We start from the raw sequence: 60948 nt of genomic DNA on the forward strand, positions 1-60948 counted from the left end.
TTGCTGCAAAAGACAATGTCTCATTCTTTTTTATGGCTGAGTAGTATTCCATGGCATGCGTACACCACATTTTCTTCATCCACTCATCGGTTGATGGGCACTTAGGTTGATTCTGTATCTTTGCAATTGTGACTGTCCAATTTTCTCAGCACCGTTTATTGAATAGGGCTTCCTTTCCCAAGTATATGTTGCTGTCTGTTTTGTTGAAGATGAGTTGGTTGTAGGTATTTGGCTTTATTTCTAGGTTCTCTATTCTGTTCCATTGATCTATGTGTCTACTTTTGTACCAGCACTATGCTATTTTGGATGCTGTAGCCTTGGAGTATTATTCACTCCCTTTGCAATGTTTCTGTCCCCAATCCCATAGTAATGTATAGCTTTTATTGTATGCTTTTTTTTTTTAATTCAGTCAAGTTTGGTCAAAGTTGGGTGCCTAAAATTTCAACTCACATCTTAAAAGTTAGTCTCTAAAAATCAGTTCCCCAACTAACTGCATCTCAACATCCTCTTGAAAGCTTTTCCTAACCCTGGCAGGTGGAACTAACCACTTCCTCCTCTGGGGCCCTACTAATCCTGTAAATATACACTCAAACATTTTTGCAAGGAGTAAATGAAATTGGGTAAACAGACATGAATGCCACAGTAAATGGCTTCTATTAGAATTATCTGAGAAAATTGAGGTCATAATATTGAACTCGTAGCTGTTAGGAATATTGGACATAATATATAGTTTTAAATCTAGTACATCACAGGTGTCCCATACAATATGTACAATTACCATTCTTATTATTATTATTAATATCTCTCCTAACAAGCAAAGGTGGAAGTTTGGGGCTTGTTCTTTGTTACTGCGAAAAAGGTAAAGGCTGAGGGCATAATACTTACAAGGAAATATTTCTTAGGGAAAAAACAAGCAGTAGAAATTGTGTTAAGTATGAAATGGGTGAGAAAAGGACAGAATCTGGTCACAGACTTCGATCCTGGATAACTCTGGAACAATTTCATCAGCTACAAAGTGAAATGAATAGGTCGTCTAGACCAGTGGCTTCGGCAGATGCTTGGAAGTGAAGCGGTTGTAAATGCGGGGAAGAAAAATCTAAAAACATCTCCAGATTATGGAGTAGCCTGATAGGCCTGATCTATTTGGCAATAAAACTGCCCCCTAAACCCACAAGAGGCATTTTCCAGGAAATAAACAAACCAGTCTCTTCAGTCAGTTTCTCCTCCATCTCCCACTCCTGGTGTAACTGAATCTGAAAGAAATCCATGTGACCCATCCTGAGAAAATGCCTCTAGAAAACCCAGATTGTGGGTAGTAAGAATAAAAAAAATTCTCAGAACATGAAAGATTAACTTAGTAGAGTTTTACTGGAGGGAGCAATTTCCCTCCTTTAAAAAAAAAAAAAAGTTTTATTTTTACTAGTACTATTATATTAACGCTCATCTAATTTTTTATCTATGATTGAAAATATAGCGAAACATACATGATATTTTGCTTAAAAACATCTTAACTCTTCAACTGTCACCTGGCTACTGGTCTATTAGAGATTCTTCATGTCAAAACCTTCCCTTTCTGGTTTGGAATTTGAACTTCTCGATGCCATCTCTATTTCTACAAATTGTTCGCTCTTCCTGTTGTAAGCTCCATATTTTATTTTTCATCGACTTAAAAAAGAAACATAAAATCGCAGAATTTTAGAGCTGAAATTGACCTTAAAAATAATCCAGATTAACTCTATCCAGTAACCTGAGATCCAGACAGGTGAAAGAATTTGCCAGAACTCCATAGAAAAGGGTTTGAGAAGAGAGGGAAGAAAACCCAGGCTCTTCAAATTCATTTTTTAGTATACGCATGAATTGTTTTAAGAAGCCAGCAGTAACTCCAGCTCCCCAGATTTGATATTAATGCAAATGTTAGTGATAGCTCCCCTAGGATAAAGCATTATTAAAACGCTACTCCTTCATTCTCTTGTTCCCCCAAACATTTAGTGAGTGCCTAGTATGAAACTAAAGATACAGCCGTAAATAAACCCCAGTCCCTGCCTGCACAGAATTTACTTTTCAGTGTGAGGAGATAAACATATAAGGCAATAAAGACTCACAGGTGGCCGGGCGCGGTGGCTCACGCCTGTCATCCTAGCACTCTGGCAGGCCAAGGCGGGTGGATTGTTTGAGCTCAGGAGTTCGAGACCAGCCTGAGCAAGAGCGAGACCCTGTCTCTGCTAAAAATAGAAAGAAATTATCTAGACAACTAAAAATATATATGGAAAAAAACTAGCTGGGCATGGCGGCACATGCCTGTAGTCCCAGCTACTCAGGAGGCTGAGGCAGGAGGATCGCTTAAGCCCAGGAGTTTGAGGTTGCTGTGAGCTAGGCTGATGCCACAGCACTCACTCTAGCCCAGGCAACAGAGTGAGACTCTGTCTCAAAAAAAAATTGCTCTTTGCATTCCAGTTTAACAACTAAATGTTTTCCTTTCCATTTACAAGATTTACAGAGAATCCAGACATTTGATCATTTGATTCCAACAACCAACCATTATCCTAATCAAGAATGGAAACTGTGGAAATACTGCAGATTGAGCTTCTGTGATTTAACTCATTGAACATGTTAATTCTGGCAGTTGGAAAATCCTACTCAGAAAAAAATAAGCAGCAGCAGCAGGTTTGAGTACAAAACATGAGCCTCCTCAAAAGCTAGCATGATGTACTATCCATTTCATACTACTTTACAGAATTGCCTCCCATTACAAATCGCTTTATCTTCTCGACTCTGAAGCATCCCAGACACATTCTTTACCCATGAATTCACAAGACTTCACTCCAAGTGAGACCTTGGAGTTAGTAACCTTCCGAGTGAGCATAGGAAGTGGGGAAGGAGACAATAGCGTCAACCTGGGATTGCTGAGGGTGACAACAGAGCAGAACAAGAATGCTTTGGTTCTCTCGGTCTCTGTCCCCCATTGGGTAGCAGCTCATTGTTGGGAAATATTTCCTCACCTGGCATTCCAATAAAAGGAGAGTTCCACAGCTGTGTTACAGTTCTGTCCTTAAAGACATGGGTGTTCTATCCTGCTGGAATATGAAAATTCACAGAACCAGATTGTCATCTGAAATCCTTTTCAGAAACACTGCCATCATGTGGCACTTTAGAGCTATGGCCAGAAGAGTCCTGTGAAGGGTCACATGGTTCATCTCAAGATGGCTGGACTCCAGCACAATCTATTCCTATAACTCTCTAACTTCATATTGAATCATTCTTGTGGGCACGGAGTAAACCATAGTAAATCCTGTGGAAATCTTGTTGTTTTTAGAATTTCTGGACTTCCCTCCACTAAATTGGACAACATGACAGCTTCTGTGAGTAATGTGTTTAAAGAGAAAAAAAAAATTGTTCTTAAAAGGAGAAATAAGAAGTCCGTTTTGCAATTTTATAACCTGTGTGCTTTATATTTTATAGAGAGAGGTGCCACCTTCATTATTAAAGTGTGTGCTTATAATCTACAAATCAATAATATCAATTCATTTGGAATACATTTTAAAAGAGACATATTTTCCCCCTACCAAATGTACATAAGACCTATGGATTAGTTTTACTACTAACACTGCAAGAAGTTACGTAATGTTTATGTTAAAAGCAATACTTGATAATAGAAGCTGACACCTTAGAATTAATAATAAATAGGACCATTTATCTTTAATCTCAACTCATGATTCTTAGAATGGTGGTATAAGGTAAATGAATAATACAATCCCCATTTTACAAGTGGGAAAGGTACATGAAGAAAGTAAGTGATCTCAAGACAATATCAAATATTTAAAATGAACCCAGAACTCTGCTCTCCCTGAATTCTGCTCCAATATTTGGACTTCACCTGCAATTTTCTTTCATTCAAGCACCTTTTAAATACCTAGTAAAGTGTTTCTTGACATAGAAATTTTTAAAATGCTTTTCTTATTAAGTAGCCAATGTTATATATCCCGGGGAAAAAAACTAGAAAAAGACGATTCAGAGATCTAATCTGTTCCTTTAGAAAAGCACAAATTACTCTATTGATGCACACAGTTTAAAGATCTTACATATACTCTCCTCCTAATAACCTATTCCATTTAAAGACATTACAAATCATGACTATTGCTCCCCCTAAAAATTTCAGTAATAGTTAATACACACAGTCTTTAAGATGTGCACAGCATTCACATCTAGCATGTGCCAAGCATTGTTAGTGTTACAGATACTAATTCACTTAAATCTCTCAAAAATCCCACGAGCTAGGCAATAGTGTCTGCATTTTACAGATGAGGAAACAAGCGTGGGTAGGCTCAGTGATTTACCCTAGGTCACACTGGTCATTAGTGACAGAGTGGCATTCAAAGCCAAAGTCTGGCTCCCGGGCAGTCAGCCTGCTCTCATTGAAAAACCGCTTTACTTCTGCACCATCTAGAGTAAATTACGATTCTTCTATTTCATAGAGAAAGTTATCAGGTTCGTCACCTCCAAACCATTCAAACAGTGCAACAAAAGTCCAAGTCATTGAATGGTCACTGTAAATCCAACTTAATGGGCATGAATAGGAATTTCAATGTCACTGATGCCATTTGTCTAAATGACAAGCTGCTGCACACTGGAAATCACAAAACTGAGCTTCAGTAATAAAGGATAGAGGGAGGTTCTTGGGATTCTTCGTACGCCTGAACAATAGTGGTCTAGCCCTCCGGTAGTATAATCACAGAGGCAAACACGGTTGCAGATACTACTTGTATCTGTTACTTAAACCAAAAGAAACAAAAATGCATTCTATTTAATGTTATTTAGGGCTGACTGACATTAATATTTTTTCCTCTAATTCAGAAACAATAAAAATCTTTGTAAGAACTACTGACTTTGCCTCCTTTTTTCAGGGTGACCCCTAAGCGTTCTTCCTGGATTTTGAATGTCAATCCCGTAAATGAGTAGGCTAATGATATTGCACATGAGTAATGTTTTAACTGTAGATGTGTGTCTGCTTTTTTGCCTTTTTTTTTTTTCCTAACCACAAAACCAGAAGGGGAAGTGTGGGAGCAGGTGGGTTGGGCAGTGGCAGAAAACCTCATGACCCGACTCTCCGCCTCCCTGGGCTGGTGAAGAATGTCTGCAGCAGCGTTTAAATTCCGAGAGGGCTGGGCTGTCAGCAGCAGGGAGAGCAGGCAGGGACACTGGCACCTCCTGGGACTGGACTCTTCCCCCACCAGCTGCAGCCGTCCCAGCCAGACACCACCAAGGTAAGCCTGCAGTTCGCTACTGTGCCGTTGTTCGGGCATTGGGTTGAATTTTCTGGGGAAATCAAAGTTCTAAGGCAAAACAAAGTTTTAACTGTAACCCTCTTAAACAAATTGTTCTAGCCTTTTGAATGAGCAGATCAGATACATTCCAGATCTCCTGGAACGAAGGTGTCCAGGTATCTCAAAACCCAGTCGAATATAAATAACTGCAAAATTCTTCCATTGGGTCCTCGGAAGAACAGAAACTACTGTTTCCTATCAGAAAAACAGTGAAATTCTATGTCCCTCTGAAATGATTATACCTGCATCATTTTAAATGGATAGATGACTGTGGAGGCATTTTATATTTGGTGCTAAAGTAATACAATGATAATCCTAGTTTTAAAATGATTTATCTCATTTTTCCAGGAAAGAAATCCTTTCTGAAGATGTTACTCCTAAATTTAGCTGTTGAAAGTTTCACCAGCATACCTGTATGATACCGTGTAGACTCATTATCACAAACAGAAAAGCCGTTGACTATTCTTAGTGTTTTCCTTTTCATTTCAAAGTTTTACAACACCTTACTTAAATAAGTAACTCCAGAGATAGCTTCATTTCACCTAAGTAGCACCTACTTAACAATTTAAGTTAAAAATCATGTTGGAAATATAAAGCAAATTTTTTTCATTTTTCTCTTTGTGTTCTTTTTTTCCCCCTCTGAAAAGTAAGTATTCCCAAAATAGCTTATTAGTTTAACTACATTTTTTCTCTTTTTGAGACAGAGTCTTGATCTGTCACCTGGGCAGCAACCTCAAACTCCGGGGCTCAAGGGATTCTCCTGCCTCAGCCTCCCCGAGTACCTGGACGACAGGCATGCACCACCATGCCTGCCTGATTTTTCTGTTTTTAGTAGAGACGGGGGTCTCACTCTTGCTCAGGCTGGTCTCGAACTCCTGACCTCGAGCGATCCTCCTGCCTCGGCCTCCGAGAGTGCTAGGATTACAGGCGTGAGCCACCTTGTCTGGCCTAATTAAATGACTGTTGATCTGTTTTTAGGTTAAAATAGCTGGAGATATCAGGCAGTAATGGTATAATCTCTGGAGCTCCAAATTTAAGAATTGAGTAAATATAGACATGTAAAATCGCCTCTCCGTTGCCTGATAGTAGGAGATGAAGACGAGAGGTGGCAATACAAATATGAACTTGAAAGACCAAAAAATTAAAAAAAAAAAAGTCTTCTCTACGAAATAGAAAAGATTTGATAGAAAATATATTTTATTTGTGATGATTTTGTAACATGGTGGTGTAACAGTCTGAACCTCTGAAGATACCGAATTTCCCTTACAAAATATTTTACAGGAAAAATCACGACCATGAGAATTGCGGTGATTTGCTTTTGCCTCTTAGGCATTGCCTACGCCCTACCCGTGAGTACGCCTGAATCTCAAAGAAAATTCCTGAAAGTAACTGAATTGTGTGCTTCCATGCGCTAGGAATACATCTACATTGTAAGCTTTCTTCGTCTTTTCTCTTTCAAAGGTTAAACTGGGTGATTCAGGCAGCTCTGAGGAAAAACAGGTAAGCGTCTTTTAGGTTTATCATATGGTTAAATTAGATGCACTGCAAACATATTTGTTGCAATTTTACTTATCTTCATAGTCAAGCCTATTAATTTACAAGTATTTATTGGCTGCCTCCTGGGAATCGAGGCCAGTACCAAGCACAGTATAGTTTTTAAAAAATATGTGCTCTTAAAATGAAGCTAGATTTTTCTTGACATAATAAAATAATGCTCTAGGGTGGCTAGACCATTGTCACCTGTAAAATGAGTTCTATGAAGTTGTGTGACTTTTTCCCTTCTACAAGTCCACATAACTGTTCTCTAAGCAGGAAATTTTATCTTTTGCTTTACTGAGGGGAAGGCTAAGTTTAAAATTCACCTCCGATATTAGTCAAGACTGTTTGTACGACTGTCATAGTCACCATATTGCCTGAGATATTTGCTAAAAGGCCCATTGTGAAAAGCCAGTCTATTTGTGCTGTTTGTATCTATTGTGTTTATCAGCTGACATTAGATCACATTTTTCTGGCCAAACATAAGACCAAACCAAACTCTTCATTATATTTATTTGACAGCACTATAGAGGTACCTACCCCTCCACAACAGATGAAACTGTGCCAGCCAACCAACAAATGGGCATTGTCTCTGGGAGCTGGCACAAAAAGTCACACGGTGTCCAATTTCAAATGAACGGAATAAAAGCCAATATAGAGTTGCCCGGGGTCACTGCAATTAGATTGCTTAATGAAGACATTAGAAGTATTCTGTGTGTGTTTGTGTGTATGAGTGGCCCGTGTGTAGGTGTGTCTGTTTTCCAAATGATTTGAAAACCCAAGTGTTGAAACACAATAAGAAACCAGAAAAACAAATATCGCCAGTGGAGACAGAAGTCACACTATTGGAGGCAAGAATGAATGCCTTTTTAATAGGATAAAATATGAAAAGGATGCATTTTTAAAAGGCACATGAAGCCAGAACAGTTTAAATTCTTACATGATAATGAAGAGATAAATAAAGAGCTCAAACTTCTAGAATCCCAAAAACTTAGAGCTAGTAAAAACTATAGGAAAGTCTGTAAGGTTATATCCCTGAAAATAAACACTGGTTATCTGTGAGTGTTAGGAGGATAATTGGGTGGGTTTTAGTCTGTTCCTTTTGCTTATCCATATTTTCTTCATATTACTTTTGTAAAAGTAAAAAATTTAACTTATAAATGTATTCTCCTTGAGCCAGTATTACATGTGCCATGAGAAAAAATATATACATAATACATGAATATAAATGTACATATATATATGAAAAATAGGAAAACTTTGAACTCATCTAGTTCAGTAGTTTTTGCATCTTTTTTTTTTTAGGTAAGGAACTCCTTCTTTTAGCAAAAACTTTCAGAAAAGAAAAATATTTTTCTTTTTTAATTTTTTTTTTTTTTTGAGACAGAGTTTCTCTCTGTTGCCCAGGCTAGAATGCCATGGCGTCAGCCTAGCTCACAGCAACCTCAAACTCCTGGGCTTAAGCGATCCTCCTGCCTCAGCCTCCTGAGTAGCTAGGACTACAGGCATGTGCCACCATGCCCGGCTAATTTTTTCTATATATATTTTTAGCTGTCCATATAACTTCTTTCTATTTTTAGTAGAGACAGGGGGTCTCACTCTTGCTCGGGCTGGTCTCGAACTTCTGAGCTCAAGCGATCCTCCTGCCTTGGCCTCCCAGAGTGCTAGGATTACAGGAGAAGGCCAATATTAAGCTTCTCTGGTTACAGAAGAACCCCACCATGAGAGAAACCCTAAGTGCTACTGACCGGTCCCCTCCTTATTTTTATTCATCCTCCCCACCCCCATGGCTGCAGAAGGGACTCCCTGGAACCCCTAGAGTTCTCATTCTCAATGACAGGGACATGAAGTGATTGGCCCTGGATGATACAGCCAATCAGATGACACTTATTCAGAGCAATTTCCAGTCCTCTGCGGTAGCATACTGTCATCATTTTCCAGATAGATAACTTGGCTAAAGAAAAGGCCATTCCATTTACACCCTTGGCATCTTATAGCAATAGAACCTTCATGCAGTGGCATTAAGATTCTATTTCTGCACTCTCTGGTAAGATAGCCACTAGATGCATGTGGCTATTGAGCACTTAAAATATAGCCAGTGCAACTGAGGAATCGAATTTTTTATTTTACTTCATTTTAATTAACTTAAATTTTAAAAGCCCCATGCAGTGAGGAGATACCATATTAGACAGCATAGCCTTAGAGAATTTTTCCTTGTTCCATGGCGAGGAAACAAGGAAGATCGACAGTAATTTGGGGCACCTCTGCCCTTGCATGTGCTTTATGCAAGAGAAAAATTCAGCCAGCAAGCATAGAACAAGAAACCAAGATGACCAGGGTTGAGAGCCAGTCTGCCTGGGTTTGGACCCTGGCTCTGCCACTTCTGCCACTTAACTGCATCGTGGCTCAGTTTCCTGATCTGTAAGATGGGGATGATAATGATATCTCTCTCCTAGGGGGTTGAGGATCAAATGTTTGTAAACACTCTGAAAGAGTGCCTGGCCCACAGTAGGTGTTATGTAAGAGCTCATTAAATGAATCTGCAAGAGAAAATAAAGTATAAAAAGGTATCTAAGGCTCTGGTTGACTATATGCATGCAGATTATGCTTCTCCATGAAGATTGGTGAAGAATAGTTTGTTTTTTTTTCCAGCTGATCACTTGGAAATCCCTGTGTTTCTTTTTTAAATAATGATAAATATGCAACTTTTCTTGTAGATTTACAACAAACACCCAGATGCTGTGGCCACGTGGCTCAAGCCTGACCCATCTCAGAAGCAGAACCTCTTAGCACCACAGGTATTTTTAAACTTCTTGAAATCAAACAGCAACAACAAAAGATGGCTACGAGTAGGCCATTTGGGCTGGTTAAATGGATCCCGCCTTTCTGCTGGTAAATGTGTCCTTAGACACCAACTGATCTGCCATCTTGGCTTCTTCCCACTTTAAGCCACCCACCAAGAGGTTGAAAAATAAAACCTGCTTTGCATTGATAAGGCTAACTTTTGAATCAAAAAGCTCAGCATGCGTGATGTACACTAATACCTGCCCTTCCTTCTTCAGAACGCCGTGTCCTCTGAAGAATCTGACAACTTTGAACAAGAGGTAAGTTCTCACTTTCAACTGGAAGTCCATCACGCTTTGGAGAGATATAAGAGAACCCATTGCCTGGGTTCTCTTCTGATGAGATTCCATTAGCAAATTTTCCAGTAAATTGCCAGGCTAAAACTGGCCCAGAAAGAAAACACGTATTACTAAATATCAGAAATAGCAGGTTTCTTCAGGTAAGTTTAGTATTGCAGAAAATGTTTATTGATGCCTATAACTTGAAAGGTTAAGCCACTTGCAATTTATTTATGGTATTTTATAGCTATCTAATATCTGATAAGCATCTAGTTAATACCTATCAGAGTCAAGATATTGCCTTTAGGAACATTTTTGTTCCTAATGTAATAATTTACTTAATAACAATTCTTTTTATCAGGATTGTTAATATATTTCCCGAGTGAAGAAATAATTTTATTTTCTTTAAGATTCAGGTTGAATATGCTAAGAATCTTTATTAAGGAATATTACATAAATGACCCAGTGTATTCGCTGATTTTATGTTCAATAGCCATTAACTGCTTAATTCACTGGATAGTTTGGAGCTGCAGCTTTTATATATAGGCATAACAGAGTCACTTTTCAATTATCCATGCTAATAGAGAGGTGGTTATAGGTTTTGGTATACACATTAAAATATAGATGCTCTGATGCCTTGATCATTCTCGTTTCAAATGGAAAAATCAGTCTCACGATTATATATCTGTATATATTGCTTCATTGAATTTAGTAAATTAAATAACGTCTAATAGGTACAAGGAAAAACAATGTTATCAATATGAAGGTTACACTGACATATCTAGCTTGAAAATATCTATGAAAATAATTTTTTACTGGAAAGCAAGAAAAGTGCCTCAGAATATTGCTTTGTTTACCCTTGTGTTAAAAGAGAAATTGGAATTTAGCTCCTAAATGCCATGGTGTGTATGGTGAATGCCAAAGTTCTGAAACTAAATAAAAGAAAGATAGTAAAAGACTCGTGTACTGTAAAGGGTAAGGGAAAATAAAAACCCATACGCTAACTTTCCTGGCCATCTCGATTTTCAGACCCTTCCAAGTAAATCCAATGAGAGCCATGACCACAAGGACTACCTGGATGATGAAGATGATGAAGATGACGAAGATGATGACCAAGCGGACAGCCATGACTCCAAGGATGCCGACCATCCTGACGATTCTCATCATTCCGACGAGTCTCACCATTCTGATGAATCCGATGAGGTAGTCACTGGTTTCCCCACTGACACTCCCATAACCTCAGTTTTCACTCCTCCTGTCCCCACCGAAGACACATACGATGGCCGAGGTGACAGCGTGGCTTATGGACTGAGGTCAAAATCCAAGAAGATCCGCAGCCGTGACGTCCAGGTAAATCCTCAAACAGACACACCTGATGGTTCTAACTAGAGCTCAATTCTCAAAAACCAGAGTCTGTGTACTCGTTCGTTGACGCATTCACTCAGCAAGCATTTACTAGTAATCTATTGTGTGACCATTGAATACTGAACCTTTTTACACTTGGTGGTTTCTGTTTAAATCCAGATAATTTCAACCTAATTTTTTTTCTCAAAGCCAATTCAACTTTTCCAAATCCTCGCTCTAAGGCATTTATTCTACTCACTTTTTTCAGATCAAAAACAAACAAAAAAAAAAGACTTTGGAAAATAGCAATTACTTTCAAAATATCATGGTGATGTTTTGAAATTAAATACCGAAGAGGAATTGGAGAGTTGCAAATACACTGACTCCATCATCAGAGAATAAATTTGACATAGCCCTGACATTTACTATTCACTTAACTTTTTAACTTTCAATTCACTTTCCCTTTACGTAGAACAGACATAATGAGACCTACCTACAGGTTTCATTACATACACAAGTGTGTACTTATTAAACTAAAGGAGATGGCATATGTGAAAAGGGCTTGGTAAAGTAACATGCTAGTATTATTGCAGCCTAATTTAGACAATTTTCAGTCCAAGTTGGCTTAAAAAATAGAAAGCAGAAAAGAATTACAATGTTCCCATCCCTGGCTACTCATAATTCTTCTTCCCTTTGTGCTGTGATTCAGTTTCCAGACTCTACAGAGGAGGATCTCACCTCGCAGATGGAAAGTGGCAAGTCCGTCCCCGTTGCCCAGGGCCTGAATGTGCCTTTTGTTTGGGAAAGCCTTGGGAAGGACAGTCATGAAACAAGTCAGATGGATGACCCAAGTGTGGAAACCCACAGCCATGAGCAATCCAGATTACATAAGCAGAAGGCCGATGATGACAGCAATGAGCCTTCCGACGTGATCAATAGTCAGGCACGTTCCCAAAGCCATGAATTCCAAAGTCATGAATTTCATAGCCGGGAAGACAGGCAAGTCCCAGACCCTCAAAGTAAGGAAGAAGATAAACACCTGAAATTTCGCGTTTCTCATGAATTAGATAGTGCATCTTCTGAAGTCAATTAAAAGGAGAGAAAAATACAATTTCTTACTTTGCTTTGAGTAAAAAGAAAAAAAATGCATTATTGCAGGATGACAGAACATGAAATGCTTCTTTCTCAGTTTTGTGGGTGAATGTATACGCATATGACCCGGGAAATAAATGTGCTTGATCATTAGTTTAGTTTGTGGCTTCGTGGTAACATCCTTGTAAACTAAAAGCTTCAGGGTTTTGTCTATGTTCTTTCCATAGAAGAAATGCAAACTATCACTGCATTTTAACGTTTGTTATTCTTTTATGCATAGAAATTTATATAGAGGCAAACAAAATACTTTTACACAAGAGATTATAACATTGTATCTCACTAAAGTCTTTTGTTTTTTAAATTAGTGTATATTTTGTTGTGATTATCTTGGTCGGTGTGAATAAATCTTATATGGTGAATGTACTAAGATTGTGGTCATGTCAATTGCTTTTCTTTCCTCCCTTCCCCCCAACCCCTAAGTGGAACCAGAATCAACTGCTTTTCTTATTTGGTTTTCCACAATTGTCCAGTAATTAATAAAATGTAATCTTTTTTTACTGCCCATGTATTACTTTTTAAGTTTTATTTTGTATAAGTGAGATCATGCAGTCATTGTCCTTCCGTGCTTAGCTTATTTCACTTAACATAATTAATGTCCTCTAGATTCATGTTGTCACAAATGGCAGGAAAAAATACGTACAAACTCTGCATCTGATAAGGGGTTAAAATCCACAATATATAACGAACTCAAACAGCTCAACAGTAGAAAAATAAAATTAAATAAATAAAATGGGAAAAAATCTGAATAGACATTTCTCAAAAGAAGATATACAAATAAATAGCCAACAGGCATATGAAAAAATGCTCAACATCATTAATCCTCAGGGAAATGCAAATCAAAACCATAATGAGATACTATCTCATCCCAGTTAAAATGGCTTTTATCAAAAAGATAAAAAAAATAACGATGCTGGCCAGGAGACAGAGAAAGGGGAATGTCCACACACTGTTGGTAAGAATGTAAATTAGCACAGCCGCTATGGAGAACAACAGAATGGAGGTTCCTCAAAAAACTAAAAATAGAGCTACCATATGCTTTAGCAATCCCACTCCTGAGTATATATCCAAAAAAAAAAGCAAATCATTATATCAAAGAGATATCTGCATTCTCATGTTTATTGCAGCACTATTCATATTCCAGGATATGGCATCAACTTAAGTGTCCAATAATGGATGAATAGATAAAGAAAATGTGGTGCAGATATACAATGGAACATTATTCAATCATAAAAAGAATGAAATCCCATCATTTGCAGCAACATGGCTGGAACTGAAGGTCATTATGTTAGGTGAAATAAGCCAGACGCAGAAAGACAGATGTCACATGTTCTTACTCATACATGAGAGCTAAAAAAAATGAGTCTCAAGAAGATAGAGAGTAAATTGGCGCTAACCAGAGGCTGGGAAGGGGAGAGACAAGAGGGGATAAAGAAAGGCTGGTAAATGGGCACAAAAATACAGTCAGACAGAAGGAATCAGATCTAGCATTTGATAGCACAGTAGGTGCCTATAGTTAATAATAATTTGCTATATATTTCAAAACAGCTAGAAGAGAAGAATCCATTACTAACATAAAGAAAAATGTTTGAGGTAATAGATATCTCAATTGCCCTAATTTTATCATCACACACTGTATGCATGTCCAAAAATATCATGTGTACCCCCAATCCATGTACAACTATTATAAATTGATAAAAAATAATAAATGTAAAAGGAAGCTATAAAAAAATATTAGACAAATATGTGAGTGTATTACGTTACAATCTGGGTATGGGGAAAGCTTTTCTAGCTAAGAGAACACATTCCCAGACCACAGTCTTCGTGGACACTATTACACAAGTGCGGCAGCCCCCGGGCTCCCAGTGTACTTGCTTCGATTGGAACTTGATCACAGTCAGCCACAGGTGATAGCTTGATTCATTGTGTCACTCCTACACCATTGGCAAGCAGCTCAGCACTGGCTCAAATCCAAGGGCATGACCAAGTTTATCCTGCAATCGCATCTTTGAATGGTGGGACCACTCAATGACCATTCCCTGTACCGCTTCTCTATCACTCAGGGTTCATTCAGAAGACAGGAAACAGACCAGCAAATTGAACAGGGAAAATTGAATATAAAGAATTATTAATTAAAAACAGGGAGTTAAGGAGAGAAGATAAAAAGAGAACTTTAGCAATACCATAGGGAGGAGAGTACCCAAAGAAGGAACAATTTGCAAAGGGGGACTCTCCCCCCAAAGCTGAGATTCAGACTACATAAGAAAACGTGTGTCTGCAGCCCAGGGAATGGCAGAGAAGTTTGCTGTGTTATTCTGGGTCAGGACGGTGGGCTGGTCCGCAGCTAGTGGGCTGCAGTTGGCAAACTGCCCACAGGGGTATCAGCAGACACAGGCTGGTGAGCAGGAAAGCCTGGGCAGGACTGCTGAGCAGGAAACTAGCCAGAGAGTGAGTGCCTCGGGGAGTCCTGTTGCAGCCAGGGACAGCACAAGAAGCCCACTTTCCGCAGTGTCCCTCCAGTGCCCTCTACTGACAAGGCTTGCCATTGTGCCAGCTGACACAGGAAGCGTGTTTATGGGGTCCAACTCCAGTAGTATCACAAATGGATTGGAACAGGGAGGCACAAAACCGACAGCTGCCACAGGTTCCTGGCAATAAAGGCTGACTCCTGTTCTTGGACTAGAAGATTACAAAAATAAGCCTGGGACATCTTTTCCTGATAGAATGAAAGCAAGCACTCAAAGACAAAATGGGTTTATAGCCAAGGGACGGAAAAGCAGACTCGAAGGGGGCTTCTATTGGCCCAAACTGGGGTAATTTGAGCAATAAAAAGAATAAGGACAGTAATGAATTATAACAAATTGATTTTTTAAAATTCCATTAGGATATAGTGACACTGGAAGAGACAGAGCATTGAAAAAGGAAAACTCTTCTTCACAGATGAATGCCAGCTAATAATATATGTAGAAAGAATGATAAAATTAGAAAATCATTTTGCAAGCCACAATGTAATCGTTGACTCAGGAAACTATCACTAATGAATGTTAAAATCATTACACAAAAGTTGATTGGGAACAGGTAGTCACGTGGTCTCAGAATATTACCCCACAAATTACTTAATAATTCCAAAAGGAAGAAAGTGCTTTTAACTAGAGACACTTGGCAGTCACCTTCTTTATACCATAATCAAACTTAGTTTCACTAATGAAACCACCAGATATGTTCCTCCTAATGTGATTTAAAAAGAGAGAGATTAAAAAAATAATTTTCAGTAACAGTACAAAGAGTATTCAATAGGGAAAAGACAGTCTTTTCAGCTAACAGTGCTATGACAATGTGATACTCATATGCAAAAATCAAACAAACAAAAAACCATCCATATCTCAAACCCTACACAAAAATTATTTCAAAATGGATCATATGCCTAAGTGTAAAACCTAAAATTATAAAACTTCTAGAAAAGAATACAGGAGAAAAATATTTGTAGCCGTGGATGAAGCAAAGATTTCTTCTATGACATCAGAAACAAAATTCATAGAAGAAAAAATTCATAAATTGAACTGTATCGAAATTTCAAACTTCCAAAAATACTGTTAAGAGAGTGAAAAGACACTTTTACAAGGCTCTTTGGAATATTATTTGTAGCAAAGATTTCCAAGTTGTAATTTCATGATGTTTACAAAGAAAAGTAGGCTTCAGCATCCTCCAACTCCCTAACCCTTGCAGAAGGGGAGCCCAAGCCAGCCACCCATAATATTCCTCATTCAGCCTGCTTAGCTCAGTCAGGGGGCCCAGGCCTGTGTTCACATAGCCTGTTATGCACATGACTAACATTACCCCTTCCAGTCTGTATGAGTCACTTCTATTAAAATTCATTAATGCAATTTGAGTTGCAAATGACAGAAAACTTAACCTAAAAAAATCAATCAAAAAAGAAAATTTTTGGCTCGTGAAGTCCAGGGATAGATGTAACTTTGCTGACTCAGGGGCTCAAATGACGTCATCAGAACTTGGTCTTCTCCATCTCTTTGCTCTGCTCTCTTAAAATACAGATTCCTAGGACCTACCTAAGACATCATGAATTGGAATCGAGAGACGCTGGACTCCAGAATCTATATTTAAAACAAAACAAAACAAAACAAAAACATTCCCAGAAGAATGTCATAAAGATCTTATTGGTTAAATGTTTTACCTATGTGTGGCAAGCTAATGACAAGCTTCTCTTGGGCAACGACAACTTCTTTTGCACCCTAATCACATCTAAGACTGTGCAGGATAGACATAAAACGTGTATTCTGTAAAATCTGGTAAATCTGGGAATGCCGTAAGTCTTATTCATGTTGGCATCAAAAGCCATTTGAAAAAAAAAAAGTTCTGATAAGCTTTTGGAAAAATCTGGGCTAGTGAAAGTACAATTGAATTCAAAGTGTTTTAACAACTATACCCAAAAGATATTAGTGAATGATTTAGAGCTGGGGAAGAGAAAAGCTTCCCAGAGTATTCCCAAGAGCTCTGCTCTTGGCCCCACATGGTTCAAACTTCTTTTGAACTTGGATAAAGATATAGATGATAAATATCATATCTACCTCTGACAAAACCAGGAGATGGCACATGATAAAAATGTATTTCAGAATGTTCTTGAACAGGACAGCCACCCAAACATTAAGTCTAATTTTAGCATTCTTCCAGTCTTCACATTATATGTATTTTTTTGCATATATATTGTTGGCTCCATTCTCCCCCTGAGCGTCAACATTTGGCTGCCAGCTTGTCTGGACTGACAGCCTCACAACTCTAAATCTAGTGGGAAGAAAAGTTTTTCTTTGCCAACAACTGGGGGAAAAGTTCTGGCCTGATTTTTATTGAACAGAACTGGATACCATACTGGGTAAACACCAGTCACAGGCACCAACAGGACATGGTGCTCTGATACGCCAAGGCTGAGTGCCACACTCACCGCTCGGGAGCTCATGGCAATGTCTGCCACACCTGAGACACACAGACTCAGAAGGAAGGCGAGTGGTTCCCCAGGAAAACTTGGTTACTGTTTGCATTAGAAAGGGGACTGGCTGCTGAGCTGCTAGACAACGAGTGACCGAATAAGCCAGGGTCCCTGCTCTCCAGGAGCTTACGTTCCACTCAGGAAGACGACCTCATTAACAGATGCTTTCAGTATAACGTGGTAAAGGTTGGCAGCGTAGAAGGGCAAGTAAATTCAGTCTGGGGCCAGGATCATGCCCAAGGAAGGTTCCAGAAAGAGTTGGAGTCTGAGCCTAGAAAGATTCGTAAGTTTTTACGGGTGCATAAGAGGGATTGGGAGAGATTATAAGGATGTTTCCAGCCAGTGTGATTATAACATTGATCCCCTTGAAGGGAGGAATCGTGTCTTATCTTTGTCTCCCTGGAATCCAACATGGCGCCTGGCGTCTCGTGAACACTCAATGATGTTTTATAAACTTATTAATATTCCCTCAGTCTTCAACAAAAATCCCGTGGGAAATTCACAAGGCGGGTATGTAACCTCATTAGTCAGAGAAGGAAATTGAGAGAGATCATCAAGATCACAGTGCCAGCCAATGATGGTGCCAAGACATCCGCCACAGAGACAGGGACATAGGCAGGCCAATCCAAACCGAAATCCAGACACGAAGAAGACCACAAATCCTAGCCTTGTGCTATGAGAGCAGCAAAAGGAGAAATAAAATAAAGTAAAAGTTTTACCATGGCTAGCAGGCCTTCTTACAAAGCCCAAAACGGCGAATTTTCTTCTAATGATTTCAGATGTCAAGTGGTAAACATTTATTTTACAATGTCCTTGAGTAAATAAGGACTAGAGGGAAAAACTGAGGAGGAAACATGTTTGTTTGGGTGAATTGCTAAGCAATACCACACATGCCAGAGACTCTTTTTGGATTTCCTTTTGAGGTGGAGACTGAGAGATCCAGAGACATTTCAGCTCATGTCTGTTTCATCAGTTCACGCTGGAAAATAAAAGCCAAACAAGAAACAAACAGGCAATTCTAATAATACAAGAGTCAGAGGTGCAGAGACTACTGAGTATTAAATTAGATGGAACCATTTTTAAGGCTGCCTTTTTAAACGGCTTTATGAGTGTCCACTGAAACTAAGAGGTGAGGTTTGTAGAGTGTGTCCTGGGAAGAACCTACCACACAGACAAAATAAAACCAAACGGCATGCAGACTATCTTATCTACACCATGCAATATTTCACACTGTACAGATTATGGAAATTTGTACTATGACAATAAGATTGGGGCAATCAGAGGAAGAAAAATACAACACTGTGCATCTCATTGACTTAATAAGAAAAACCTTCTCATGAGAAGTAGGGTTTTAAGATGGATATTAAAGGAAGGAATTCTGCGGGTAGGGAGAGAAATTTGCAGCCTCAGGGCCTGCTTGAGCAAAAGCTAGGCACTCTGAAGGGGATAAACATGCTGAGGTAAAAGCACAAAAGGGAACATTAATAAGCCAGAAAGAATGGAAAGATATTTTAGCAGGAAACACATTGGATGGCTGGTGTTGGATGTATAAAGATTAAGATGGAAATTAACAATGAAACTCCTGAAATGTAAGATTTAGGATGCAATGGAGCAAATACTATTGCTGTGAATCTTTTAAAATGACATCTCTTGCAATGATTTGGAAATAAAATTTTAGGTAAGTACACATCTAACTCTGAACTATGTATGTGTAGACACATTTCCAATCAATCTGAATTCTTTTAAGGGTGAGGGTATAGTCTCAAGAAGAAGGTTTCAGATTTTGCTTTAAAAAGTAATTAACATTATAAAAAAAACCCTACTAATATCATTATTATTAACTATAGAACAACGTCTGCACTCCTTGACATGCATCTGAGGCCTTCCACCTGTCATTATTCTCATTTTCACAGGCACAAGGAGATGCAGTGACCTGCCCAAGATCACACAGCTGGGAAGTGGAGGGCAAGACCTGAATCCAGACCATCTGCCTCCAGGGTCCCTGCGATGAATTCGTGCAGTGCAGGCACAAGCCAAAGAATAAGTCTGACTCCAGGACCGCTGAAGTTTCTCCTAGGTCTGAGATTCCAGATGACGGCATCACTGGTGATCATGAAGCATAGAAATACGGATGAAATGTTGAGGAAGCCCCTCCCATTTGGAACCCATTGGTACTTCCCAAATTTAGGATGCCTCAGAATCCTCTGAGAAGATTCAGAATTTCAGGACTGAAATCTTGGAGATTTTGAACCACTAAGATTGCAGTAGGGACCCATAATAGTTTTAGCAAGTACCCCAAGTGATGTGGGTGGTCTTCTGATCACGTTTTTAAAATATTGCATTAGACCTAGTCTCCAGAAGACCTTTGGCTCATATTTTGCATTCTCTTTTCAGGCCTGGCTCTCCTCTGTCGGAATGTATCTGCTAAGAATCCTTTGACTATGGGGTGCTGGGGTGCTGCTCAGGGCATCTCTAGAGGATCCTCGGATGACAGGCATCACAACTCTTACCCAGAATGGCATCTTTCCATCTGGGATCTTTGTCTGTCTTCTCTTGAGGGCGAGCGAGCGCTGGACCGCTCTCTGCTTTCCATGCCCAGCTCCTAACTCACCAAATGTCTCTAGAGTGAACTGATGATGCATCCAGTAGGAGCCAGACTTGTGCTCCAGACCCACCAGCCCTGCCTTTGAGAAGCTCCCAGCCAAGCGAAGGACACCAATACCTAAATTAAAAACTGCAGGATCAGGGGACAGGTGGGCAAAATTACCTAAATATTGGCAGCGTCAGTGCGTAAGGAACCAGTCAGTGCCACACAGAGGGAGGTAGGACAGGGACGCCCACGTTAGGAAAGCAGATTAGGACCTGTGTCCTCCCCAAAATGTAAGGCTGGTTGAGAAAACTCAAGGCAAGTTAAGCTGGAGACAACGGCAGAGCATCAAGTGAGATGCGTTCAGAGAGGTGGGAGGAAAGTTCTAGATCTAGGGCCACCCTGTTCCGCAGAGGCCAGTGGGGGCCACAAGGGGGGAACTGAGCGCGGTGGACGCACCGGAGTCCCAGGCCCGAATTCTTGGAGTCCCCCCAGTGTGTGCAGCGATGGCCCGCCCCGTGCGGAGCAAGTCGGCAGCAGCGGTTGTCAGTAGCGTCCAAATGACAGAAAGGTCCCTTAGGCCCTGCTGGCTTTGGTTCATTCCCGCACCAGCCCAAAAAACCGTTCTCGTTCTCTCTCTCCTCTATCCACTTGGGTAAACTGAGGCAGGAGTGGCTGGCGGTTAACGGGGGCCCGCGCAGCACCTCGGGGCCGGGCAGGCAGCGGCTCCGTCCCCCCGCCGGGTCCCCTGGGAAGGGCCCGGGCGGGCGGGGCCGGGCCAGGCGGGGCCGGGCGGGCCGAGGGGCGGGCGGGGACGCGGGACCGCGGGGCGGGGACCCGGCGGCGGCGGGCCGGGGCGGGAGGAGAACGCGGCTCCCGGGGCGGCCGGGCCGCGCGCCGGGCGCCAGGGACCGCCATGGTGCACCCGAGCCGCGTGCAGCCGCAGCAGCCCGGGGACGCGCCGCGGCCGGGCCGGGTGGCGGCGGGCGACGCGGGCCCGGGCGGCCTCAGCGAGCAGCGCGGCCTGGAGATCGAGCTGGGCCGCGTGCGGGGGGCGGCCGCGCCGTCGCCCCCGCTCTCGTCCTGCTCCCGGCAGGCGTGGAGCCGCGACAACCCGGGCTTCGAGGCCGAGGAGGACGAGGACGAGGACGAGGAGGAGGAGGAGGAAGGCGAAGAGGGGGGCACGGTGGTGGAGATGGACGTGGAGTGGCGCCCGGGCAGCCGGAGGTCGCCCGCCTCCTCCGCCGTGAGCCCCGCGGGCGCCCGGGCCCGGGGACTGGGCGGCTACCCCGGCGCGGGCCACCCGGGCGGGAGGCGGCGCGGGCGCGAGGACCAGGCCCCGCCGTGTCGCGGCCCGGCCGCCGGCGGGGACCCGCCGCGCCGCCACCTCCCCCGGGACGCGCAGCCGCCCCGAGCGGCCTGGGCCGACAGGCTGGTCCGCGGGCTGCGAGGTAAGAGCGCGGGCCGCGGCCACCGCCCCGCCGCGACGGCTCCCCGGGGCGCCACCTCGCGTCCCGCCTCCCCTGGAAGCGCGTCCCCCGCTCTGCTAACCCCGCGCCGTTTCCGGTCCCCGCGCCGAGTTCCACTGCGCCCTTGTTGGTGCAGATGCGTCGGCTGCCTCCCCTTAGGACATGACAGCATGTCCCCTTTCACTTCTGAAAATGAGTGACAAAGATACAAGGGCACATCTGGGGTGTTCTTCCTTGTAGGAGAGAAAATGAATATCTTAGTGTAACTGATGGTGGCTGCGACTTCCTATTTGCTAATGTCACAGAATCAAACGAAAATTTCATACTGTCACCCGTGGTCTTCCTCTGGACTTGAATCTCCATTGTCCCCTCATCCTGGTCTGAAAAGGAAAACGGGACCGTACAGTGTTATCCAAAGCGTGGGAGGGGGGGCAGTTAGGTTGTCATTAATGACCTGTTTTGGTGATGTTGTCTGTGCTTGTTTGGGGGAGGGAAGCTGTCGAGAACACCATGAATAGAATAAAATGATGTCTAGCTAGTTATGTGGCCTTTTCTAATTCTAGACATTTTTCTAAAACAGTTGCAAAGACAAGTTTACATTACTTTCAAAAACGTGGAAGTATGTGTTTAAATAACTAAATCAATGCTCTTTGAGATTCCAACAAGATGATGAAGTCACCAGATACCCGCTGATAATGGGTCGCAGTTCAGCGGGAGAGGAGTTTTCAAATTTGTCAGTGCCCAGTAAGAGGACACGAATTTTCCCATAGCAGATGGGATCGTGTTTTTACAAAATTTTGTCAGAGGCATCTTTGCAAAAGTGTTGCATTTGTTTTTACCCTCCAAATTATTTTAATCTCCACTTTTAAGAGTTTCCATTCTCAGTTCTTTTTAATTTTCCCTGCCCTTCCCTTCCTGTCAGTTTTGAAAATCTTGCACAAAAATTATCCAGATATTGTTCTAGCAATGTGATGAAGACCAGGTTAGGCCTACACTCCGATGCCAGTTCCAACACTCATTGGCTGTAAGACCTTAAGCAAGTTACTTAATCTCTCAGATCTCCAATTTTTGCATCTATTAAACTAGAAAAGAGAGAATCGTAACACTTAGGTTTTTTTCTTTAATTTCAAAATATTGAGGGGCTACAAATGTTTTTGTTACATAGATACCTTGTATAATGCTTAAGCTTTTGGTGTGTCTGTCACCAGAATAGTGTTCATTGTACCCAACAAGTATGTTTTTATCACATATCTCCTCACCTCCTTTCTTGATTTCCAATGTCCTTTATGTCTCTTTGGGCCCATGTGTACCAATTTTTTAGCTCCCACTTATTAGTGAGAACATATGCTATTTGGTTTTCCATTCCTGAGATACTTAACTTAGGGTAATGGTCCCCAATTCCATCCAAGTTGCTGCAAAAGACATTATTTCATTCCTTTTTATGGCTGAGTAGTACTCCAAGGCGTGTATATACCACATTTTCTTTATTCATATGTGAATTGATGGGTACTTAGGTTGGTTCCACATTTTTTGCCTTTGTGAGTTGTGCTGTGATAATGATTTGGGTGGAGGTGTCTTTTTGATAAAATGACTTCTTTTCCTTTGGGTGGATACCCAGCAGTGGGGATTGCTGAATGGAATGGTAGGTCTGCATTTATTTCTTTGAGGAATCTCCATACTGTTTTCCACAGGTTTTCCTAATTTGCGGTCTAATTTGATACTAACACAGTGTTGTTCCTTTCTCTCTGCATCCACGCCAGCATCTATTGTTTTTTGACTTTTTGAGGCCTTTCGGATAGGGGTAAGGTGGTATCTCACTGTAGTTTTAATTTGCATTTCCCTGAGGATTAGTGATGTTGAGCATTTTTTCACATGTTGGCCATTTGTCTATCTTCTTTTGAAAAACTTCTGTTCATGTCTTTTGCCCACTTTTTGCTGGGGTTGTTTTTTTCTTGCTGATTTGTTTGAGTTCTTTGTAGATTCCGGATATTAGTCCTTTGTCAGATGTAGAATTTGTAAATATTTTCTCCCATGCTGTAGGTTGTCTGTCCACTCTGCTCATTATTTCCTTTGCTGTGCAGAAGTTAATTTAATTAAGTCCCATTCATTTATTTTTGTTGTTGCTGTAGTTGCCTTTTGTGTCTTTGTCATAAATTCTTTGCCTATGCCAATGTCTAGAAGGGTTTTTCGTATGTTTTCTTCTAGAATTTTTATGGTTTCATGCCTTACATTGAAATCTTTTATCCATCTTGAATTAATTTTTGTATATGGTGAGAGATAGAGGTCCTGTTTCATTCTTCTGCATGTGGCTGTCCAATTTTCCCAGCACCATTTACTGAATAGGGTTTCCTTTCACCAGTGTATGTTGTTGTCTGCCTTGTTGAAGGTCAGTTGGTTGTAGGTGTATAGTTTTATTTCTGGGTTCTCTTCTGTTCCATTGGTCTATGTCTCCACTTTTATACTAGTACTATGTTGTTCTGGTCGTTTAATTTGAAGTCACAATGTGATGCCTCCAGATTTGAATACTTACTTCATCACTTGTTGAGAGCAATAAATGAGATAAGACATGTAAAATGTGTAGCAAGTCTTTGTCATGTTATTAGTCCTTCATGAAGATTATAAAAGTATACATTTTGACACTCTTTTACATAAGTACTTACACGAATTGATTTGATTCAGGGGATGGGAGGGGGCAGAATACCCTTTTTGGATAACGTGTGTGAGTAGATTAACAAAACACTAATACTTTTTAAGGTTCACTAATACTTTTTAGTATTATACTATTTAAAATGTACTTTTAAAAAATGTACACTGAAGTGAAAGAGAAGTTCACTTACCAATAATGGTAAGTCACATGATCCTTTTAACTCAGTTTAAGCATTTGGTAACACACCTAACCTTGTTTGAATAAACTCCATAATGGACTATAATGAAATGAAATGTGTTTTTATATGAGTATATGCACAAATTTGTTTCTTTTAAAGAAAGATTTCAGGAAACTTAATTAGCTCATAGTCTTAAAACCTCTAGTCAAACTATATCAATGGTCTGATTAGTAGGAAGGCATACTCAGGAAATTTTCAACTGTAGAGACACTTTTAATACATTTTATTTTATTACTTTATTTTTTTTAAGACAAGATCTCTCTCTGTCACCCAGGTTGGAGTGCAGAGGTATGATCATGGCTTACTGCAGCCTCGAACTCTTCAGCTTAAGCAATTCTTCCATCTTAGCCTCCCAAGTAGCCAAAACTACCGTTACACGCCACCACGCCCAGCTTATTTTTTTTATAGAGACAGGATCTCACGATGTTGCCCAGGCTGGTCTTAGACTCCTGGCCTCTACAGGTATGAGCCGCAGCACCCAGCCTATGTCTCTTAAGAAGAAATATAGTTGACATTCTTTTCACTTATTAAGTAAGCAACATTTAATAAATATTTAGCACCTACTGTGAAGATAGCACTGTGCTAGCTGCTACAAAAATGGAATAAGTTTGAATAGCACATTACCATTTTCCTATGTATATGAACCCAGAAAAGTGAAATAAATAACCATGAATGAGTGACAATTTTTTTTCCCCTTTTGGAATACTAGTGACAGAAATCTTACATGCACTATGTAAGCAGCATCCTAGGATCAGAACAGAAAGTAACTTTTGCAATTTCTAAAGGTAGGAGAGATTACTGAAGTTTGAAGTGGTCTAGAGTTTCCCTGGAAGTTTCTCACATTTGTAACTTTATACAGCTCAAACTTCCTGGGCCTCAGCTCCTCATTTATAAAACGAAGGAGTTGAACCTAATCTTAAAGACCTCATCCCAGAAGTGGCCCATGTCACTTGCACTCACACTCCATTGGCAAAGGTCTTAATCACGTGACCAAGGATCCCTGCAAGGGAAACTGGAAAATGTAATGTATTCGTGTGTCCAGGAGCACATGGCAGAGGGGAAGCTTTGCCCCTTGGGCAAGTGTTTGGAGACATTTTTTGGTTGTCCAATTTGTGTTCTGGCATTAGCTGAGCACCCTCTTAAAGAAAGCTGGACAGTTGTCCCTTGGCCCCCACATTCCGCGTTCTCCCTAACAGCTGGAGACACTGTTGTGCTGAACACGGGTGCCGGGAATGCTGGGAGGGTTCTCTCACCACAGCTGGGACAGGTGTGGGAAAAGGCACAGTTGATTTTGCAGAATGCCAGTATTTTGGACATGAGCTCCATGCTTAACTGTTCTTACCCTATCAGCTCTGCCAAACATGGGAACTAGTTGGCTCCAGGACAGCTATTTTTCCTCTTTATGGATGCAGCCATGTTTTTACCCATCAGAATGTAGAGGTCCCTGTATCCCAAGATCAAGCTTACATACATACCCAGTGGGAAAATGGGATGAAATTTTTAAAGCAATAAATATTTGAGGAAGTAGAGTCATTTAGAAAAAATAAACATATGGAAGTATATTATATAAAAATATAAATAAGGGGACTTTTTTTTTATTTGAAATGTTTTATGCAAGAACTAGAATTAAACTGCCATAGGCCATTGCAAGTATAGTTTGAATAAAATGTGATATGAGTTTGTTTTTCCTATTTATAGGCCAAGCAGTACCATTTAGAAATATTAAGAACCATGACTGTTCCTTAGTGCATGGTTGTTTATAAATCATGGGAAAGAATGAAATCATTGACCAAGTGAGCCAGGGCAACAGTCTTCCCTGGTAGCAAATAGACCAGCAAGCCCTAGTGACATGTATATTTCAGGCCTGGCCCCCCAAAAGAAATCTACCCAAAGAAATGGCTGAGTGGTTGAGTCCAGGGCTATTGAGCCTAATCTCTGGCTGCCTCTGTGTTATCCTGGGTCGTAATTTTCCATGTCATCTAAATTTATAATAATTCTTTAATACGATAGAGTTTCTGCAAACAAATGTTCTGCTTGGTGCATTTCTTTCGAGTGAGTAATTCCCTGACAACTACCAGATCTTGGCAGAGGCAAACCTAGTCATAAGTTTCGCTGCGCTCTCAGCGTGGTAAAACCTATTATGATGTGAACACAGTGTCTTTGGATTCCAACGCTGATTTTCCTAAAGGAAATCTGGGAGGAAAAAAAAAGAAAAGGAAAGGAAATACCCCAATTTAGGAGAAGTAATATGTTACTATAAGACTTGAAAAATACATCCACGCTAGTGATGAACTCATTTCTTCGAGTCCTATGTTTCCCTTTTCTCTGTGTGGCTCGATGGTGGCTTCAGTGGCTTTGTGAGTTTCCATTATCGAGGGAGTTAAGGTCTGGAGAATAAAAGCGAGAGGCCACGTGCAGGGGCCGGGTTGGTTTCCATGAATAGCCGATCTAATCTAACTGAAAGGATTGAGAAGTTTGTCTCTGTGGGAAAACCTTAAGGTTCTTCCAAGTAACCAGCAATGTGACTTTACCACACTGTTCATTAACAGGGGGTGGACGGCCACCGTGTCTGTGCTGGCTCAGTCCAGAACTGCGGTCTCTCTCCCGGGCAAGCTCACGGAGGGTGACGTCATCCAGCCCAACTCTTTTTCCATCTGGGAAAATGCAGAACACAGTTGCTGGCTGATTCTACTCTTTTTGCAAAGGGAGAGAAAGAAGTTGGATGAGTTGTCGCTTTTAATGATTCAATGTTCATTTGTAAAAAACCTGTTGATCTAAGCAGGCTTAGGGGAACAGTTTCTTAAAGGACAGTTTGCGCTCATACAGCGCAGAGCGTTTATGCCAGTGCGTTGGAAGCGTGATAGATGTGTCCACATTGAAATGATGCTCCATATTACTCAGCTATAAGAAACAACAGTGATTTGGCATCTCTTTGGTTCTCCTGGAGAGAGTTGGAACCCATTCTGTTAAGTGAAGTATCCCAAGAGTGGAAAAACAAGCATCACATGTACTCACCAGCAAATTGGTTTCCCTGATCATCACCTAAGTGCACATTTGGGAATGACACCAATTGGGTGTCGGACAGAGGTAGGGGGTGGGGGGAGGGGATGGGTGTATACCTACATGATGAGTGAGATGTGCACTCTCTGGGGAATGGTCACGCTTGAAGCTCAGACTCGGGGGGATGGGGGAGCATGGGCAATATATATAACCTGAACTTTTGTACCCCCATAATAAGCTGAAATAAAAAAAAAAAAAAGAAATGATGCTCCAACCAGGACCTCTTGTCATCAGGGGTGACCTCAAAGGGATCATTTGCAGCATAGTCACTTCATGTACTTCACTGGGTTTAGTAGCAAGGTAATCACACCGGGTTGCATCCTCCCCCAAAGAGGAAGAACTGATGAGTTATGCACAATTATTTAACTCCTCTGTTAAGCTACCCTCACTTCCTGTTCTCTTTCTCAATTTTTACTAAGATATTTGCTAATGGGCATGGGAATTTAGAAAGCAATTGGATCATCGCCTTGTGTCCTGTACTTTTGGGGAGACAGTAGAGCCTGATATATTCTTAAATAAAAGGTAGTCCTGCTAAAGCAGTTTCTCAGTTGCATCCAGAATGTGCTTTAAAAAAAAAAGAAAGACAGGTCGGGCGCGGTGGCTCACGCCTGTAATCCTAGCACTCCGGGAGGCCGAGGTGGGAGGATCGCTCAAGGTCAGGAGTTCAAGACCAGCCTGAGTAAGAGCGAGACCCCGACTCTACTAAAAATAGAAAGAAATTATCTGGACAGCTAAAAATATATATAGAAAAATTAGCCGGGCATGGTGGCGCATGCCTGTAGTCCCAGCTACTCGGGAGGCTGAGGCAGGAGGATCGCTTGAGCCCAGGAGTCTGAGGTTGCTGTGAGTGAGGCTGATTCCACGGCACTCTAGCCTGGCAACAGAGTGAGACTCTGTCTCAAAAAAAAAAAAAAAAAGAAAAGAAAAGAAAGACAGAAAGCAAAAAAGAAAATCTTCCTTACAGTTGACACTATTTTTTTTTCCTTTTTTGCCATTCGTGAGATTTCTTAAATATAATGACTTTTTTTTTCATTATTATTTTAAAGGTCTCTGGGGAACAAGACTCATGGAAGAAAGCAACACTGACCGAGAGAAATACCTTAAAAGTGTTTTACGGGAACTGGTCACATACCTCCTTTTTCTCATAGTCTTGTGCATCTGTAAGTAGAATATTTTCTTCCACCAATGGAAAAGTTTTGAAAATGTTTGACCTGTCAAAATCATAGTTCAAGAGAAGTGTATGTACACCAGAAGGGTCGATTTGGAAGTTGCTTTTCTCATCGTTGGTTTCGATTCCAAATGTTTTTTATTTGGGTGTTTGTTTATTGACTGTCCTCCTGTAGCGGAATGGAAATTTGGTAAGAGAAGGGTCCCAAAACTGTGCCTGGCGACAGGAGGCTTTCAAAAAGGTGCAAGAAAGAATATAATCAAGTGCTGATGACTATGAAGTTGCATTTAGCACAAAGAAAGGGAAAGGTGAAGAGTTTCATTCCAGTTTAGAGTTTGGTCAAGTTCTCTTCTATGCTCTGGTAAACATTAATTAAAAACTGTCATTATGTGACTGGCCAATTCATTGTCACTTGCGACCGTTTTCACTACGAGGTGCATGTGGCAACCAGCTAGACACCAAGAAGCCAAGTCAAAGGATTTTTGCATTAGATTTCTTAACAATGAATACAGTGTCACTATTATTACAGTGTCATTATTATCACACTCTTTTGGCGTCAGTTAACCTAAAGTCTACATAAGAACTGTTTCCAGCAAAATGACTTTCCAAGTTTAACTTTCAGGAAATACAAATGTTTCCACCTAATATTACTTTTAGTGATGTATATATTTAAAAGTCCCCTTCTGGCAGGCACATTGGCTCTCGCCTGTAATCCTAGCACTCTGGGAGGCCCAGGCAGGAGGACTGCTTGAGGCCAGGAGTTCGAGACCAGCCTGGGCAACATAGTGAAACCCTGTCTCTGCAAAAAATAGAAAAATTCGCTGGGCATGGTGGCGCATGCCTATAGTCCCAGCTACTTGGGAGGCTGAGCCAGGAGGATCACATGAGCCCCGGCACTTGAGGTTGCAGTGAGCTACAATGACACCTCTGTACTCTAGTCCAGGTGACAGAGCGAGGCCCTATCTAAAAAAAAAAAAAAATTTTAATTAAATTAAAAAGTCCCCTTCCTTTGGATTTGGATATGTTGTGTCAACGCCTTCGTTCTAATTCATTATTTCTTTCAAATCTTCAATAATTGCAGCCTTTTACTCTACAGCAAACTCACTATAGACCCATTTCTTTCCTTGTCCTCTCTTCTTCCAGTTTGTCCCTGCATCCTCTTGTAGGGGTGGAGGAGGGAAACCTTCGCCAGAATCTAGTCTTAAGAACCGTTTGCCCGAAAAGTCTAGAAACTCATAGCAATGGATTTATCCTTCGAATCAAAGGGTATTGTGTGATGAATTTCCATCACGTCCCCTAGAGAGCCTTTATGAGAACTGATAAGACAGCACACTTATGAGCCCACGTCCTCTAACCAAATTCCTCTGATAAAGGAGTTTATTCTTACAGCGTACACTTAGAAATGGTTAAAAATTAACCCCAGCTTCGGAAAGAATCCCCTTTGTATATGAAGAGAATGAAAATTTCATCAATATTTTAACAATGCCATTCTTATTACATTAACACCGACTGCCTTGAATTTAATTGACTAAGTCCTAAAAGCTTCCTTAAAAATAATTTTTTAAATTTACTAGATTTCCGAAAGTAAGATTCGTAAGTTGTAAAAGATAAAGGAAACATGTAAGTTTCTATAGTTGTAATTTTAATAAGTTAAATATTGATTTATGTGATACCCCTACACTGGTTTTTAATGGTACTAGTGAGTTTGAACAGGGAGATTGTCACCAAATGTTGGTGACGTTGCCCATTTCCATTCTCTTGTTCACTAGTCCGTCTTGTTTACTAATGCACAGAATTTTTCCCAGTGTGACCACTAAGTCAATTCAAGCCTCATGATTCTTTGATTTTTGTATGGTGCTTTGCATTTAACCGTGGTTCCATTTACGATTTTTCGGCTTCACAATGGTGTGAAAGTGATACGCATTCTGTAGAATCCTTACTTTGAATTTTGAATTTTGATCTTTTTGTGAGCTAGCAACATGTGATACGATAGTCTTACATGAGTCATTCACCACTTTATTATAAAATAGGCTTTGTGTTAGATTATTTTGCCCAACTGTAGGCTAACGAATGGATGTGTTCTGAGCACGGTCAGGGTAGGCTAGGCTAAGCTATGATATTCAGTAGGTTAGGCGCATTAAATGCATTTTGATTTACAATATTTTCAACTTATGGTGGGTTTATCATGATCTAGCCCCTCTGTAAGTTGAGGTACATCTGTGTAGCACTTTCAGTTCATAGAATCCATTCAAATATGTGTCCTTATCTTATCTTCAGTTGAGCTTTACAAAAGCCCTAGATATTATTATTCTCATTTTCTAGATAACAGAATCAAGTTCAGAAGAGTTCAGTAGTTGCCCTAGATCCCTAGATCCCTAGATCCCCAGATCCCAAGACACCAAGACCCACAATCATGAACAGAGGCAGATATTCAGGATGGAGCAAAGCTGAAACTCAAACCCAAATCCAGGGGTCTTTTAGCTGCACCCTGCAGAGACTCATGCAGTAGCTGACTCTTGCAACAATGTGTACAGCTGTCACTCCGATGTCCAGTGGACCAGCCCAGGGGCCTGGCGCAGGGGAGAGACCGAGTTAATGCTTGCTGATTAAAGTTCTGTTGCAATAATCATCCCTTCAAAGCTAGGAGGCGTTGTTTCTCTGTCTTTCCAGCAGGGGGTGCTACATAACCAAGGCAATCTGTCACTTTCCCTTTAGTGAAGCCATTAAAGCCAACACAGAAATCTTGAGGATTTCAAAAGCAGTAATTAATAATGTTAGATCATGAGCACTATAGGAACATAAAGGAGATACATTTTCAAATCAGCTGCTAAAATACTTATATTTACATTCTTATATATAGTTAATACCATCTTTGTAAACCAAAGCATTTATATAATTTATCAAAATTCCTAATGGCAACAACAAACCCACAGGTAAAAAAAAAAAAAACTCCAGAATGGTCTATATCAATCAATGAATGCAAAGTACATTCTAATTTCAAGTTAACTGAAAATAATCACGTACTCATTTCATTAGTTTTGGGGAGTCATCACTACTTACTCTTTTTGTATCCTATCACTTTTTCCCCTCAATTGACTCTGCATCCACAGAAGGCTTTTGCAGGGTGTATTGTCCTCGTGTCTGTGCTTTGTGGGGACAGTGTGAGCTACACTTCCTTAAGGACAGAGATCACATCTTACTCACCTGCGTGACCAATACCTTGTTCTGTAAATGGATTAGAACTCTAAACCTTTAACTCCGGTCCAATACAGTTTTGAGAGGTGGTAGGAGCCACTGCACTCCAGCCTAGGTAATAGAACAAGACCTCGTCTCTTTAAAAAAAGAAAAAAGTAAGCTAATTTTGTTTCACATAAGCCAATGTTAATGTTATGTACTTTTTGTGTAAGCTAGAGAGACAGGCAGATATCCTGGGAGAACGATGGGGGAAGGAAGGCAAGGGTGAGAGTAGACGTTATGTGGATATTTGTCCAAAACGCCCGTCCACCAGGACAGCTGGCTGGGTGACAGTGTGTGTGCAGGTCCCCTTATGGAGTTCATTTGGGTCTTTCTGTGTTCCAGTGACCTATGGCATGATGAGCTCCAACGTGTACTACTACACCCGGATGATGTCACAGCTCTTCCTAGACACCCCAGTGTCCAAAACCGAGAAAACTACCTTTAAAACTCTGTCTTCAATGGAAGACTTCTGGAAGGTATTTGCAAATGACTTTGAAACTACCTCCTTATCTCTGAAAGTTGTTCATGTGGCTTCGTATGCCTCGGTTTGCTAATGAGGACGAGACTCAGGATGCTTAAATGCATATGGTCACACGGCTAGAGAATGAGAAAAATCGACCTTTTTTCTAGCCTGACAACCACTTCTTCATCCTAGTTTATAATTCATTCATTCATTCATTCATGAGTCAATATTTGTTGAGAACCTCCGAGAAGGTCATGCCCATGAGGGAAGTTTGGTTGTTCTGTCTTGCTTTGCTTTTTGTGTTTTGTCCCTTTGCTGATGATGACACGTGTCCCCAGCTCCTAGAACAGCGGCCGATACAAAGTAGGCACATTGTTGCAAAGGTCTGCTTTCGTGACATTCAACCCAGCATTTCCAAATTGTCACAAGTTCCAACATAGTAGCAGGGCATAAGCCATGAGTGATTCTCATAAGAAAAATATGAAACTGATCTGAAAGATAGGGTGCTGGGAATCTAAGAAAATTGGAAGGGAAATTGGAAAGGAAATGATTATTTCTCCCAGGGGAGATGCATTCTAAAAAGTCTTACTAAACCCTGGAGTCAGAGCTGTTGATTTTCGGGATAGAGAAAACTGGGTCACGGAAACCTATTAGTGTGTAAAAGTAGCTGGCATCCCAAACCACACCCGTGTATGACGCTTTCACCACGTTGGCCGGCCGAATCAGTCGATTTCTGTTGATCATCTGATAAGGACAGCACGCTGAGAAACAGCTAGAGACTTCTCACATGTATACATTCTTGATAACAGATGCCAAGCTCTAGGGGGCAGAGAGGGGTTGGAGAGTTCATCCTACAGCAAAATAGTCCAGGCAAATAAAAGATCCACTAGATGGCAGGCTGGTGATCCACACTGTAGCCTTTTCTCTAAACATGTTTAGAGCCATGATTATGTGGGATGCTATTTTTTTAATAAGGGAAAGTTGAGTTGATCGTGGTCTTGGATTTATGCAACCACCACCCCACCTTTGGTGCTAGAACCAAAATGAGTTGCTATTTATTAAGAAGCCACTGGGTGCCGGGGGCAGTAAGCACGCCAGAAATGGGTATTCCAAACGCAGGAAACTTGGCTCAGAGGGTCTTGCCCAAAGCCTCACAACTAGCAAGTGATGGAGCAAAATCCAAACCCAAATCTCTCTGACAACAAACCCCACTCTCATCACTCTACCCTCGCCATAGAGTTGCCGAACGCTTGGTCCCACGAACATTCCAGGCAGGAGCAGGACAAGCTGCTGAGCTCAGAACTTCTGAAAGATCTTTCCTTCGCCTTCAGTTCACAGAAGGCGCCTTGCTGGATGGACTGTACTGGAAGACGCAGCCCCACAACCAGACGGAAGCTGACAACCGGAGTTTCATTTTCTACGAGAACCTGCTGCTGGGGGTACCGCGGATCCGGCAACTCAAAGTCAGAAACGGGTCCTGTTCCATCCCCCAGGACTTGCGAGATGAAATCAAAGAGTGCTACGACGTCTACTCCACCAGCAGTGAAGACAGGGCTCCGTTCGGGCCACGAAATGGAACTGCGTGAGTGTCAGTGACTGAGGGCCACCTGGTCACGTTCATGCATTCATTCTTTTATCTATTGACCTCTTACAAATAGATTGTTGTTCAGAAGGCGGTTACCTAAAGTGTAAGGCCTGTGAGGTGGTTTTCTGTCTGGTTGAAAGCCCATTTTTCTCAAATGTTTATGATTTTCAGTATGCATTTGTACGTGTGCATATTTGCAGGAGGAGGGTTGCACACTTTGGTACCCGCATTTCAAACATCTTGTGTATTAAGGGACGACACTTATTATTTTAGAAGTACTGTAGTTATTACAAAGAATTGGGGAAAGCTCCACAGCAGTCTCAGGGTGGGCCCCTGGGTGAGAGACAGTGGTCAGAGTTGTCTTGTAAGCTTTGCTAATTCTGCCAGTTCATCTCGATTTTTTTTCTTGGGAACTGAGTCACCCAGAATCCGGATTTGTTAATATACAACAGGGCAAACACCTTTTCGACAGCCAGATTCCTTATCTACCATCCAGCGCGCACTCTGTTTAGTGCTAAGGCCGATAAGAAACAAATTTAATAAAAATCCAGACACTTAAAGCAAAGGGACTGAGTAATCTCGAAGGACTTTTTTTCAGGTGATGATAGTGATTTTGCTTTTTTTTTTTTTTTAGAAACAGGCTCTTGCTGTGTTGCCCAGGCTAGCCTCAAACAATCCTCCTGCCTCAGCCTCCCAGAGGAGCTAATAGACTACAGGCGTATGCCACCCACACCTGGCTTTCCTTTGCTTTCTAACGCTCCTTTTTCTAATTCCTGCAAAGCACAAGCACACCCTTCATGTGTGCGGTGCCTTTTCCGAAGTTTTACTCATTAATCTCACATCATTAATAAGAGAAATGTATACAGCCAGTGCTCTGTGCCAGACACTACTGAAGAAATGATTTCATGCATTATCTCATGTCCTCTTCACAAAACAACTCTAAAATAGGTATCCTCTCCATTTTATAGATGCAAAAACTGACACTCACTTATCCAAAGCATCGCCGCTAGTAAATGCAGCTGAGCCGGGATTCACCCAGCCTGAATCCCAAACTCGTATTTGGGATTCTTCTACTAAACAAGTTGCCTCTTCCATGTTAATTATGCTGTTCGGGTGGCTTCCTGACACCCTCAGCTCCCATCAGTAGTCACGCTTCCTGGGGACAGGGACTCTGTTTTGTTCACTGCCGTGTTCTCAAAGCTTTGAACGATGCCTGGTATGTGAAGATGCTCAATAAACGTGTGTTGGATGCAAACGTGAAGAAGTGATAGAACCATGACTCTACCCTCAAAAGCTTTGGGACTAAGACAGGCACGGTGGTGTGCACCTATAGTCCTGGGTACTCAGGAGGCTGAGGTGGGAGAATCTCGAGTTCAAGCCCAGCCTGGACAACATAGCAAGACACGGTCTCTAAAAAAAAAAAAAAATAGTTTGGGGACGAAGTTGATCTAAGTTGACCTCACTAAGCCTCAGGGCCCTCGTTCCTAAAATGGGACTAATCGGTGTGTGAGAACTAAACAGCAAAAAAAACACTTACGAAGTTCCATGTCAAGGACATTCCCCAGCTCGATAAGACTTATACTTTATCTCACCGGGGTAACTGTCACTAGCGTAGTGCTGATTTTACCCCATTGTTGTTTGTTTTTGCTTTTTAATTAGCTGGATCTACACAAGTGAAAAAGACTTGAATGGGAGCAGCCACTGGGGGATAATTGCGACCTATAGCGGCGCCGGCTACTACCTGGATTTGTCGAGGACCAGAGAGGCGACGGCTGCCCAGGTTGCTGGCCTCAGGAGAAACGTCTGGTTGGACCGAGGAACCCGGGCGACTTTTATTGACTTTTCGGTGTACAACGCCAACATCAACCTGTTCTGCGTGGTCAGGTGTGTGTCGAGGGCACGTGTCCCTCCTGTTTTTGTATTGCTGTGTGTACGTCCCGTTCTGGAGACAGGGCAGAGGACCGTTGCCTGCAGCTGGCTAAATGAGGGTGCCAGGGGTCCGGACTGACAGCAGGGGGGTGAATGCTGAAGCCTTACTGGGATAAGGATATTTGGGGAAGGGAGTTGGGATCCGAGATAGAATATTACAGGTAGGAAAGAACCTTACGTCTTGTCCCACTTCATCCCAATGCTAGAACCTTTCCAGAAAAATCATTTTGTTTTTCTAGCATCTGTCCTCACCCATTGCAAGGGTGATGAGGGCTCCATGCTTCCTCACCAAGCACCCTGGCCATCAGCTCTTGACTCATTGCTTGAGTGTCCCACTTTCAGACGACATCCATGCTAGCAAGACACAAGCACCGCAGTCTGCCCCACGTTCAGTAGGTACCCAGGTCCCTGCTCATGCCCAGGGCCACCAGAGGCGCAGGAAGTCCCTTTCACAGATCCTGTGATGTTGCTGTCGTGCCCACTCCAGGAGAGAGTAAGGAAAGGTGACAAAAATGCCAGTGGCTTGTCTGGGCTTCTTGTTCATATATTCATTCAGCAAACATTTATTGGACACTTAATATGTGTCAGGCACTGTTCTAGGATCTTGGGACACATCAGTGAACCAGACAAAAATCCCTGCCCTTACAAAATACTTGGGAACAGAAGCGTTTGAGATTTTCGGATTTTTTTCAGATTTTGGAATACTTGCATATATATAATGAGATATCCCAGGGACGGAAATTCATTCATGTTTCTATCCAGCGCATACACAGAGCTCGAAGGTCATTTTATTTTTCCCTTGGGATCACAGAATAAACCGCATTTGGCACCTGCATTTTGACCGTGACCCATCACACGAGGTCAGATGTGGAATTTTCCACTGGTGACGCCCCATCGGTGCTCAGAAAGTTTTGGGTTTTGGAGCATTTCAGATTTCAGATTTGCAGGGTAGGGGTACTCAACCTGTAGTAGCGATTGCTAGAAATGAATGAAAATCGATTGCAGTTATTGTTGAGTTTTGCCTAATGATTCAAGTGGGGATAGAAAGAGAAGGATAAACACAGGCAGGCCACTCCGACTGACACGGACGTACCTATTTATAGAAAGTCTTAGCATTTCTTTCGCTTCCACCCCGTACTGCAAGGATGTTGTCAGTGCAGTTACTTCATTTCCCTAAGCTGTGCTCAGCTGAGTGTTTGGTTCTCTGCGTTATTCTCCAACACATCAGATAGGAGAGAAAGAACAGGAGAATTGACGATGAAGAGGGAGGAAGAATTTTCCCATTTCTTTGACCCGTTCTCATTTGCTGTCATCCCTGCCTGTACGGATGCTCAGGTCCAAGGCGTGGCTGCCACCTTGTCATGGAAGAGACAGTCATGGCTAGGAGCTGACAAAAGGGCTTTTAAAGGGCTTAAAATTAAGGAGCTAGAGATTCCATTTCTAGTTAGATGGGAAGACTGTACCATTAAGTGAGTCACTCAAGTTAGTCAGTATAACACCTGCAAAATGGGGATTGGGCAAGAAAAAAAATCCTGAGTTGAATTCTGGTAGAGCACTAAAGACCAGTGCCGTCAGCATGAATGTAAAACAGTATATGTTACAGTCTCAGGCAATTAGACGTGTATTGGGTACCTGCCTAGTAACTCTAACGCTCTGATAAGGCGAGCAAAAAGTATTCAGGAGGGCAGACTGTTCAGTGCTACTTAGGTGTTACCTAATGAATGAATGAGAGACTCAGTTTCTATCTTTACGTATGTACAAAATGTTTATCCTACTTCTCAACCAGATCGTACATGTTTTGAGTGCATGGCTTATGTTTCTTTATGTTCTTAATGTTGCCCAAGAGAAAGACTTGCATTTAGTAGAAGTCCTAGAAAGGCTTGTTTGTTGATTACGTTTTACATTTTAAAAAATTATACAACGTTTTGGCCAGGCGCAGTGGCTCATGCCTGTAATCCTAGCACTCTGGAAGGCCAAGGCGGGAGGATCGCTTGAGGTCAGGAGTTCAAGACCAGCCTGAGCAAGAGTGAGACCCCGTCTCTACTAAAAATAGAAATTATATAGACAGCTAAAAAAATATATATAGAAAAATTAGCCGGGCATGGTGGCACATGCCTGTAGTCCCAGCCACCCAGGAGGCTGAGGCAGGAGGATCGCTTGAGCCCAGGAGTTTGAGGTTGCTGTGAGCGAGGCTGACGCCACGGCACTCTAGCCTGGGCAACAGAGCCAGACTCTGTCTCAAAAAAATATATATATACATTTCAAGCAGTATAAATACTAGAAAAGTAGAGGGAATACAGAACGAAGTAATCCTTTGGGGCTAAAAGACCTTGGAACGTCTTATTCCTTTTGTAGCACAAAATTGTACAAGTGTGGAGTTATTAGCTGTGATAAAAATGTTTTGCCACTAGTTTAGGGTGACTCACAGTGGTGGTTTTATTATGTTATAGTGCAGGGACAGAACAGATGGACGTCTTGCCTAGCGACATCCATGTGTCGTTGTTACTGTTTTAATTGCTCTTATTGCAACGCAGGTTATTGGTTGAATTCCCGGCGACAGGTGGTGTGATTCCATCTTGGCAATTTCAGCCGGTAAAGCTGATCCGCTACGTCACAACTTTTGATTTCTTCCTGGCAGCCTGTGAGATTATCTTCTGTTTCTTTATCCTCTACTACGCGGTGGAGGAGATATTGGAAATTCGCATTCACAGACTACACTATTTCAGGAGTTTCTGGAATTGTCTGGATGTTGTGATCATTGTGGTAGGTTGGAGAACGATACCAGATTCCCTGCTGTGTTCTAAAGCGTGTTAAGTCGAGTCTGTAGCCTCAGCATCGTGGATCTTGAGAGTCCCAAGAAAGCATCTAAAAGTTCTCTGCAATTATATCTACTTCTGTGTTATTAATTATTTTCCCCTTTTGCATGAATGACCTTTCTGAACATGGAGACGCATTTCCGGTCAGCTCTCATGTAACCAGAATAACTCAGTCATTCGGATCTGGCTTTGCCCTGCCCTGCGAGATGTGGAGGAGAAAGCACTGTTTTGTTTTGTTTGTTTGTTTTTTTGCTAGTTATATCTTCCTTCAACTGCTGGTAAAAATTAATTTCTATTTTTCTGCACATGTGAAAAGTGATGGCAAGGAAAAAAAACACCCTGAAAATATTTTGGGGTGGCAGAGAAAACCTCCCGCAGTGTAAAATTTTCTTCCAGTAGTCCACAGAGTATGAAATTTAAGTTGTAGCCATCAAAGTGTTCTGGCTGAGCTGTGAGAAATCAGAAGGCAGAGTGTTAGAGTCAAGACTGTGGCCCCTTGTAGATGCTGGGCCTGCCCTTGACTCAGGTATAACGACTAAGGTGTTTCCCCCTCATCGTAATCACTTAATTAAATAAGCATCCTCTTGTTCACTTCCTTCCAGAGGCCTCTGTGTAACTGTGAATTTTTACAAGCTTTTCTCCCTTTAGCAATAACAGATAACCTCTTTCTAAGTCCTGGTATACGTTAAGCATAGAACATGCTTAATTGTTTGATGCTTAGAAGTCAGGATTGGCATAGCTGTGCCGTATATTATTCTGTGTCCCTCCTTCCCACTGTCCTATGATAGAAATGATCCTCTGAAATCCCAATAAAGGCTGCATTGCCCTATTAGCATTCCGTTTTCTATTAGCCTACCTCAAGGGAATTAGTCTTTCCCTCAACCCACTCTTAAAAATTTGTTTTCCTTTTTTGAAGCATTTCCATTGTCATTAGCAAACCATTTGCCACTAGAATTAGCTGATAAAATATAGCAAATATGTTATTCTTGTGGGAGTGAGAAAACACTGAAGACATCGGGTGATTATAACAGGGAGACCTAGAATGGATACATCGGTGAAGAAAAACTAGTTATTTTAAGGTGAGTTATAGATTTCTAAAACACTGTAATAAAACCTAAATCTTTTGTTTTCCAGCTCTCAGTCTTCGCTATAGGAATTAACATATACAGAACATCAGATGCGGAGGTGCTAGTGCAGTTTCTGGAAGATCAAAATACTTTCCCCAACTTTGAGCATCTGGCGTTCTGGCAAATACAGTTCAACAATATAGCTGCTGTCATGGTCTTTTTTGTCTGGATTAAGGTAATTTGTAAATTTCACGTTCTAGTTTTTAGTAATCTTTCTTTCTTTCTTTTTATTAGCACGAGTCCCACAGAATTCTTGCACGATCTGTCCCTGGAGGTTTTGTTTAACCGATGCAGTAAGAGGACGGCCCCAGGCTGCCCTGACACCAGCTGGTCTGAATTTCACCTTCTGTGGGGTGATCAGGTGGAGGACGAGAAAGAGAAAGCGGAGAAGGGATCAGGTGGTGGGAGGGAGAGACGCTGCACTTGGAAATGATCCCTAGAAGGGACTGCAGCTGTTCCAGGTGGAGGCCGTAAGGGAAGCTTTATCTAGAATTGAGGTTGGAACAGACACCTCTTCCGAGTGGTTTCTTGCTCACTCATTTCCTTCTTGTCCCAAGGCATGGCGTGCATTTGCGTGTACATGAAAGGTGAGGGCATTGCATATACAATAAGCCTCAATCCTGGAGATGCAGGAATTTCAGGAAATTCAGAGCCAGTTGCGCCCCCATCTCCAGCCCAGGCACTAGGATTGTGTGGTCCGGACAGTAGCCACTAACCACATGTAGCAATTTAAATTTAATTTTAAAATTAAAATGCACATTCGCAACTATATATATACATAATAAATATATATAAAATATATATATAATAGTTTGTGCAACTATCTGTAATACGGGTTTCCAGAACTTTTTCTCATCTGAACTGAAACTCTGTCTGTTAACCACTAACTCGACACCCACCCACCCCCAGCTCCTGGTCACCTCTGTTCTACTTCCTGTCTAGGTGAAATTGACTACCCACGGGTCCTCATATAAGTGGAATCGGGCAGTTTGTCCTTTGGGTCAGGCTTGTTTCACTTAGCGTGTTTTCAGTGTTCATCCATGTTGCGGTGTGTGTCAGAATTTCATTTTTTTTTTTTAGGACTGAATGATATTTTATATCGTATGTATATATCCCATTTTGTTCCTCCCTTTCTCTGTTGACATCTTCCTTCTCTTTTACAGCTCTTCAAATTTATCAATTTCAACAGGACCATGAGCCAGCTCTCCACGACCATGTCGCGGTGTGCCAAAGACCTCTTTGGCTTTGCTATCATGTTCTTCATCATCTTCCTAGCTTACGCCCAGTTGGCATACCTTGTCTTTGGCACTCAGATTGATGACTTCAGTACTTTCCAAGAGTGTATGTAAGTATGCATGGAAGGAAGGAGAAAAATTTAATCAGAGGTGTCACTGCCTTCTCAAGGATAAAGAAATCTTCACAGTCGCCATTTGACTACCAAGTATTTAAAAGTAGTTATTTTAAATAAGAATTAATTACCTTTTCAGAAACATTGAGCCACCAATACAAAAAAGACAAGACATTGTAAAATGCTGTCGCTTAAGATAGCAGCCGTAGAGTAGTCAGATACAGTAGAACAGTAAACCAACACTAGCCAAAGGCCAGGGTCTTAGCACCAAATGCAGATGGTGGCTTTTAAAAAGCCATTTGCCTATATTTTTATTCCTGTTGAATATTACTGCCATATATTTTGAACTTCAAATAATTTTCTAAGGAAAAAATAAAGATATTTCTTATATTCTAGGATAAACTCAGACCAGTATAGGAATTTTCGGTCTTTTTCCAAAGTTTCCAGATATGATACTAAAAACAAAAAAAAAGTAGCCAGTATCAGATTTGTTTGCCATTTAGAAAGGACATAGTTAGGAAAGGAGAAGAAGATCATGATCATGGAAGTTCACAGGGCTTTATGCACAAGGATCCCTAATTAATGTTGCTGTTTGATAAAACTCAGGAATGGAAATGATTTTACTGTATACAACCCAACATGCCCAACCCCTGGCCACTTTGGCCCCAGTTTGAGTACATGTGACCATATTGAATCTTGGAACACAAACCATTTTGGCTATCCTTCTGAAATCTTTTTTTTTTTTTTTTTTGGAAAAGATTTTTAACTTCAAACCCAGGGTAACCATTGTGAAGATTTAGAGTTAGCATGTTTTACCCAGATTCAATACCCTGTATTGAATTCCTACAGCCAATTGCTTTATAAGTCACCGAATAACAATTATATTTTCTTTGTAACCAAATAGAAGTAACATACGTAGCATGAAAGCATATTATTATTATTCCAGAAGGCTTCAATTGCCGATATAAGTAGCAAGAGTTTTCCAAAGGGCTTGACAGTTTTCTATCATTTGGCAGCTACTTACATTGCTAAAAAGGTCCAAAAATGTAAAATCATCTTTAAGAAATGTTACCTGAACTGCCAGACATTCTTTGTTTTTATATTGTGTGTTTTGTTTTGTTTTGTTTTGTTTTGTTTTGTTTTTATAGCTTCACTCAATTCCGTATCATTTTGGGCGATATCAACTTTGCAGAGATTGAGGAAGCTAATCGAGTTTTGGGACCAATTTATTTCACTACCTTTGTGTTCTTTATGTTCTTCATTCTTTTGGTATGTACATTTTTGTTTATAGTGAGGTGATTGAAACGTCACATTCATAAATCACCATCTTCTCTTTTCTCTGTAGCCTGTCATTTTAAATAAAGACCCAGGAAATAGAAAACATGTAGATATTAGAAAACATTAAGGGGAAGGGAGGAAGGAAAAAAAAGTAAAAGAAAAAAAAAGAAAACATTTTATTTTCCTTACTGATTCACAGTCTTAAGACTTACTCAATATCTTTTCCGTGGTCTTTCATTTATCCATGTATATGTCTATTCAATGCAAAAAAATTAGATCAAGTGCAAATTTGTAAAGTTTCCTAAAATAGTGCTTTGCCTAAAAGCTACAATATGCTTACATGCTTTTTTAACACGTGTCAGCACTTTTAAAGTCCCTGTTAGCATGACTTTTCAATTCTCTCTTTCTTCTTCTTTTTAAACAATAAGAACTAACAAAGCAAGTTAGGTCCAGAATGTCAAGTAACAGTTGAGTGTTATTGCATGTCAAGATTAAGATAGACTGTTTTAACTTAATTATATTTCACACATCTAGAGACTGCCTACAAAGAATATTCAAATATTAAATTTAAAACTAAATCTACAACAGAGCAAGACTCTTGTCTCCAAAAAAAAAAAAAAACTGAATCTAACAATAAATAGAAATTTCTTTAAAGATTATTTTCAAGAAAATAAAATTTAATTTAAAAATAAAAACTATTTTCAAAAATAATTTTTTATTCTCTTGATTTGATACAAATTAACATTTTTAATGTTTTTACCTTCAGTTAATTAAGATTTTTTTTTTTAAGTGTTTTGTTTCTCGTCTTGACTTTTGTATATTCATTTGTCCACTGAGAAGGCATTAAATTAAGTTAGCTTAACTTAGGCAGTGAGTATTCTTTTTTTTTTTTTCTTTTTTGCCACAATACCAGGACTTGAGGCAGTGAGCATTCTTTATCTGAACACTAACAATCATCTTAAGAACAATCATCTTAGGAAAATAACATTTTTTCCTTTTCTGAAAATTTTATAAAGATCCTCTGTGAAAGGTTGAACGATCACATTTTCAGTAATTCAGTGTAATATCTCCAAAGTCGGTGCAGGTATTACTGGCTAAGTACAAAAAAAGATATTTACTGATTGAGTATCAGATGTACGTTAATAGGACTAAAAGGGTCAGGAATACCATGCAATCCGTCTGTGTGCGGTATGCACATGTGGTAGTTTTTAAACTTAAGCCTCTCAAGCTTCTTCTTCCTAGCATATATTAAAGAAAAAAAGAGAGGGAAGAATAAGCCTTTGTTCCTCTCTGGCATTGGTAGTAGTTTGGATTCTGGAGCACCTGAATCTCTACTAAGAAAACAAAAACCAGGAATTGAGTTCTGCAACTAACCCTTCAGTTGACCTCAGGACACCTAGTTTTCTCAGTATACCAATCTGCCCAATGAGGGAGAGAACTGTGAAAACTGGAAATACTCCAACGTGGACTCGTTTGAATGTTGTCCTTTTGTAGGCACCATCGCCTTCCAAAGTATCCAGTCATTTTATCAGATCAGTCCCCAGAATGTGAAAAGAGACCCTTAGTTTTTGCCTTTACGCTAAAATAATTTTGCATACTCCTGCACAAAAAGGAATCGCTTTCCTTGCACCTCAGAGACAGACAGGGAGAAGGCGACTTCCTATCAAACCTGTTTTTTAAGGAAATGGCAAGATGAGCGTAGGGTGGGCCACTCTTCGAAGCTGACTGCCTGGTGTCAATCATTTGATTGATTGATTTGATTGTCAATCATTTGATGCCCCTGTTTATTTAACAAGAAGCCACAGTGGTGTGAAGTGACTCAGCTGAGCCAGGAAACCTTCACTGTCCCCCCACCCATCAACAACCCCCTCGTGCCCACGTCCACCTGGCAATTAAGTGAACCTCGTGAGACGGCATGGAGCTCAGGGAGGGTGAACTTATTCTCCCCCCACCTTTAAGAGTCTTTCTCAGCCACTTCCTACTTTTCATAATCTGCTCCGAGGACCCACCCTTTGTTCCATTTCAACTGAGACAATCGCAGGCATTAGCCAACAGCCATTTGGAAGCAAAAATAGAACATTAAATGCCTGGGTTGGGAGGAAAGAGGTGGAAGATATTACTCTGACTGCAATTATCTGCCCTTGACATTGAGCAGTTAGCCAAAAACTTACATGCATTCCATATTCTATTCTCATTTCTGCTACAGCATCTTTAACAATATCCTTCCTTAACTGATAGAGATTCGGTAGCCCATTAAAATAAGAGAGCCCTCATTTGTTTGTTCATCAATCATTTAATAAATGTTTCCTGACCCACTCTATTCCTGTATATTTAATATTATAAACAGTATATGATATGCACTTTAGTATTTCACGTATATTGTACACTGTAAAGCAATGTGTTAGATACTGAGGATACCATGTTAAGGAAAACAGAGACCAGCCCTGCCCTCATGAAGATTCCATGGATTTGTGGGGAAAACAGACGTAATCAAATATACAACTCGATAGTTACAAACCACAGTTACATTCTAAAAAGGAAAAACAAGAGAATGTAAAAAAAGGGATCTTATCTACTGGGTGCAGTGCTTGGAGAAAAAAGTGTGTTGGAAATACAAACCATTACTACTCGGGGAGGGAAAAGTCAGGAAAATGAACTCACCCATTGCTGAGTAGTAATTCGGTAGCTGTCAGTTAGGCTAATTACCTGCGTTAGGAACTGTCCTAAGCAATTTACAGAAATTATCTCATGAATCCTCACTACAAATCTGTAAGGAAGGTACTATTATGTTTCCCATTTTGTCAGTCCAGAACAAATAAATAAATCTTAAACATTAGAAAAGTTAAACAACACAGACCCAAGTTTGCGTGACTCCACAGTCTACTTCTCTTTCAAAAAGCTTTTCTTTGCTATCTTCCTACTAGGCCTACTGTATTCCTATTTGCAGAGGTCTTTTAAACTCTTTAAAATATGTTCTGTAAATCTCAGATACGATGATATAACAAAATTTGGACTAAGCATAGAATTCTGCTTGTCGGGGTTGACTATTGAATTTGAAGAGCCTTTTCAAGTTCTACACCCACAGTCATTTATGTAAAATGTTTTAATGGAGAGAACATAGATATGCAAAAATAAGAGAATAATCACACCGTTCGTAAGTAAAGACGTTAACATTTTGTTGTATTTCATTCTTGTCTCTTTTTACAAAATATATCCCAATCTATGGTTTTGTTAAGTAAGAATATACATTATATTTTCCTTTGGCATGACTTAATGATGAAAATAATTTTCCCAAAGAATATGGTAGCAAAACTATTAATTTATAACTTCATAAAGCACACAGATTGGGGGGGAAACGGTGTACAAAAAGGCTTGTTTTGATTTTTGGATTGATGTTTACAGAAAATATCGAGATTCCTTCCTTTAATTTTTAACCTCCTTTGATTTACAAACAGAACATGTTTTTGGCCATCATCAATGACAGTTACTCCGAAGTGAAATCTGATTTGGCCCAGCAGAAAGCCGAAATGGAGCTCTCAGATCTTATCAGAAAGGTAGGAAGAGCCCTAATTCTCAGAATCGTCTTATTTCCTACATAAAATGAGTATTGTTTTAGCCAGGTTTCCAAATCAACATTGATCCATTGAAATCATTTAAAATAAAGAGTAGATTGCTATGTTTCAGGAATGGTTTAAACGTTCCCTGTCTTGGAGGCTTGATGGCCATACTGGCAGCTTGCACTTAAATTTTGGAATCCTTTTACGCCCTGGAATTAAATTCTCAGTAATCTTTTGACTCTTTAAGAGCTGGGCTGATGGTTTCATCACCTTTATTTGTTTTGGCATCTCCGCTAGAAACCGAGTTCAGAATAAACCTGAAAGGAAGATTATATAAAGGTATTTCCAGCTTTTCTATCTCAGTGGCCATCAACAAAAAAGAAAAGGAAAAGTTTTAGACAAAAACACTTAGTAGTTCACCCATTACCCTTGACCTTCCAGGGCAGTTTTTAAATAGTCAAAGGAAAAGCCCATCCAAGGATCCAGGCCATAAGCATGGAGGCCTGAGAACTTTTACTTCTGCGCCTTCTCAGGAAATATTTATTAAATAGAAGGGCAGGACAGGAAAGTTGGGTACCTTTGTTCTTCTCAGTAGGACTTCTTTATTTGGTTTAAAGTGTAAAAGTTACACAACGACAAATAACTGCATTTAAAGTACAGGGCTTGTTTCCTAACATCATTTTGCTAAAATATAGCGGCTGCTTAACTGTGATGTGTGTGTGTTGGGTTTTTTATTGGTTCAAGCCTTGGGACTATGTTGTCTGTGAGTCTTGTTGTAATAGAAAGCTTCAACAAAGTTTCCTCTTAAAACAAAGTCCCCTGGATGGGACCTAAGATTCACGTTATCCTGAATTCTGCATCCTAGCCGTTGATTACATTTTAGCAAATCTCCTGAGTGCATACAAACACTTGCACAAGTCTGATGAGTACACATTTCAGTTACCCCAACTTTGTTAAATAACACCAAGCCCCCGACAACACGTTGCACCAAGTAAAAACTCCATTGCTAGCTCTGCAGTCTACAAATCATTACCCAGGTAACAGATGTGCATCATGCTCAGGGGCCAGTCATGACACTACCACCATGTGCTGCTGGCTGGTCAACGAACATCTGCTATTCAGTTCCGGCACAAAGCATACAGCGTTGCTTCCTTGTCTCCCAGGAATAAACCCATGTGAGGCACAATTTAAAAAGAGAAGAGGCCAGCAAAGAGGAAAGTACAGCTAAGAGGCAGGAGGATTGCTTGAGGCCAGGAGTTTGAGACCAGCCTGAGCAAGAGCAAGGTCCCATCTCTACAAAAAAATAGAAAAATCAGCCGGGTACGGTGCTGTGAGCTTGTCATCCCAGCTACTCGGGAGGCTGAGGGAGGGGGATCACTTGAGCCCAGTAGTTTGAGGTTGCTGTGAGCTATGATGACACCACTGCACTCTAGCCTAGTGACAGAGAGAGACTCGGTCTTTAAAAAAAACAAACAAAAAAAAGTACAGCCAATAAATGAAAAAAAAATGATAGCACTGAAAGTGAAATTCAACACAAGCATAATGGATTTATAGAAGCAGTAGCTGACCATGGAGTTTAGACACTGCAGCCAGGAAAACTTAGTTGAAGGCAGCTTCATTTATCTACATAAATGAGGAACGTGGTTGTGATGAGAAAGTTGAAGATGTCTCAGAGGAAACGATGCCAGCAAAAGCCTTCACATGAAAGGAACTCTTAGCAGAGATATTTCACAATAACGAAAGGGCAAAAGAAAAAAAATGCTGGAAGTTAATCCATATTAAGAAAGGAGGGTGACAGTGCACAGAAAAGACCTTCACTCATGTTGTGAGGTGTGCACAATGAGAAGACAGCGAGCTCTGTTCAAACCACTCTGGATGTGTTGCTTACAAAGAAATAAAACACGTTTTTCAATGTGTCTAATGTTTTATTTTTTTTATTTATTTATTTTTGAGACAGAGTCTCACTCTGTTGCCCGGGCTAGAGTGAGTGCCGTGGCATCAGCCTAGCTCACAGCAGCCTCAAACTCCTGGGCTCAAGCGATCCTCCTGCCTCAGCCTCCCGAGTAGCTGGGACTACAGGCATGAGCCACCATGCCCGGCTAATTTTTTCTATATATATTTTTAGTTGTCCATATAATTTCTTTCTATTTTTAGTAGAGACGGGGTCTCGCTCTTGCTCAGGCTGGTCTCGAACTCCTGAGCTCGAGCAATCCACCCGCCTCGGCCTCCCAGAGTGCTAGGATTACAGGCATGAGCCACCGCGCCCAGCCCCTTAGTTCTTCTTGATTTATTGAAAGACCCTGACATTTTCCATATAACTATTCCACAAGAGTTCTATGGAAAACCGGATATATTCATTATTCATTCATTCAACACACTTGTCGAGGGTCCAGTTTACACCGGCACTGGGTTTATAGTAGTTACTACTGTAGATGGAAGGTAAAGCAAATGCAAAAGGAGAATAAACTAAACCAAGTCTCTTTTTTTTTTCCTGCCAGGGCTACCATAAAGCTTTGGTCAAACTAAAACTGAAAAAAAATACCGTGGATGACATCTCAGAGAGTCTGAGGCAGGGGGGAGGCAAGTTAAACTTCGATGAACTGCGACAAGATCTCAAAGGGTAAGAATGACGCTTCCTGTGGCCCTGGGAAATTCCTGCTCCTAAAGATAAGTTCCTGGCGATAAGGATATTTCTGGCCCAAGTACTCACAGAGAGGCACATTTGTTTTCAGAGGCAGGTGTCTTTCGGGACTGTGTCGTACGAAAAGGACTGGCTCCCATTCAGCGATTTCTCCTTTCCTCCTCCATTTGGATGTCTCTGTGTTTGGGTTGGACCATGCACAAGAATAATTTCATCTGTATCCTCTCAATGATTTCAGGAAGGGCCACACTGATGCAGAGATTGAGGCGATATTCACAAAGTATGACCAAGATGGAGACCAAGAACTGACGGAACACGAACACCAGCAGATGAGAGACGACTTGGAAAAAGAGAGGGTGGGTCTAGTTTAGCAGAACATGATTTGATTCAGTGCCCACAACGCATCAGACCCTATAAAAGGAGAGGAGGTAGAGGACTACTGAGCGTCTTCCTATACCACCCCATCTCAATCAGTTTATGTATTAGTTCCCTGCTTATTCTGCAAAGGATATATAACACAATTATATACACAAATGGATTAAGTTGGCATGATGTAAAAAGGTCAAAATGAAAAGAGATGCAAGACAAAAGCCATTAAAATAATAGATTATGGATGAAGCTAAAAAATGCACTCCATAAAAACTACCTGTGCGTATTAAGATTGGATAACAAATTTGGCCTTAAGCTTTTCTATAATCAACTTGAAAAGAGAAGACTGATTAGTTGCATAGTTTACAATGTCCATAAGAGAGAGGAGAAAAAATATATATATTTATCAAGAGTTACAGAATTATTCTGGTTAGCTATTTAAGTTATTAACATTTATAGTAAAATAACATTAACAGGAGGAGAGGTCTAGAACAGTCGTTTTCAAATGCTGCTCCACAGAATAGTGCCAGGAGTCATAGTGGAAGGTAAACACAGAATGAGCAAAATTTTCACAAGGCTATATTTAGTCAAAATTCTTATTCTGAGATTATGTCTTCCTGCTTTGGAGCTATTGAATGTTTTATCTTTTATAAAAGGAAGGTGACGCAGGTTGATGGTTCTTAACTCGAAAATTAAATCCAAAATACTCCAAAATCAGAAACTTTTTGAGCACCAACATGACACTCGTAGGTCATGCTCAAAAGAAATGCTCATTAGAGCAGTTCGGATTTTGGAGTTTCGGATTAGAGATGTTGAACTGTAACTATAATGCGAATATTTAAAAAAAAAATCTAAAACACCTCTGGTCCCAAGCATTTCAAATAAGAGATACTCAACTTATACTTCTTCATTTACTTTTTTCTCTGCTTTATTGTGTTGTTAATGTTCTTTCTTGTTCAAACAAAAAGTTAGTGACTTCTTGCTGGTCGTTAAAATCCGTTTTGGAGATTTGCCAATCCACAAAATTGAAAAATGTGAGAACCCCGATCTGGTGTTAACCGCAGAGAAATCCTAAGGAAATAGCACACATCCACTTCCTACTGACCCCAGTTCTTGCTGAAGCTTCCGTGGGGTCTCGGTGTCCCTGCCCCTCCCTCAACGGCCCTGTGTTCTTCAGGAGGACCTGGACTTGGATCACAGCTCCTTGCCACGTCCCATGAGCAGCCGAAGTTTCCCGAGAAGCCTGGATGACTCTGAGGAGGAGGAGGATGAAGACAGTGGACATAGCTCCAGGAGGCGGGGAAGCATCTCTAGTGGGGTTTCTTACGAAGAGTTTCAAGTGTAAGCATAAACACATCGGCAGAATTGGGGCTGACAAGGGTCCCAGTGAGACCAGGCATTTTCCCTCATTGAGAATTCACTCCTTTCCATTGACTAATCATCAGTTCTTTTTTATAACTTGTATCGGTTTTATTTTCTTTCTCTCATATAATATGTTCATTCTAAGAATAGTAGCAAATCAAAGTAAAAGAAATCATTAAAGTCTCCCATTATCCTGCCAACCCAAAATATCTATTAATATCTCACAATGCCTCAAACTCCTGGCCTCAAGTGATCCTCCCTCCTCAGCCTCCCAAAATGCTAGGATTACAGGCATGAGCCACCGTGCCCAGCCTCCTTTAGAAACTTTTCTACAAATGAAATTTCCGAATAAAGGAAAAAGCATGCATTTTTAAGACTTCTGCTGCAGTGGGCTTGCAGGAAAGTGGGTGCAATTAGCACTCCCACGCAGCGGTGCTGAGTTTATCCCTAAAGCTTGAAACCACTTAGAAAGTCTTTCAGATGATCCTATTGCTTAAGAAAAAAAACAAACAAACAAACTTCTAGCATTTGTATTTGAAAAGCCACTGGGGCTGAAATGACAGTGAGTGACCAGGGCTTTGCCCCTCCCGCAGCCTGGTGCGCCGCGTGGACCGCATGGAGCACTCGATCGGCAGCATCGTGTCCAAGATCGACGCGGTGATCGTGAAGCTGGAGATCATGGAGCGGGCCAAGCTGAAGCGGAGGGAGGTGCTGGGCCGACTGCTGGAGGGAGTGGCCGAGGTAAAGGGCCTGGGGCACGACGGGGGGGGGGGCGGGGGGGGGGACAGGGCGCTCTGTCGCTGATTAAAATGCATGTCGGTGACACTGTTTGCTATTTGCAGTATTGAAGAAGAGTTAAAACAAAATTGCATTTACAGAAATTCACACTGTTCTTCCCAATTACTCTCATTTTCAGATTTTTTTTTCTTCTCTGCATTAGACACACTCTTTGATTCCATCAAATATCGAGGCTGTCATTGGTGGCCCTTCCCCTGAGATGTTTGTCCTTCTCCGTAACTGCAGACCCCAGGGTAGTCTGCGGGGGGCGCCGCTTTCTTAACACTCCACACGCTCGCTAATGGCCCTGCCAGCGCTGGAGAACGGAATTAAGGGACAAACTGCTCCGGGGACTTTGCAAATGGCTCTATTATTTTTTGAGACAGAGTGTCACTCTGTTGCCCAGGCTAGAGTGAGTGCCGTGGCATCAGCCTAGCTCACAGCAACCTCAAACTCCTGGGCTCAAGCGATCCTCCTGCCTCAGCCTCCCGAGTAGCTGGGACTACAGGCATGCGCCACCATGCCCAGCTAATTTTTTTGCTATATATTTTTAGTTGTCCAGATAATTTCTTTCTATTTTTAGTAGAGACGGTGTCTCGCTCTTGCTCGGGCTGGTCTCAAACTCCTGACCTTGAGCGATCCACCCACCTCGGCCTCCCAGAGTGCTAGGATTACAGCCCGGCCACGAATGGCTCTAACTTGCTGCAAATCTGCAGCCTTAGCTAACTCCAGGCAGATTATCTGGCCCCCAGATTCCCTGATGTAGAAGAGCATGCCTCGGCCCTGCCCTCCCCCCCGCCCCCCTGACACCCTGGTTTCCTTTTCCTATGTTAGGATGAAAGACTGGGCCGGGACAGTGACATCCACAGGGAACAGATGGAACGGCTCGTGCGGGAAGAGCTGGAGCGCTGGGAATCCGAGGACGCAGCTGCCCAGCTAAGTCATGGGTTGGGGACACCCGTGGGACCGAGTGGGCCGACTGCCCCCAGGAGCTCCCGGCCGCCGTCCTCGCAGTCTGCGGATGGCCTGGACGGGGGAGGGGGCAGTGGGAACGCTAATATGCATGTCTGACCCGCGCGTGTTAGCTAGCACGTGTCTCCCTGGCAGGGGAGAGGGTGGCTGTCCTGAATCGCCGTCACAAGAACACTATTTATACGCCTCGACCACCACAGGACACTGATCTTTGTGACCGATTGTCAACCTTCTGCACTTTAATTTATTTCCTATGAACTTTACCCGTGGATCAAAGGACACTTTTTTTTTTCCTTTTTCTCATCTAAGAAATCTAGGTGTAAATATTGAGTACAGAAAAAGAAATCTTTGTAAAGTATGTTGAGCGGTCTGCCCGGATGCTCCCACGGCTGAGTATTTCTCAGTTGACGATGAAGTTGCCTTTTAGAGCTCGAAGAGGACCGCCACGGGGCTTCGGCCTTTCCTTTCCAATCTCAAAAATAAGGATTGTTATTTTTTTGCCCAGTTGGTAAAGGGAAGGTCGGGCATTCCTTTCCACTCTGTTACAGCTCGTGAGCGTAAGTCTCCTTTTAAGAAAGGAGACTTTTATTTCAGCTACCTTCCTGGGGTCAACTTTTCTAAACGGTAGAATGGAAAAGAACTCCAAGTCAGAGAATGGGTATGTGGTCATTATGCTATCATTGGTCTGAGTGGTTAAGATGTTAAGTACTATGCCTTTTTTTTCTTTGTTACTTTATCTATATCTAATGTCTGTGGGCCTAACTGTATCACTTAATTTTTTCATTATTTTGGCCCCAATTTGAATTGAGCTGAGTAAAACCACCAAAGATCAAGTATAGGATAAAATGGCATCTCTAACTGTAACAAGAGAATTGGCAGGAGCCCTAAATTGTCACTAAATTTGAATTTTTCTAATAATGAGTTTAATGTGAAGATGTCTGATACATTCTCTTTCCCATGCGGCTCCGCTCCTTTGCAACTAAATTTAATATTACAACCAATCTAATAAGACCAACTTCCTAAATTTTTAGTATGCCCTGAAAGTTTGAACTCAGCAAAAACATGGTCATTTTAAGCAAAATTGTAAGAAAGTTTTGAAATTCATAGCTTTGTTTTACATTGTTTTAAGACTATAGAACTCAAGTAATCTTCACCCTGAATGTCAGAACTAGAATTTGTAATCCAAATGGAACTCAATTTGATAAAAAGGAGGTTTTAGTATTGAAAGTTCATCCGTTATCAAAAAGGTATCAGCTAAAGTCTGAGTTGGCAGCGGTTGGTTTCATTAGGAGAGGGTGTCGCCGAATTTATGGGAGAAAATCCATTTCTCAATAAAAAAATTAAAATTTTATTTTACAAAAGTGTTATGTATGGCGACTTTTTGAGAGCTGATAGGATAAGCAGGAGAGAATGCAGTCCTGCTGAATAACCCTCACTCGGAGAACTAGTAGAAGAGAGTCCTGGTTTTTAATGCTGTATTTTAAATTCACAAGTCGTTCAGTTAGTTGGTGGAATATGTCAGTCGAATCTCCAAAGACAGCGTGAGCACACAAACTTTTCTAGGTTGGCCTCTATAAAAGTGAAACATATTGGGTTTCTTGAACCGTTATTCTTCATGGTTTCTTCTCTATCTCTACTTTCTTTCAAATATGCTACACAAAGTTCTTTATTACTATGTGCTAAAGTTTGCATTCCAGGGATATTGAGTGTACATATTTACGTATGTGTACCATGTTGTTAACATGTAAACAAACTTCAATTTGAAGTGCAGCCATATGTGGTATCCATGTGCAGCGACCTTGTGCCATAGATCAACTGTGGTCACTAGAAAGTCTTTTTATACTTATTATGATGCTGTTTTTCATTGCACTTGTAAAATTTTGCAGAATTCTATCTTTACTCATAAATGACGTGTATTTTTCTTCTTTAGTCATGGAAAATTCCCCCCTCTTCCCATCCCTATCATCTTCCCCCCTGAATTGGTATTCTTAAGATGTTACATATGCAAGTCTTTCTCCACAATCAAGGATTTTATTAATGTGTAATACTGAGCTCTTTACTTCTTAATAAAGACTTGATATAACAGCAGATGTGAGAGTTGTCTGTTCCCTAAATAGAAACAGTTGGGTAGTTTGCCTTTTATCATGACCCTGATAGTAAAGGCTTAGACTTTGAACAAGGCACCTTCTCATTCTTTGCCCCAAAACAACATAATTGACACATTTCTAAGTTTATTATACCAAATATGCATTTCAGGTAACTAATTAGCCTTTAAACACAAGGCTGTCAGCATGGTGTCTTGTTTTCTCCTCCCTGCAGAAGTTGACCCTGAGACAAGGATTCCAGAACAGCTGGTTTGCTTGGGAGGTGTGAGCAGTAGGGGTGGTGGCGTGGGGAGGATAGGGAAGAGGCGTCACTAAGTGGTGTCAACTAGGCTAACAGTGGAGGCTGCTGAAGCTTAGTTCCTGTAGTGAGACTCTGGGGAACAGTGTAGAACAAACTAGGACAGACAGTTCAGATTCAGCCCACCTGAGGGGCTAGGCCTTCGGTTGGAAGGCCACTCTGGGAGAACGGTAGCAATTCCCTAGCACTTCCGGCAGACGCAGCAGCCCTGGCTGGCTTCTGAGCAAGCCTGCAGGCAGAGACGCAGACACTGGGCGCCGAGAAGGGCTGTGGCAGGAAGGGTATGGGCCGGGTGCCCACAGTACGTGCTACTTACTATCACGTGGGGTTCAACCCCAAGGCATCCCATTCCCTTAGAATACAATGCAAATGGCGCCCGTGGAGTTGCGCCACGTGACTCTGTACGTAGACCACCCACAAAACAGGGAGAAGTTCGAAGCATGGGGAAAATGCACAAGGCTAAGATTCTGATCCTCACACCACGCTTACCCTCCAAGTCACCATGCCAAGACACCTGATCCAGTTTCTCTAAAGACGCCATTTCTTCATTTGTAAAATGAGAAAATGAATACGTACCTTGTCTCCCTCACAGGGTTCTGTTAACAAAATAAGAACATGTGTGTACGAATGCAAGCACGTTCCAGCTGTTTCCATCCCAAACAGAAGGAGAGACTCTGGTACGTGGCGCAGTGGTGAGCTCAACACTTAAAAATCGGTTAAATCAGCAAAAAGTAAAGGAATTCATGGCCGGCGCGGTGGCTCACACCTGTGATCCTAGCACTCTGGGAGGCCGAGGCGGGTGGATCATTTGAGCTCAGGAGTTCGAGACCAGCCTGAGCAAGAGCGAGACCCCGTCTCTACTAAAAATAGGAAGAAATGATCTGGACGGCTGAAAATATATATAGAAAAAATTAGCCAGGCATGGTGGCTCACACCTGTAGTCCCAGCTACTCGGGAGGCTGAGGAAGGAGGATTGCTTGAGCCCAGGAGTTTGAGGTTGCTGTGAGCTGGGCTGATGCCACGGCACTCTAGCTGGTGGGGAGCTGGGGGGGACGGTAGTATCAGCCACTTGAGCTGTACTGTACCCAGAGAGATGGAAAAATTGAATTTACAGCACCTTTCGCTGTGAACCTGCCAAGTGGAGTAAGCATTGGGAATATTTGGTCACCCAAGAAAATGGAAGGATCGTGGTAAGAGCTACTTTGAAAATATAAGCTATGTTCTATTTACAAGTAATAGTAGAAAGCTATCAAGTAGCTTGGAAAACAAACATAGCTTTGAGAAATGCAATATTCATTAAGCATTAACTAGTGCTCCCAAACACTACAAATGCCCATGAACTTGAACTCTAAGCAGATGTGTTGAATGGTCATACAGTTAACGCTGTTAATACAAACTTTATTATTTATCTTGATCAGTCTCTTAGTTTATCAGACAAATCCGAACATACCATTGAACTGAACGTGCAGTTGCAGATGTAGAAAAGCTATTTGTTTTTGTCTTTCTGAGTCCAGACTTTGAACTTAAGAAAAAAATAAACTAGAGACACACATGAAATGAAATGTTCTAATACCGTATTTGTTTTATTCCAGTCTATTCTTTAAGTGAACAAAACACACGTGTTTCCCATTAGATCAAAGTACAAGATTTTAAAGGCTTGAAAAGCAATCCTCCAAACTTGATTTTAAGTTCAAAATAAAAATGTTTTCATCAAAGCCATTGTATTAATAAGGTCCCTATTTTATCTTGGAATCTCCTGCTTTGTCAAAATTATTATTTAATATTTAATTACTTAAGTCATTTTTCCTTACCAGTTCCAGTGTCCCTGATACACTTCAGATTCATGTATCTTCATATGTGTATGTTTGGGAACTTGCTATCCCTTTTTTTTGTTTGAGACAGAGTCTCACTCTTGCCCAGGCTAGAGTGCCGTGGCGTCAGCCTCGCTCACAGCAACCTCAAACTCCTGGGCTCAAGCGATCCTCCTGCCTCAGCCTCCTGGGTGGCTGGGACTACAGACATGTGCCACCATGCCCGGCTAATTTTTCTCTATATATATTTTTAGCTGTCTATATAATTTCTTTCTATTTTTGGTAGAGACGGGGTCTCGCTCTTGCTCAGGCTGGTCTCGAACCCCTGACCTCAAGGGATCCTCCCGCCTCGGCCTCCCAGAGTGCTAGGATTACAGTCACGAGCACCAACAGCGGCTCCTCAGGCCACCCCTCACCCCACTCAGACCCACTCGTGCCCACCGCACACCCCCTCTGGACTTTGAGGGAGAGGCCAGCCGTAATCCCTAGAAAACACAATAGGGGAGGGGGAAATGGAACAAGCCAGTCCCCGTGGCGGTGGTCCCAAGGCCGTAATTAGGCATTTTTATTTCTCTCCTTCCCATCCTTCCTAGAGTTCCCTCATTCTTGGTGCTCCCTAAAAGGGTCATTTATGCAAAGTGACCCCCAAAGGCTGCAGGAGCAAAGAAACCAAAGAATGAGGCAGACAGCTCCAGTTTGTCGTACAGGATGACTCATTAGGGGGGACTTACAGACAGAAGCATGCAAGACAGGTAGGGCTCTGCGACCCGAACCCCAGACCCAGGGCTTATACCCGGGTGAAAACCGCACGTGCTCTGGGAGGGACTCGCGGGCGGCTGAGAGAACGCTGCCGGCGCCACGGTGCAGCGGCGGCAGGGTTGTTTTGGAGGAAAGGTGGAGCTTACCGTGACTAGGTTTCCTACATAAAAAGCAAAGCAAAAGCTAGACGTTCTGGCCGCATGCCCAGACTCGGGGCTAGTCAGGCAGATTAGCATGTAAAAGTCACGTCACTGCTGTTCCCACACGCCACCCCCCTGCTGCAGCTCTGACAATCTCACTCGCCCACCTCCTCGGTGACTTCACAGCGGGGCGTCCGGTGCCAGGCATTGTATGAATTTATTTTCCACTTGTAAGCAAAGGCCACGACAGCAATATAAACAACAACAAGGACAAGACCAAGAATGAGTAACAGCTTTCGTCACCCTGAACCACAGAATTAAACCAAGAAGGAAGCCAACGGCAGAAAGGGTAGGGTCTGACGTCATGGCTGTGTGGCTCTGCGTGTCCTGCAGGGCTAAAGCTATGTGGTCAGAATTATCCGGAAAGCAGCTCTCGTAAACGTCACTAGTCATTTCCCTCCATAGGTGACACCCACCAAGGCAGACAGAGGTACTGGGGGAAAGGTGACAAACCACAAACCCAGCAGGCCGTTTTGCAAGCTCAGCTGCTGGCATAATGTGGAGCCTAATGTATTAATAGAAGGGGGTTCATTTTTCCTTTCCCAGGGCAGAGCAGCAAGCGGAACAGAAGACTATGGGTGGAAATACAGGTGTGTAATAGGTACTTGGCAGGGCATTTCGTCTGCATCAAGCAGAATGACTGCAGTAGCTTCATCCCTGTTAGTTAGGACATAGCCCGAGGATTATGGGCTGCGGGTGTATGGTAGACGTGTTGCCCAAGGGAGAAGGTACTGGTATTTTTTTTAACTGAAACACATTTCATTTTTAACTTTCAAAAGTAAAATAGTTACATTTTAAGTAAACTTAACAAGATGTAGTTGATAGCTAGTTAACTTCATACAGCATTTTCTTTTCTTGAAAATACTCAAACACACTTGCATTGCATCCTTTAGAAAACAGACTAAAGGATATTTGCATTTAACAAGTTCTGCGAAGAACACAATTCTATAACATCCATGTTTTCCATGGTACTGGAAATACTGAGTTAAATGTCAACCTAACCTATCTCTTGGAAGAAAAAAATAACACAGTTAAAATCATTGACTCTCCAATCTTTAGTTCTGTCTCGAAAAATAAAACCTATTGCTTTTCACAGTAAGAAAGCAAAAAATAATATACAATCAAAAGGAGATAACCTGATATTATTTATCCCCTTTGTCAAAAGATAGCAGATTAAGTATGGGAGATCAATAAACCAAGAATCGCTGTGGTTTTTTTGTTTTGTTTTGTTTTGTTTTTTTACCATTTAACGCTGGCTCAGAAAATAATAATAATGTGCAATCCATCAGTGTATACAAATTCCATATCACATTTTCCCTATTTTATAATAAAGGAAAATACGCTTAATGTTTAAGAGGATTAGTGCGACATAATTACTGAAAGACAATTTTGCTATCGTCACAGCTCAAGTAGTATCCACAGGAATCTGTCAGAAAACAGGTTACTGTCCACTTCCCAAAATGCGAGATTACACAATCCCAAATACACCTTAGGAAAAAAAAAATTAAAACATTTTCTTGCCCTCACTTATGATTGCTCCACAAACCCGAAATTCAGATTAAATAGTTTTTGCAGACCACTTCTATTTTAGCAACTTAATGTCAATAAAAAGCAATCTTCATTTTTAAATAAAAATCCTAACACGAAACTGCATATACAATCACCATGTAAGAGAATGAGTTAAACAGCAAATTCTTGTATCTCAACAATACGTGCCATAATCAATAAGTATAACTTGAAGGTCTCAAATTATTTATTTTCAGTTAAAGACACTTAGGCCACTGCAGTCATTTCCTCATCTGAGTCACTTGGTTCATCTTTTAGTTCCAAACCTTCGAAATCTTCGTCTCCAGTTATAATAGTATTAGGTCTTGGGATCTGCACCATTAGCACAAATTTTTCTCATTTTAATGTTTGGCAATTTCTTCAGATCAAAATTCCATTCCCTAAAAGTTTTCAGATGACTGGCATTTGCAGTGTCTGGAATGTCAAGGCCATGACCTTCACGCTGCTGCCGCTCACGCTCCCTCGGGGGCTCAATGACTGCGTCTGGGGACAGTGTCGCCTTTCCCGACCATCTCTGACGCTGTTATGTAACTCGATCTGCTCCAGCTCCCTGCTGAATCGATTTAAATACCTTGCAGTTAATTCGCAAGTATCTTTCTTCGCGTATCTCACTTTTGGGGGATCAAGATGATTTTGAAACCACTGAAGTTTTCCACCAATAAGGTTGAGATGCGAGGCCTTTTCATTCTTCAATGATTCCTTCTTTTCTTGTTTGTGGGCCTCTCTCATAATGTGAACTGCTTTTCTACTGTATGGATGGATGATTTTATTTTTCCCTCCCATCCTGCACTTTTCCTCTTTGGTGCTTTAGGCTTGGTGAGGCCCTGGGGCCGCAGAGGACCTCACCATCTGTAATGGCAGAATCTCACGGGAGTACCCGGCCCCCACACACCGAAGGGCGGCAGGGGACAGTGTCAAACAGCCAACCAGAGCCCTTAAAAAGGGGTGGGGTTCAGTGCAGTGATATGCAGTGTTTGGCTCAGCTCCAACACGATCCACGGAGACCACGTTAGCTGCCCAGGGAGTTCCTTACTCTCTGGCTAGAAATACCCTATCAGTCTGGGGGAAGTTGCCAGTCTAACCCCCACTCAGCCTCAAGATCTTGGGGAGTCTTCAATAGCATTTGCCATTGGCCTTTTATCAGCTCCAGCTGGAATGCCTGTGCTTGGACATTTTTTACAACTGTGATTAGTGGGTGCTCCTTGGCAGTGGTTCCAGGTCGGTGTGGTGTGCCAGCCCCTGGATGTGTTTCAACCCAATTAAGGTTTTTTGTTTGTTTGTTTTTTGTTTTTTGAGACAGAGTCTCACTCTGTTGCCCGGGCTACAGTGCCCTGGCATCAGCCTAGCTCACAGCAACCTCAAACTTCTGGGCTCAAGCAATCCTCCTGCCTCAGCCTCCCAAGTAGCTGGGACTACAGGCATGCGCCACCATGCCCGGCTAATTTTTTTCTATATATATATTTTAGTTGTCCAGCTAATTTCTTTCTATTTTTAGTAGAGACAGGGTCTCGCTCTTGCTCAGGCTGGTCTCGAACACCTGAGCTCAAACAATCCTCCCGCCTTGGCCTCCCAGAGTGCTAGGATTACAGGTATGAGCCACCGCGCCGGGCCCCCAATTAAGGTTTTTTAATGGCTTGAGGCAAAACCTTCACCCACACATGCAAGGTGTTAGAGAACTGCTCACAGTTTGCCTTCAAAATGCCATTTTTCCTTTCTATCAACCCTGCCACTTGGGGATTATATGGCAAATAAAATCCTGATTTAGGTCCCCTTCATGTGCCCAGTCTTGGACATTATGCACAGTGAAATGTACATCTCAGTCACTGACAATGCGTCGAGGGTATCCACACGTGACACCAGGTTGTCCCAAGCCCTTCATGGTCGCTGTTTGGTTTGCCCTTTTGCAAGGGAAAGGCAGCAGCAATCCCGTGCCAGTTGGTAGATGACAGCCTCAGTGGGGACAGGAGCACAGTCCTCGAGCCTGAGCTCTACGCACTGGGCCAGGGTTCAGCAGACTGGCCTGCGGGCCAAATCCAGCCCATGCTCTGTCAGATGCAGCCATGCTCATGTGTTTTTCTGTCCTCTATGGCTGTTTTTGCTCTATG

The 60948-nt window shown here is 41.6% G+C and overlaps 2 protein-coding genes and 1 pseudogene across 2 annotated transcripts; 2 read left to right on the top strand and 1 right to left on the bottom strand.

The window, feature by feature from the left end:
- Window positions 1–5151: 5151 nt before the first annotated feature.
- Window positions 5152–12977, top strand: SPP1 (secreted phosphoprotein 1). Its single transcript, XM_045536801.1, has 7 exons — window positions 5152–5261; window positions 6603–6670; window positions 6783–6821; window positions 9575–9655; window positions 9920–9961; window positions 11009–11329; window positions 12033–12977. The coding sequence occupies exons 2-7, from the start codon at window positions 6617–6619 to the stop codon at window positions 12414–12416; spliced, it is 921 nt and encodes a 306-aa protein (XP_045392757.1). The 5' UTR covers window positions 5152–5261; window positions 6603–6616; the 3' UTR covers window positions 12417–12977.
- Window positions 12978–20962: 7985 nt separating this feature from the next.
- On the top strand, window positions 20963–54192 carry PKD2 (polycystin 2, transient receptor potential cation channel). Its single transcript, XM_045536802.1, has 15 exons — window positions 20963–21512; window positions 28522–28635; window positions 32223–32356; window positions 33675–33925; window positions 35588–35812; window positions 38392–38620; window positions 39808–39975; window positions 40964–41145; window positions 42297–42417; window positions 45882–45980; window positions 48482–48603; window positions 48863–48980; window positions 50171–50334; window positions 50949–51096; window positions 51967–54192. Exons 1-15 carry the CDS (start codon window positions 20978–20980, stop codon window positions 52201–52203), a joined length of 2847 nt encoding a protein of 948 aa, XP_045392758.1. The 5' UTR covers window positions 20963–20977; the 3' UTR covers window positions 52204–54192.
- A 4805-nt stretch (window positions 54193–58997) lies between these two features.
- On the bottom strand, window positions 58998–60722 carry LOC123627199 (annotated as a pseudogene).
- Between the last annotated feature and the right edge of the window lie 226 nt (window positions 60723–60948).

Source organism: Lemur catta, chromosome 24, assembly GCF_020740605.2.
Source record: "Lemur catta isolate mLemCat1 chromosome 24, mLemCat1.pri, whole genome shotgun sequence".
Taxonomy (NCBI): Eukaryota; Metazoa; Chordata; class Mammalia; order Primates; family Lemuridae; genus Lemur; species Lemur catta.

What these genes read in the sequence shown, in the direction of transcription:
- SPP1 (XM_045536801.1), top strand. Translation starts at nt 6,617, where the DNA reads ATGAGAATTGCGGTGATTTGCTTTTGCCTCTTAGGCATTGCCTACGCC. An exon ending in GCAGCTCTGAGGAAAAACAG is followed by an intron (nt 6,822 to 9,574) that starts GTAAGCGTCTTT and finishes CTTTTCTTGTAG; the next exon opens with ATTTACAACAAACACCCAGA. An exon ending in TCCGCAGCCGTGACGTCCAG is followed by an intron (nt 11,330 to 12,032) that starts GTAAATCCTCAA and finishes GCTGTGATTCAG; the next exon opens with TTTCCAGACTCTACAGAGGA.
- PKD2 (XM_045536802.1), top strand. Translation starts at nt 20,978, where the DNA reads ATGGTGCACCCGAGCCGCGTGCAGCCGCAGCAGCCCGGGGACGCGCCG. An exon ending in GCTGGTCCGCGGGCTGCGAG is followed by an intron (nt 21,513 to 28,521) that starts GTAAGAGCGCGG and finishes ATTATTTTAAAG; the next exon opens with GTCTCTGGGGAACAAGACTC. An exon ending in AGTACTTTCCAAGAGTGTAT is followed by an intron (nt 41,146 to 42,296) that starts GTAAGTATGCAT and finishes TTGTTTTTATAG; the next exon opens with CTTCACTCAATTCCGTATCA.